The 72,089-nt window shown below is 34.2% G+C and overlaps 1 protein-coding gene, 1 non-coding gene and 3 pseudogenes across 2 annotated transcripts; 4 read left to right on the forward strand and 1 right to left on the reverse strand.

Moving 5' to 3' along the window:
• The first annotated feature begins 28,545 nt into the window (after positions 1–28,545).
• LOC150032700 (uncharacterized) lies at positions 28,546–29,375 on the forward strand (annotated as a pseudogene).
• Positions 29,372–30,791, forward strand: LOC150032701 (uncharacterized; annotated as a pseudogene).
• Positions 30,792–30,869: 78 nt separating this feature from the next.
• Positions 30,870–33,562, forward strand: LOC150032702 (uncharacterized; annotated as a pseudogene).
• Positions 33,563–45,508: 11,946 nt separating this feature from the next.
• On the reverse strand, positions 45,509–46,145 carry LOC120091388 (uncharacterized). Its single transcript, XM_039049394.2, has one exon. The coding sequence runs from the start codon at positions 46,004–46,006 to the stop codon at positions 45,719–45,721; it is 288 nt and encodes a 95-aa protein (XP_038905322.1). The 5' UTR covers positions 46,007–46,145; the 3' UTR covers positions 45,509–45,718.
• Positions 46,146–49,284: 3,139 nt separating this feature from the next.
• Positions 49,285–49,366, forward strand: TRNAS-GCU (transfer RNA serine (anticodon GCU)). Its single transcript has one exon. It is a non-coding gene; the product is annotated as a tRNA-Ser (tRNA).
• The last annotated feature ends 22,723 nt before the right edge of the window (positions 49,367–72,089 follow it).

The following is a 72,089-nucleotide window of genomic DNA, read 5'->3' on the forward strand; positions in this document are numbered from 1 at the left end:
CTATTATCATAATATTTAATAATAATATTACAATAAAAATTTTGATGGCTTTTTTCCCCTAAAGGTTCACACCGCTCAATAAAATAGTTTTTTATGTAGTCTTTTCTATTTATTGTCATATATATCAATAAAATTGTTTATTTACTTTCTAAATGACCCATTGCTATCTTAAATTGAAAGCTTAAATTATTTTAATAAATAAATTGTTCTCTCTCGTAAAGACAAAAAGGCAATAATAGAAAGGGAATTTGAATCATAAAATAACTCGTTTTATTATAAAAATAAGATAAATTATATTAGTGTATTTAGAGAATAGAATTGCATAAATATCTAATATTATGCAACTAGCCTCTTTTGATGTTCATATGTTTGACATTGACTCTTTTTAATATCCTACAAAATAGAATACATAAAATAATAATAATAATAATAATTTATTTTTAAAATTGTCAATTTATTGAGAGCCCTAAAGTCCAACTAAACAAACCAAAAAAATCAAAATATATAGAACAAGTGGGGTTTACAGTAAAGCCTTCAATATTTTAAAAATAAAATATTAATTTGAAAGGTCAAGGTATGTATTTTGCTAAACCAAAAGCAAAAAGGGAATTTGTAATAAATAACCTTCCATATAAAAAATTCCCCAACCACAAGTTTACGTACATGATTAAAAATCAAGAATTTTTCAGTTTGAAATTTCGATTCTGATCAAATGAAAATGATCTAATTTTACAACTTAGATAATATTTCTCTTTGGAATTTACATTTATTTTTGTTGTTTAATTGTTTTGATTATGTTTTCTTCTGTTTTGAACGATCATAAAAGCTTTTATCTTCTTTTCCCTTACGATCCAAAATTGATTTTTTGTGACAGTTGGTACGATAGTGTCTTTTTATTTATAATTATCCTATATTTTTAGAGTTAATTTTATATTCATTATATCTTATATGATCAACTAAATGTTGAATAAAATGTCGAATAAAATACATCTTATTTTATTAGTTTATTAGTTTTTTATGTTAATGCAACTAAATGTCGAATAATATATCTCTTATTTTATGAGATAAATAAATTGTTTGTACAAATTGTTGGGATTGATATCCTAAATCTCGTGGGTTCTGTAATTTGTAATTGTAATATACAAACTATTTATTTATTTAATAAAATATAAGGTATTTTATTTGACATTTAGTAGCATTAGCCTACAAAATCAATAAACTAACATTTGAGGTTATCTTCAACTTAAACATGTATGTAAAGACATACAGGTGGATCATATTTAAGTGATAACTTAAATAGTCTATAGTAGATGGATAGGGCTGGGTACTTTATGCTGGTGACACTATGAATATGGCCCGCTTTGTAGATATTACAATTGTTGTAAAGTGCTACAAATGATCTGATCTTGATCATTTACGTAGAGACATGTGAGTGGAGGTATTCTATACAAAGGGGTTTGTATAAGGTCAGACCACGAAATGATTAGTTATATAATGTCGATAATAATAGAGACTTACATTTCACCAGACCATAGGTGACATGACCTGAATCCTAACTGAGTTGTAAACTTCTGCCTATGAAGGTAGTCCTTTAATTTGTATAGGTGAGAGTGACTAGATAGCCAACTCAATAAACCTACAATTTTGGGGATTTGTCTGATTGAGGAGATGAGAACACAACTACACAAGACGGAATCCACTCATTTCCTAATGTCGTGGTAAGTAGATAAATTGATCCCTTAAGGGCTGATTCTGGGGCTTTAACAATGTGATACCACACCCTCTCTTGGTTCGAGAGGGATTTGGTCATAGTTGAATTATCACTTATTATTCATTAGAGGGATTAGTGGTACTTAAGGAGTTAGATATAACTACAGGGACAAAATTGTAATTTTCGCCCAACTATACTTATAAGCAATTTGTGAAAAGTTATCGTATTGTTGACTGATTATATCCAATAGACACAGAAATATATCTATAGTGCGAAGAGTGCAGCTGACGGTCTTTAATTGAGTGACCGGCAGTTAATGGATATTAAGTAATTTAATTAAAGAAGTTTATTAATTATTCAAGTACCATTGAAACTTTAATCTATAAGTCCATAAGGTCCCCCTCTGTAGCTCAACAAGAATGATTAAGAACTAATTTCGGATGAATTTGAATTTTTCAAATTAATTATATGTGATATAATTACTATAATGTATTTGATACATTATAATATAAAGTTTATTTTTAGAGGAGTTAAATATTTGAATATGATTCACATACACACAAAAAATTTTATTTATTAAATTATTTGAATTTAATACAACTCCCTCCTCTTATTTTCTTTCATTATCCTTTGTGGGAATGGAAGGTTTTACAATAACTTCTCCATCTTTTTCACAAAAGATTATCACAAAGCGTCTGTGAGTTTTTGGTCTCAGAAGAATTCTCCTAGAAAAATTCTCCTCTCTCAAATTTTATCTCCCTCTCCCAAAATCATAGCAGAGCCCACACACTCCTGCTAATTCTCAACCCCTAAGGAGAATACAGAAACTCTCTTGTGGTGGTGTCCAAAGTCGGGTTGCAGTTTTTGTTCGAGTTTCTTTAAAGAGTTTGTGACTAGATCGAGGAGGAGATTCGTGAAGATTTTGGCTTCAAGGGTAAGTTGATCCAAACCCTTAATTCCTCCTTGTATTACATGTTGTAAAATCTGTGTAATGCAGAATGAGTTCTTTGTAATTTTCTGTTTCTGTGAAATTGAAAATTGGGAACGATCTCTGCTTCCACATTAGAACTCACAATCCTTCAATTGGTATCAGAGCGGCGTTCTTGGTCCCAAGTTTAATTTTCCATAATTAAATTTCAGTTTAAGTGGGTTCTGTACATTTTATGCATTTATGTTGATGAATGTGTATGGAATGCATGTGGTTTACAATTTTGGATGTTTCGAGATTGGACTGTGTAGATTATTTGCTTTATTTTTACAAATTGGTTTGTAAAGGCCTTTGTTTTTTTGGCATTAATTAAGCAATTGAGTATGTATTTCATTGTTCTTGTCATTCAATACATCTAGTTGACTCCACTCTACCCTACCCAATCCTTTTTTCTCGTTTTTTGTAATCCCTTTCTTTTTCGAATTATCCTACATGGAGACAATCAATCTAAATGAACGAATTCATTAGTCTGAATCCTTGCATAGAAATATCAATATTGATTAATCTAAGTTCATGTAATTTATTTATTTTTTCTTTTGTTCAATCGTTGGTTGAGAGGAAAAAGATCTTTTAGATCTCTTTCCTTTTTTTACAATTCCATAATATCGTAATCTTTTTTTTTCCTATTACTCTTACTCCCTAGATAGTATATACCTTCCTTATTTTTAGATTATTTGTATATTTATGTTCTCTAAGTAGATTATCTTGAGCCATGTATACATTGCCTTGGTCTAAGCTAAAAAAAGAATGACTATTTAGAAAACTAATCAATGATGACCCTCCATGGATTCGTCTATACAAGCTGCAGCTAAAGTTGCAAAAATAAGAGCTTGAATACCACTTGTAAATAATCCAAGGAACATAACTGGTATAGGAACTACTAAAGGTACTAAAGAAACAAGAACAACAACTACTAATTCATCAATTAATATATTTCCGAAAAGTCGAAAACTAAGTGATAAGAGTTTTGTGAAATCTTCTAAGATGTTAATGGGTAAAAGGATTGGAGTTGGTTGAATGTATTTACCGAAATAACTTAATCCTTTTTTGCTAAGACCCGCATAGAAATATGCTACTGATGTGAGTAAAGCTAAAGCAATAGTAGTATTTATATCATTTGTGGGTGTGGCTAACTCTCCGTGAGGTAACTGTATGATTTTCCAAGGTAAAAGAGCCCCTGACCAATTCGAAACAAAAATAAATAGAAACATAGTTCCAATAAAGGGAACCCATGGACCATATTCTTCGCCAATCTGAGTTTTGCTCATGTCTCGAATGAATTCAAGGACATATTCGATGAAATTCTGACCGTCAGTAGGAATGGTTTGTGGATTACGAACAACTATAATGGCTGAACCTAATAAGATAGCAATTACAACCCAAGAAGTAATAAGTACTTGGGCATGTACTTGGAAACCTCCTATTTGCCAATACAAATGGTAGCCGACTTCCACACCAGATATATCGTATAACCCTTTTTGTGTGTTGATAGAACATAATAAAATATTCATATTGCCCTCTGAAAGAAATAGAACTTAAAACAAATTATTTTGATTTGACTGTCTTTTTTTCGACTTGCTGATTCCGATGATTCTCTAGAAAAAATGAGGCCCAAATCAGAGTAGAAACAAAGGAGTTTGCAACTGTATAGTAGCATTACGACGCTGTGCCCTAGTGTCGTGACGCTGCAATGCAGCAGACAAAGATGTTTTTTCATAGCATCGTGATGCTCGAACACAGCATCGCGATGCTCCGAGATGGAAACTACACGAGATTCATGAGCAGTTCATGAAGTCTGGCGGTTCAGCGATCGGTTCGCAGGTGGTTCGAGTTTTGGATGGTTTGGTTCATGCGGTTCAATGTTTGGTTCACCTGTTTTGAACCGATTCAGCTATATTATAAGAGTTATAATATATAGTTGGATGTATGTATGAATATTATTATTTTTATTTCATTATTTTAGTATATAATTGTTATGTTTGTCAAGTAATGAAATGGAGATTGCATGAAGCATGACACAACTTTAGATAATTTTATAAATGTTATAATTTTACTAAGTATGTCATTAAATGCAATGTATGATTTTAATTTGTTTCATTTATTTCATAACAGTTATAATTAAATGAAATTAGAAATTAAAATCAATAATTCAGAATTTCATGCAAAGTGAGGTTAAAATATTTTTTAAAATAGTTTTAAAATATGATTCACATAGACCTAAGTTCATAGCATTTCTAATATAATTAGAAATTAGTTTAATCTTTTAATCAATTTAATAGGATTAAATTGGTTTTAGTAAAAGATTAAAATTGTAGCAAATGTACTTATAAGGGACCTTTGTCTAAGGCTAGTTCTGTCTAGGCTGGGGTATTTAAGCGGATAGAAATGGAATACCCCTACATAGGAACTGACTTGGAAGGTGAATTAGAAAGATTTGTTGCAAACATGCAATTGTTGATTAAAGTTTGTTAAAATGTTTAATGAACATTAATCAAAATTATTTAAATATTATAAGTGTTACTTATGGGAAAATTTAAACAATCACTTAGTAAAAATAATTAGCAGTATATTTCCTAAGTTAAATTAACCCTAGGTAAAACACTCAGTGAGAGGAAAAATAGGGTATATGATACTTCATTTTTTCTTTTCATGTTTTTTCCCCATAGTTCACACCATGAGATCTATACTCAACCTCGAGGTACCTTTGCTTGTTTACCCCCTACGAGTGATGTTTGTATAGGTCAATACCAAGGTGAATGGATAGAGTGTTTATAGTAAGTTGGAGCAGATGTGTGTCAACACATCCCACGGTCTCTCTTATTAGTTTATAGTAAATTTTCATGATCGGTCTCGAGGCACCTTTGCTTCTGTCCCTCTACGGATGGCATTTGTTTGTGTCCCCCTATCAGATCGAGGAGGAAATTCATAAAGATTTTGGCTTCAAGGGTAAGTTGATCCAAACCCTTAATTCTTCCTTGTATTGCATGTTGTGAAATCTGTGTAATGCATATTGGGTTCTCTGTAATTTACTTTTTTTGTGAAATTGAAATTTGGGAATTATTTCCGCTTCCATATCGGACCTCACAGTCATTCACAAATATAATTACAAACTACAAGACCACGAGATTTATACTCGACCTCGAGGTACCTTTGCTTGTGTCCCCCTATAGGTGATATTTGTATAGGTCAATACCAAGGTAAATGGAGAGAGTGTTTATAGTAAGTGGGAGCAGAACATGTATCAACACATCCCACGGTCTCTCTTATTAGTTTGTAGTAAATTTTCATGCTCGGTCTCGAGGCACCTTTGCTTCTGTCCCCCAGTGGATGGCATTTGCTTGTGTCCCCTTACTAGATCGAGGACGAAATTCAGGAAGATTTTGGCTTCAAGGGTAAGTTGATCCAAACCCTTAATTCTTCCTTGTATTGCATGCTGTAAAATCTGTGTAATGCATAATGAGTTCTCTGTAATTTACTTTTTCCATGAAATTGAAATTTGGGAATGATCTTCGTTTCCATATCAGACCTCACAATCATTCACAAATACAATTACAAACTACATAACCATGAGATTTAGAACATCAACCTCAAAAATCTCCCATCTATCCTAACACTAGTGGGTTGTACATCATAAAAGTCAAACTATTACAAGAGTACACAACAAAAACAAAAACAAAAACAAAGAAAAGAAAAGAAACTTGTGCATACAGTACGCGCCCAATATAGAATCTTCCACTTGCCTTAAACTAGATGTGACATATCTCGTAGACCTAAACTCTCTAGGTGGCCCTCAAACACCTTAGCCATTAGGGCCTTTCTAAATGGATCAGGAACGTTGTGCGTTGAAACTATCTGCGTGATGATCACGTCCCTTCGATGTACAATATCTCATATGATATTTATGCTCAATGTGCTTCCTACACTTGTGGCTCCTAGGCTCCTTGAATTAGCCACAACACCAATATTATCACAATAAAGGGTGATGGACCTTGACATGTCTGGAACAACTTCTAGATCAATCAAGAATTTCCTAAGTGAAACAGTCTCTTTGGCAGCTTCATAAGTCATTACACATTCTACATCCATAGTGGAGTCGACAATGCACCCCTACTTGGTGCTTCTCAAGACTACAACCCCTCTATTAAGAGTAAACATAGATCTTGAAGTGGATTTCCTAGAATTTCTATTAGTCTGAAAATGAGAGTCAATGTGTCTTATAGGGATTAAATCCTTAGACCCATACACAAGCATGTAGTTCATCTATTGATGTCCTAAATCTGGTGTATCGCGTGGTTTGTAGTTTTGTTAACATAAATTATTTATCTAATAAAATCATAGGTATTTTATTTGACATTTAGATAGTATTAATTCAATCTAATAAACTAAGATCCAAGGTTATACGATGTCACTTACACAGTATATGGTTGACATACAGGTGGTTCATGTTCAAGTAATAACCTAAAAAGTCTGCAGTAAATGGATGAAGGTTGGGTGCCTTATCTTGGTAACACTACGAAAACGACCCACATTGTAATTATTACATGAGATGTAAGTATTACAAAGAATATGAACCATATTGTTCATGTAAAGATATGTATGTGAGGGTATCTTGTATGAAGGAGTTTATACATAGACCAAGAAACTAACATTTCAATAAGATGACCACAGGAGACTTGACCTTCATCCTGTGTGAGTTGTGAACTCTTGTTTATGACGACAGTTCTTTGATCTGTATGAGTGAGAGTGGCCATGATAGCTGACTCAATAAGCCTACCATTTTGGAAATTTTTCTGATTAGGGAACTAGGAACACCGCTATACAAGATGAAATTTACTCTTTTCTATTCATTGAAAAAGTAGATAAATTACTCCCTTAATAGCTATATCTGGGTCTTGAACAATGAGGCCTCAATCACTCATTGATCCGAGAGGTGTTAGTTTATAGTTGGACTATAAACTATTTGTTCATTAGAGGAATAAGTGGTACTTAAGAAATTAAATGTAACTGTAGGGGTAAAACAGTATTATGACCTAGTTGTAGTTATGAGCATTTGTGAAGGGTTATCGCTCTGTTAATTGGTTATATCCATGGACAATGAAATATATCTATAATGCGAAAAGTGCAACTATTGGTCTTTAGTGGAGTGATCGGTAGTTAATGAATATTGATTAATTGGATTAAAAGAGTTTAAGCAATTAATCTCATATCATTGAAGCTTCTAATCTGTAGGTCTATAAGGCCCCTTTGTTAGCTCACTAAAGGATAGTAATGAGGAATGATTTAAAATTTTCAAATCAAATAAGAGAATTTTATATTAATCAGATTAATATAAAATAATTAAGAATAGATATGATCTATAATCCAAATTATGTAAGAGAGATATATTTGAATAAGATTCAAATATTAGATTTATATGAATTGGATTCATAAAGATATGTATACATATAAATATGTGATATTTATATGTTATTTAACTCCATATTAAATATGATTTAATTTATTAATTAATGGTTAATTAATTGATTAAGAAATAATGGAGATTGGAGGTTAGTATAAATATATGATATTTATGATAATTAATTAAATATATATTAAATAGGGTTTAATATATGATCATTTAATTAATGTGTCAATTAATTAAATAAGGGTTATTTAATTAATTAGCACTAAGGGTATAAAGGAAAATACTTGAAGAAGGGGTTAACCCTTCTCCAAATAAATATATCCTTATAGCCCTTTAGGGTAAGAGGTTTTTATTACATAAAAAACCTAGCCTCTAAGTCTACATTCTCTCTAAAAATTCTCTACTTTTTTTTCCTCAAAAGTTTTTGGAAATCACTCTTCCAAGTGTTGGGGTTGATGTTTTATTTGACATTTAGTTGCATTAATCCATAAACTAATAAACTAACATCCAAGGTTATCTTATAGCTTAAACATGTATATAGAGACATAAGGTGGATCATGTTTAAGTGATAACCTAAATGGTATGTAGTAGATGGATAAGGTTTGATACCTTATCCTTGTGACAATACGAGTACGATCAGCTTTGTAGATGTTTTAATTGTTGTAAAGTGCTACAAATCATTTGATCCTAATCATTCATGTGGAGACATGTGAATGGGGGTATTATATACAAATGAGTTTGTATAAGACCGGACCACGATGTTTAATCTCATTATATAACGTCGTTCATAATAGAGACTTACATTTCACCAGGATGACCACAGGTAACATGACCTGAATCCTATGTGAGTTGTGAACTCTTGCCTTATGAAGGTGGTCCTTTGATTTGTATGGGTGAGAGTGGCCAGATCACCGACTCAACAAGCCTACCATATTGGGGATTCGTCTGATTGGAGAGCTAGGAACATAGCTACACAAAACAAAATTCATTCATTCCCCAAGGTAGGAAAAGTAGATAAATTGCTCCCTTAAAGGTTGATTTTGGGGCTTGACCAATGTCGCACCATACCCTCTCCTGGCCCAGAGAGGTTTGGTCATATTTGAACTATGATTTATTGTTCACTAGAGGGATCAATGATACTTAAGGAGTTAGATGTAACTACAGGGGCAAAATGGTAATTTTGGCCTAACTGTACTTATGAACAATTTGTGAAGGGTTATCGTACTATTGATTGGTTATATCCAATGGACATAGAAATATATCTGTAGTGCGAAGAGTGCAGTTGTTGATCTTTAGTGGAGTGACCGACAGTTAACTGATGATGGATAATTTAATAAAAGAGTTTAATTAATTATTCACATACCATTGGAGCTTCAAGATACAGGTCTAAGATATCATCTCTTTAGTTCAATAGAGTATTAATCATTTTTTGATTAATTTGAATTGTTCAAATTAACTATTTATTATATGTGATATAATGATTTTAATTTAATTATATATGATATAATTACTATAATGTATTTGATACATTATAACATAAAATTTATTTGAGAAAAATTAAATATTTGAATATGATTCAAATAATAATTATGTGAATTGGATTCATATAATTAAATTTGATATAAATGGAATTTATATTAAATATCGTCGTTGAGAGAATTAAACTATAGGTTATATGTTATATTTGATATAACATATAGTTTAATATATATTATATGATAAAGTAGTTAAATATATATTAAAGTTTTTTATTAAAATTATTTTATTTATTAATTTTAATTTTTGAAAAATATTTTTAGGGAGGGAGTTGTAACTCCCTCTCCCTTTTTCTCTCTACTACATTAATGGAAATAGGGGATTGAATCAATTGACCATCTTCTCCATCCAAGGGTTGGGAGAACAGTTCTGTAATTTTTTCCAAACTCTCCCTATTACTCATTCTTCTTCCTCTCTCAATTAATTATTTCCTTCACCAAATGGTCAGAGTCTACTCACTCCTTGATTCTCATCCTAGAGAATATAGGGAAAACCATTTTGGTGGTGGCCATTTGAAAATTAAGATTTGCAAGTTCGTTTTTTTTATAGAGAAGAGGGTACTTGAAGAAAACGTTCATCAAGGGTAAGTCTTCTATTCCCTATTCTCTTCTTAATTATTGAGTATGCTTTACTTTTATATTAATTGCATGACATAACATTTATGTATGTTTCTCTGTAAAATTAAATTTTCTTTAAATTTGGGTTTTTGGGTCCGATCCCCTTTCCGCTGAATGACCTTTAATGGTTTCTTCACCAAGTTCTTTGGAATCCTAGAGAATAGTAAGATAACTTTGTTGGTGGTGTCCTTCTTCATTGCAGAATCTCGAGATCATTGATAATGGTGGAAGAGGAAAGCTATAAGAATCAACAAGGGTGAGTTTTGATTTCTTCTATTCTTCCTCTTTTATAGCATACTTATAGTTTTGTTTGAATGCTAAATTCTACAAATGCATATTTTATTTATTGTTTTTGTTTCCATAAAAACGAATGTCTAAATGCAAGATTTTCAAACGCTTCTGCGGGAATTCGATTCTTTCACATATAACATTAAGAAAGCTACTGAACTGTTGATGATTTTCTTGTATATACGAGGTTCATCAACATTTTGATCAAAGTCATAAGATTTGATCATAGTATCAAACCTTATATTCTGAGATCAAGAAACTTGTTTCAATCCATAAATGGACCGATTGAGTTTGCAAACCTTGTTATGAATCCTTCTAATTGCTACATAAAGATGATCTCCTCAAGATTGTCATTCAGAAAGGGAGTCTTGACATCCATTTTTCAAATCTCATAATCATAATATGCGACAATGAATAAGAGTATCCGGATAGACTTTAACACGGAAACAAGTGTGAAAGTCCCTTCATAGTCAACTCTCTCAACCTGGGTATAACCGTTTGCCACTAGTCTAGCCTTGAAAGTTTATACCTTATCATTTGCACCCATTCTTTCTCTTGTAGATTCATTTGCAGCCTATAGGTTTTATCCACCAGGTTGATCTACAAGATCCTTAACTGAATTAAAGTACTTAGACTCCATTTCGAGATCCATAACTTTGATTCATTCATCTTTGTCAACATCCCCTATTGCTTGTTTATTTGACAATGGATCCTTAACGTTGCCATCAAATATGATGGTTAGGATTTTTGTTAAACGCATATAATGAATAGGCGGGCATGCAACCCTCCCACTACGTCGAGGTTCTCTCAACAATTGAAGTAGATGAGATCTACTAGATGAACCGACATCAATAACTCTTGTTAATGTACTAGACTCTTCAACAACTCTTGTTGAAGGTTCAGTAGTTTCGCTAGAAAATTCATTTAATATTATCTTACTGTGCGTTTGTACTCCCTAATGTGGTCCTCTTCTAAAAAAGTAACATTTGTTGACACAAATATTTTATTATCTTTAGGATCGTAGAAGTAACCACCTCTCGTTCTTTTGGGGTATCCTATAAATAGGCATAATTTTGAACGCGATTCCATTTTCTTAGGATTAGCCTCAAGAATGTGTGTTGGGCAACCCCAGATTCTGAAATGGCATAAACTACCTTTACGATCATTCCATAATTTTAAAGATGTTTTAGAAACACTCTTGGACAAAACATAATCCAAAATATTGGCTGCAGTCTATACTACATAACCCCAAAATGAATCAAGTAAGTGAGCATAACTCATTATAAACTGAACCATGTCCAACAAGGTCTGATTGCTCCTTTCTGATACATAGTTTTACTGAAGTGTACCAGGTGCTAAGAGTTGGGATACAATTCCATGTTCTATCAAATAGTCCTGGAATTTTAAATCCATATACTCTCCACCTCGATAAGATCAAAGTGTCTTTATTGTTTTACTTAGTGCATTTTCAACATCAGTCTTGTACTCCTTGAACTTTTCAAGAGCTTTAGACTTATGTTGCATTAAGTAAACATACCCATACCTTGAATAATCATCTGTGAAGGTGATGAAATATTCAAACCCTCCTATTGCCTTAACATTCATAGAACCACAACGGTTTGAATGTATAAGTTTTAGGGGTTCTTTGGCTCTGTAAAATTTTCCAGTAAAAGGTCTCTTATTAATTTTGCCTTTAAGGCATGACTCGTAATGGTAGAGAAATTTTTTCTAACTCACTTAGAAGTACATCATTTACCAACCTTTTAATCCTACTAAGATTTATATGACCTAATCTTAGGTGCCAAAGTAGAGAATTTTCTTTAGGAAAAACTTTTTGTCTTTTGTTTTGAGTTACAACAGTTTTGAACAATTCAGTATTAAGGAGGGCCTTAGATGCTAATGGCCTTAGCATATATAGGTTACTCTCTAAGTTTGCAAAAAAAATTTCAACACCATTTTTGTAAATAAACGCTTTATCCACAATAAAATTTAAAGTATATGATTGTTCTAGCAAACACTTTACAGAAATCAAATTCATTTTTAAATCAAGGACTGCATATACATTGTCTAACAAAAGATATTATTTATGTAAACATAATGAAGTCCTCCCACTGCTACAGCTGAGGCGACATGCCCAGTTTCAACTTGCATCGTTATCTCACTAGTCTCCAGTTGTTGCCAGGAACTAATTCCCTGAAATGAAGAATATGTTAAGATAAAGCTCTTGTATTCTCGTAGTTTGTAAACATTGTATAAACAAGTTGTTATTAATAAAATAATTGTTATTTTATAAGCATACACTCAATCCAATAAACTAAAGATCCTAGGTTATTTTATGTAATTTAAACAAATATGTAGAGACATGCAGGTGGATCTTGTTTAAATAATAACCTAAACAGTATGTAGTAGATGGATAAGATTGGGTACCTTATCCTGGTGACACTACGGATAAGGCCCGCTTTATAGGTGTTACAAGTGTTGTAAAGCGTTACAAATGATTTGATCCTGATCATTCATGTGGAGACATGTGAGCGAGGGTATCCTATACAAAGAGTTTATAGAAAACCAAACCACGAAATTATTAGTCTCATTATATAATGCCTAATAATAAATACTTACATTTCACTAAGATAACCATAAGTGGCATGACCTGAATCCTGAATGAGTTATGAACTCCTACTTATGAAGGCTGTTATTTGATTTATATGAGTGAGAGTGGCCAGATTGTCAACTCAATAAACCTACCAATTTAGTAAATCATATTTACCTTGTTTGACCTTCTTTTTTGCCAAATATTTGGGACAATTCTTCTTCCAGTGTTCTTCTTGGTTGCAATAGAAACAAATTTGCTTTGCAGCCTTGGCTTTCTTGCCCTTTTAGGCAGCAATAGGGTCATCTTTCCCCTGACCCCCCTTTTCCTTTTCCACTTTTTGGTGCCAGAGGAAGAAGGTGCAGCCTTCGTTTCAGAGGCCAAACCTTTGTAGAACCTTTTGGAGGAAGAGACAACATTTGCCTCACCCTTCTATTGCTTGACTTTCATGAAGGACATGAAGGACTGGTAAGTATGCAGCTCATTGAGCAGAGTGGTCAGGTTTTAATTAAGCTTGTTCATGACATCGTTGTTATGGAACTGAAGGAAACTTTCAGATAAAGTTTCCAAGATGAAGCTAACCTAACTAGCCTCATTGATGACAGATCCGTTCATCTCCACCACGTTAAAGTGGATCATCATGTTCAAAACATGTTCACAAACATATGTCACTTCTTTCATCCGAGCATTGAAGATGTACTTGGGAGCATCATGCTTGAGTTGTGTGGATGGTTGTCTAAACATTCCTCTTAAGAACTTTGTGATCTCACAATCCGTGAGTATGGGCTCATGCTCTTGGCCAAAACTTCAGAATAGCTGACCAAGATATATGCCCAGGCCTTTTCATTCGCCTTGATCCATCGCTCATATGCTTCTTAAACTTTTTGGGCTACATTGGCAGCTGGGACTTGAGGACATTCCTTAAACAGGACAAATCGCAAGTCATCGATAATGAGTACAATATCAATAGATTTTTCTAGCTTGTATAGTTACTGTTGTTTAATTTATCAATAGAAAACAGGTTTAAAGTAACACTCATCATTATGAAACTGTTGAAACCATACAATTTATTTATATTTGTTATTAAACGCATTACTCAATTAAACAACCAATCAATTTTGCAAAAATCTAATATACCCCATATGACATCTATTTTACAATGATGCTTCTGTGGGGTAGAGTAAAAGGCACTGTAGGGTGATTAGTTACCCTTTCACTGAATTGAGACAATCTCAACTCATAAGTACACCAGAATAACATTTATTCCTATGATTATTAGTCACCATTGTTTGGTCCAGAAATTGTTAACTTACTTAACATTTTCTCGTAAGATTCCAGGGTTCCACCTTAATGAGCCAACCGAAGAGAAAAATCGAATGAGGCAAAAACTAAAGAAATCCTATCCGTTTATGAAGTTTGAGTGAAAAATCATGTAAATACCATCCATAGGGGGACACAAACAAAGGTGTCTCGAGGTCAAGCATGAAAGTTTACTACAAACTAATGAAGGAGACCGGTGTGTTGACATTCTTTCCTTTCCCACTTACTATATGTTGGATTTTATGTCCTAAAACTCGTCATTTGTAAATTGATAAACATATTCTATTTTGTTTTTTTCGATAAAATTATTATTGAAATTGTAATCTTGAATCCAATAAACTAAGGTCCTGAGGCTATTTAATGTAGACTTGAACTTTATGTGATGACATAAAGCATGGATCAAGTTCGAATATATAGCCTAAAATGGTCTATGGTATAGAGATAAGGTTGGGCGCCTTATTCTAGGGACACTATGGATGCGGCCTACTTTGTAGTTAGTATAAAGGATGTGATCCTGAATCGTTCATATAGAGATATGTGAGTGGGGGCCTTCTATGCAAAGAGTTTGTATAAGACTGGACCACAACTTAGTCACTTTTGCTTTATAACACTGTTTACTGTATAAAACTGCCTAATTCAAATTTGATGACCTAGGTAACTCGATCTCAATCCTGAGCTAACTATGAACTCCTGTTTATTCGAGATTATCCTAAGATCTTCATGGGTGAGAGCAGCTCAACAGCGCTGGCTCAATAAGCCTCCCATTTCAAGGGTAAGATCGGGTAAATAGCTGGGTACATAGGGTGCAAGACAGACTTCACTCCTACCAGTCTCTAGTGGTAGTAGATAGGTTGTTCGCTTAAGTGCTGACTTCAGAATTAGATCAAGAAGCCTCACCCTCTCACTAAGTTGAGAGGGACTCAATTTGTTGGTTGGACCATAAATCATTGTTCTTTAGAGGTTCAGTGGGACTAAAGGAACAAGAAGTGTTCTCAGGGGTAAAACAGTAATTTGACCCAGCTAAGACCACGAAGAACCTGTGAAAGATTGACTTACTGGTTATGGTTATTGGGGTTGATGCCCTAAAGTCTCGTGTCCTGTAGTTTGTAAACAGTAAATACAAACACCTGTGATTGTTAATATATGATATTTACTTCACATCTTGTTGTTTTGCTCGGTTATTTGTTTTATTTGCTTTACCACAAACCAATAAACATAAAATCCCTAGTTATCTGTATGTAACTCAAGCATGTATGTGATGACATACAAGTGGATCATGTCTTGAGTGAGAACCAAAATGGTCTGTAATATATGGATATAGGAGGGAAACCTTATCCTGGTAATACTACCGACGCGGCCCGCTTTGTGAAATGGTCACAAGTATTGTGACTTGCCATAGATGATCTGATCCTGATCATTCGTGTTGGGGACATGCGAGCGGGGGCATCCTATACAAAGAGTTTGTATAAGACCTGACCACGAAGTGTTAACGTCTCGTTATATAACACCATTCATGATAGAGACTTCACTTCACTAGGATGACCATAGGTAACATGACCTCAATCCTGAGTGAGTTAGGAACTCCTTCCATTGAGGGCGGTCCTTTGATTTGTATGTGTGCGAGTGGCCAGTTCACCGATTCAAACCTATCATTTTGGGGATTCGTCTGATTTGGGAGCTAGAAACTCAACTACACAAGATGGAAATCACCCCTTCCCCAAGGCAGGGGTAAGTAGATAGATGACTCCCTTAAGGGCTGATTCTGGGGCTTGAACAATGTAGTGCCACACACCTTCTCCTAGCCCGAGAGGTGTTCACACATAGTTGGACTATGTTGTATTGTTCATTAGAGGAATCAGTGGTACTTAAGGAATGAGATGTAACTACAGGGGTAAAACGGTAAATTGGCCCAGTTGTACTTACGAGCATCTGTAAAGGGTCATCGTACTCATGATTGGTTATATTCGATGGACACAGAAATATATCTGTGGTAAGAAGAGTTTAGCTGTTGGTCTTTAGTGAAATCACTGACAGTTAACGGATGGTGAACCTCGTGACTAAAGAGTTTAGTCAGCTATGCACGTATCGTTCGAGCTTCGAGCCACAAGTCCATTAGGTCACCTGGGTAGCTTGGATAAAGTCGAGAACCAATGTTTAGGTTAATTTGAAATGTTCAAATTGACAAGAGGAAGTTCAATTATATATGATATAATTGGAGTGGTTAATTATATATGATATAATTGGCTAAATATATGAAATACATTATTTTGGAGAAAATTAGATATAAATATGATTTATATAAAGTAGGGGAGAAAATACTATAGTAGATATATGATATCAAACTATAGGATATAAATATAACATGATTATATTTCTTAATTAATTAATTAATTGATTAATTAATCATTTTTTCCACGTTTGAACGTGGGTTAATGGGCAACGTTGGTTATGGTAACCAATGGGTTAAAATAAAAAATGTTTTCATTTTTGTATAGTCGATCAATCACCCAAAAGAATTCGTGAAGCGTGTGTTGGTGATTCAAAACGATTGCTTAAGAGCCTATGCAATAGCGTTCTCCGTCTAAACGGTCGTATACCTCATGCCTAAACGATCGCACACTGTCACCTAGAAGATCGGATAGCTTCTCTAAACGATCATATAGTAGCCGATTTAGCTACACGATCGTTCAGCAAATCCTACACGATCATGTAGCTCTTCTATACGATAAGCACTTCTGCTATACGATAGCAGAGTTTTATCTCCCACTTGCTTATCGTCTACACGATGTGTTCTCCTACGTCCTCTACCAAACTCACCAGAACCCACTCTTTGGGTTTTTTACTCCGAGAATACTCGGGTTTCTCTTGTGGTGGTGTCGTCCTTGCGACATTTTTCATGTGTGTTCGGATCGTGTTATTGTAGTCGACATACTCGTCGGGTGCTGGTAGATCAGTAGGAGTTTTTCGCTACTGTGGGTTCACTTATACAAAGATAGTCTTCCTCTGGTATGAACCCTTTCCCTGTTGTTTTATTGTATTCTGAGCATGTCGATAATGAGTTTTATATGCATAACTGTATACTGTTTATGTTTTCGGTCACTGTGAAATCGGAGCGATCTAAACCCGCTCTTTGAACTCTTGGTATGAGATCCTTCAATGGTTATATCAGATGGACAAGAGAGGAGTGCAACTATGGACTTTACTGGAATGACCCGTTAGTTAACAAATGTTGATTAATTAGGTTAAAGAGTTTTATCGGTTAATCTCGGATTGTTGGAGCCCATGATCTGTAGGTCCCTTAGGCCCCCCCTGCTAGCTCATATGGATTAAACTTAAAACAGTATGTTGGATTAATTCGAATTGTTCGAATTAGGAAAAGAGAGTAAAACCGACAAGTATATACGATATCGCTATCATTTTTTTATGGCGCTCTATATTCAAATGTGATTTGAATTTTGAAAATATGAATGCAGATTCATATTCGGGAGGTCAAAATTAGTCAAGAGGGTCAAAACTGTAAAAAGTCAAAGGGTTGACTTTTTTGCTAGGGAAAGTCAAAATTTGACTTTGACCAAATGGAAAAAGACCATTTTGCCCTTGACTAGAGTTAGTGGGATTATCCAACAATTTGTTGGATAATCCTATTAACTTGAGTGGACTATGTGTAAATATTATAGAATGACACATAGCCCACTTTGATTTAGTGCTTTGTGAGGTGTTGATTTTTTGGTGAGCTTTTACATGCATTAGATGCATGTAATTGTTTTATAAAAGGGGGTTTTATAAAAAAAATTTCTTCTTCTCTTCTTCTTTTAGTAAGCTAAATTTTCTATTTTTGGTTTCCAAATTTCTCACCAAAATTCTCTTTTTTCTCACATTAATCTTGAACCTCCCTTGCTTCTCTTTTCATTGCTTCATTCACCAGATCCCACAACCCGGTTCTGAGTCCAGAGAATAGCAAGAAAACTCTAGTGGTGGTTCGATAGAGTTCGGGTCGAGATTCAGCGAGAAAAAGCTTTTTTCGGGATCTACAAAGGTTGTACACTATCCCTTTTAGTTTACTGTTTTTTTTTTTAACTTTTGCATGCTAATTTTATTTTATTTAGAAGAAATTAGAGTGTAATTAGATCCTTATTCTGCTGCGTATGTCTCGTGTTCCATCACTATAGACATTTTCTCCATTCACCTTGTTATTAACATATGCAAACATCATCCGTAGGGGGACAAAAGCAATATGTCTTGAGGCCGAGGATAGGTCTCACCTTGTGAACGTTTAAGGAGAAACGTGAAAGGAAAAATGAAGTATCGTATACCCCATATTTCTCCCACTTATTGTTTTACCTAAGCTTGATTAACTTAGAAAAATTCGGCTAATAACTTTACTGAGTGTTTGTTAACTTTGTCCAATGTAACATTGGCGTTGGATAGTTTAACAATGTTGATTATTGTTCATTAAACACTTTAACTAACTTTAATAATTCATTTCATGCTTGTAACAAATCTATCTAATTCACCTTCTAGATCAGTTCTTAGGTGGGGGATATTCCGTTTCTATCAGCTTAAATTCCCCAGCCTAGACAAAACTGCCCTAAGACAAAGGTCCCCTATAGATACATTTATTATAAATATATTCTTTTATTCAAATCCAACTTAATCCTATTAAACTAAATTAAAAGATTAAACCAATTTCTAATCATATTAGAAATTTATTAAACATAAGTCTAATGTGAAATCAATTTTAAACTATTTAAAAAAGATTTAACCTATGTTAGCATGCAACTCTTTATTATAGATTTTAATTCTAATTTCATTTACTTTATAACTATTATAAAGATTAAATGAAACAATTAAAACCTATATATGCATCTAATGACATACTTTAAAAAAATTACAATAATTATAATTTACTAAGGTGGTGGTCATGCATCATGCAATCCCTTGCAATTAGAACCTATACATACATCTAATGACATACTTTAAAAAATTACAAAAATTATAATTTATTTAAGTGGTGTCATGCATCATACAATCCCTTTTTCATTACTTTATATACATAATAATTATATACTAAGGTTATGGAAAAATAAACAACATATATCCATACATCTAAACTATATATTATAACATTTATAATATAAATGATGCATGAAAATCTTATTTATGCATGCATTCATACTTAATAACATTTATACAATATGATGCATGAGCGCTTAATAAATCTTGTAACCTTATAGTATAACATTTATATGAAAATGATGCAGGAACAAATGTTTATCCTATTGTGGGATTTTTCTATATGACATATACTATGAAATATATAATAATAAAAATTATAACCATACATCTCATGCATAATTAAAAGCAACAATTTGGACTGGGATTGATGTCCTAAACATTAATTAAATTAATATAACATTTATATTAATTTAATTTATCAAAACACAATAAAATTAAATAATTATTACAAATAATAACTAAGAAAACAAGAAAACAAGAAAACTACCGCTTAAACCGCTGGGTAGCCACAAACCGTTGGTGCACGCCTCACTTTCAGAGCGTCGCAATACTCTCTGCGAGCATTGCAACACTGGCATCCTTCAACTCGTAGCGCGACACTAAATAATGTGAAAAATGTGAAAAATCTATTCAACATTCATCAATATAGAATCATAAACCCACCATTACTCTGAATAATATTTGAATATCAAAATTGGGACCCAGTCACACTTTGATACCAATTGAAAGAGGTATATGACTATCTGCAGCTGAAGCATCGATGTCCCAATTTTATTTTATAAAACATATGAACAAACAGAGGACAGAAACATAAACGTTTGTTTTTAATTAAACATGCATTTACACAAAAATTGAAGAGGAAGAAGAGATAAATAGATCATTTACCCTTAAAGACCAAAATTCTTCACGTTCCTCTCGAACTTGTGAACTCTTCGAACTCACAAACACCCAAAAACACAGTACTCAAACTCCAGACACGACCACGTAGAAACCTTGTTATTTTCTAGGGGTAGAGAATCTTTGAGAGTTTTGTGGGCTTCAAGATTAATTTGGACATGTTAAGACAATGAGAGAATAATGGGAGAGGGGGAGGGGAGAGTTATCTAATAACTGAAATATTTAATTATGAGAGAGCATTCCACACCTAGAAAAAAATTATGTTATGTGTTATATGAGACCGCAAGAAGAAATGAAAAAATCTTTGTAAGTCCTACTTTAATACGTTAAAACAATGAGAGAATAATGAGAGGGGGGAGGGCGAGAGTTATCTAATAACTGAAATATTTAATTAAAAAAACTGTTTTTTTAAAAAAATATTTTATATATATATATATTAAAACCATATGTTACATCTAATATAACATATAACCTATAGTGTATACTATATCACATATAATATAACCTATATTTTAATATTCTCTCACTTAACCTATAGTATTTAATCTGAATCAAATTCGTATTAATTTTAACCTATAGTTTTTATATGAATCAAATTCATATAATTAATATTTGAATCATATTCAAATATTTATTTTCTCTCAAATAAAACTTTATATTATAATGTATCATACATATTATATTAGTTATGTCTCATAATTAATTTTATATTAATTATATCTTATATAATTAATTCTCTTTATTAATTTGAACAATTTAAATTAATCCAAATTAATTTGATTCTCATTAATCCCAATTGAACTAACGAGGGCACCTTATGGACTTATAGTTCGAAGCTTCAATAGTACTTGATTCATTAATTAAACTCTTTAATTAAATTAATCAACTTTCATTAACTGTCAGTCGCTCCACTAAAGACCAACAACTGCACTCTTCGCACTATAAATATATTTCTGTATCCATTAGATATAACCAGTCAACAGTTTGTTGATCCTTCACAAATTGCTCGTAAGTTTAGCTAAGTCAAAATTACTGTTTTGCCCTCGTGGTTATATCTAACTTATTAAATACCAGTGATCTCTCTAATGAACAATAAGTTCTAGTCTAACTATAATTGAACCCCTCTCGTGCCAGGAGAGGGTGTGATGCCATATGTTATTATAAAGCTATAAATGATCTGATCATGGGGGCAAAACGATTGTAAGAGTATAATAACAAGCCACATGTTATTGTAAGAGTACAATATGGCCATATTCGTAGTGTCACCATACTCTTACAATTCGTAGCTAAACGATCATCTAGTTTCAGGCGTTACACGATGTGAAGAAAAAGTTAGACCATCATATAGCTATGGGCGTTGATCGTTGTGATGTTGGATGCTAGATGATCGTGCACCCGGAAGCTAAATGATGCGTTAAAATGCTATATGATAGCACTATGTGATCGTTTAGCTTTGCGTGGGAACTAAACGATAGGTTGGAGGTGCTATACGATGGAACTACACGATCATGTAGTAGCGGCGCAAGCTAAACGATGCGATGACATTCTATGCGATAGAAATAAGCGATCGTGTAGCTTCGACGTGATGATATTCTATGCGATGGAACTAAACGATCATGTAGCTGCAGAGCTAAACAATGCGATGAAGTTCTATGCGATGGAACTAAGCGATCGTGTAGCTGTGGTGGACACTAAATGATGACATGAAGCACTAGGTGATGGTGTTAAGCGATCGTGTAGTTTTACCCGAGAGCTAAACGATTGCACTATGCGATAGACAGAAGACACTAAGCGATCGTGTACCTCAGCTATTTTTTATCCCCAGTTTCTATGGAGAACAAAGGACAAGGAGATAGTGTTAGACGATTGCCTTCAGTGTTACACGATCATGTACCTTAGCGAGATTTTGAGGTTGGACCGAAAGCAGCGGAAGAACTTATTGTAAGAGTATAATAACATGCAGCGGAAGTAACAAGGATCAATAAGCATTCAAATTCACTAATTTTAGAAGAAACTAAAGCATGCTCATCTAAATAAGAGGGTTTTAGAGCATACCTTTGAAGAACTCTTCAAGATCTTGATCAAACAGCAGCAGTCTTCTCCAAAGATCACCTTGAACCACCTCAAAATATTTCCAACTATCCTCTTGGAGATTTAGACCGAGTTATGGGACTCAAGAACAACTTGAAGCAATGGAATAACAGAGAAAAGCTCACTACACCACTTTCTTTGAAGAACTCTTCTTCAACCCGAAATTTTCTCTAAACTTTCTAGTAAATGCATGCCTCAAATTCACTCCAATCTTCTTTATTTATTGCAGGTGAACATGCAAAGAAGAATGTTGCATGACTTGAAGCTCAAGCTTGGAGTTAATGAAGAAGAGGAAATGGATTTTGTGTGAGCATGAAGAAGATAGTAGTGAAAAATCTTGATTTTCCATTTTTTCATGTTTTTCCAATTTTTCAATTTTATTTCAAAATCAAAACTTAATTTGAAAATTCATTTTGATTTTAAAACTGAAAATTTAATTTTATAAAATTAATTTCATAAATTAATTTTTAAATAATACTAATTAATTTAATATCAAATATTAAATTAATTTTTTGCACAAAACCATCTTCATATATTTAAATCATATTTAAATATATATTATCCTATTTCGTTTAATTTTAATTTGAACGTTCCAAATTAATTTCTCAAGCTACTCTAAAGCTTAACTATTTACGAGATGGTAGGGGGACCTCGCAAACCTACAAATCATGGGCTCCAACGATCCGAGATTAGTCAGCTAAACTCATTAGACCGATCTAACCCCCATTCGTTAACTAATGGGACACTTCACTATAGCCCATTGTTGAACTCCCCTCACTATAGATATATTATGTCCACTTTATATAACCATAATCAGTAAGTCGATCCTTCACAGGTTGTTCGTAATCACGGCTGGGTCAAGATAACTGTTTTACCCCTGTGAATACATCTTGCTCCTTAAATTCCCACTGACCCTCTTATAAACAATTCTAATTCATAATCCCTATGAATCAAATCCTTTCTTTATCATGAGAAGGTGGGGCCCCGATTGTTCAAGACCTGAAATCAGTACTTAAGGGAACAACCTATTTGCTAACCCCAAATCGGGTAAGAGTGAATTCCATCTTGCAGGGCTATGTCCTCAGCCATTCATCTGGTCTTATCTTCAAAATGAGAGGCTTATTGAGCAGTGTTGTTGGACTACTTTCAACGTTTGTAGATCAAAGGATAATCCCGAACAAACAGGAGTTCATAGCTAGCTCAAGATTAAGATCGAGTTAACCTAGGTTATTTTATAAATGAAATAGTCAGTTTTAATAGTAAACGATCGTTATAAAGAAAAGTGACTATTTTTGTGGTCCAGTCTATATGCAAACTCATTGTATAGGATGTCCCTACTCACATGTCTCAACATGAATGATCTATGGATCACATCGTTTGTAGCACTTTACAACTCTTTGTAACATCTACAAAGTGGGTCGCATCCAATAGTGTTACCAGGATGAAATACCTAATTTCATTCATATACTTATTAGACCATTTAGGCTATATACTGTTAACTTGATCTTGTTTATGTCACTACATAAAGTTACAGTATTCAGACTATACCCAGGGATATGTTTATTGGATTTTCATAATAGAATGCAAAATCAGCAATTTATTATTGATAAATAGAATGTTTAACACGAACTGCGAGGTTTAGGACATTCCCAACAACAATTACAAAGTAGATCGTATCCGTAGTGTTACCAGAATAAGGCATCCAACTTTCATCCATTTACTGCAGATCTTTTAGGTTATTACTTGAACATGGACCACTTGTATGTCAACCCTATACTATTCAAGTGATATCATATAACCTTGAATCTTAGTTTATTGGATTGAATTAATCCTGTATAAATGTCAAATAAAACACCTTTGATTTTATTAAATAAATAATTTGTGTTAACAAAACTACAAACCACAAAATATACTAGATTTAAGACATTAATCCCACCAATCTCCCACTATCCAAGCAAGTGGAATGTATCAAAATACAATAAAAGGCAAGTGAGAAAGTAAAGTATCAATAAACAATACAATAAACCTTGGATTTTATGTTATTTGGTTTTTGTGTGTTAATGCAACTAAATGTTGAATAAAATATCTCTTATTTTATTAGATAAATAAATTGTTTGTACAAATACAATAACAAACTACAAAAGCATGAGATTTAAGGCATCAACCCCAACACATTTAATACCAGAGAGTGTAATATAAGGTTAAAATTGTCCAAAAGAATCTGAAAATCTAGTTATGAAATATAATTAAAATTTAGGGCATTTGTAAAATATTGCATGTGAAATATGTCAGTTTTATAAATCTTTGTACTTTTTAATTACCTCATATTTTTTAGGGGTGTTCAAATAACCCGACAATCTAAATAATTCGGACTACCCAATCCAAATAGTTGTGTTCTTCAAATTGCTTTATAGCCTTTGAATCTTCAGAACTTTGTAGATCTTAAACTTGAGAGCTATGGCTGTATAGATCTAACCTCCCAAAAATAAAGTGGTAAGATCTCTATTTATAAAGTTTCTATTGGCTTTACATGGGCTTGACACAATTGCTCTTGGGTTGGGGTTGGGCTCAATATCTACTTTGGCCCAAAATTTCTCAGCGGGCTTGAATTTGTTGGACTTTGGACACGAGCGACTTTAAAACACCATTTTGGTCATTTTACTTCAAAGCTTATTTAGTTTTAGTCATGTATTTTATTTGTCTAATTTGAGACATTGTACTCTTAATAAATCTTAAATTTTTTAATTTAGTCTCGGCCGTTAGTTTTTTATGATTTTTCTTTAAAGAAAGAAACTTTTTATTTTCAATTAGCATTTTCATTATAAAATTTAAAAACATATTCACATTTTGTATTTTCTTGAATGAAAGTTATTATTATTATTATTTAATAAGTTTTGGTCAAAATTAAATTTGAGGGACTAAATATAAAATTTATCGAAGGTAAATCAAATAAAAATAAACCATTGAAAGAATATAGACCAAAATTCAACAAATCTCAAATTATAGATATTGAAATGGTATTTTAACCCAAAAAATCTAATGGTGCAGAATATTTGGGAGAAAAAAGTAATGTAAAATATATTTCACGTAAGCCAAACTATTAGAATACTTTTCAAATTTATGAAAAGGAAAATAAAAAAGCGAATATCTTTCGAAATTCACTTTTGCTATTTGTGGATATGTTAATCTTATCCAATATAAGAAACTGAAATTTTCAAATTCCTTGTTAGTTCCGTAGCACATGAATTTCAAACTTCCGCTATTTGAATGATTGCATCATAATATTTTCTAGTAATGACATGGAAATTGCTAATGTAATGTGTTAAAAATTTAAGGAAAAAGACTTTAATACCATGAATTTGGGGAGCACAACGGAAATACAGATGGTAATAAAATATAATATAATATTAAATAAATATATATATAATATATAAATAAAACAAAATGAGAAATGAGAAAATTCTCAAATTTCCCCACTTTTCTAATTTTTATGGAATTTGTCCAATGTGTGTGTAATTTTAAGATCCACCAAATGCCACTGTTTATAGACAAAGTGACAAATGAGATGTGGAGTTACGTGGATAACATAAAGAGTAACACATTACTTTTGGGACACTAAGCTATGAACATCTATTTATTATAATATTCATAAGACCTATGTATTTTGGTCTAGGCCCCTAATGTTTCTAGCCAACTCTTTTCTAAGCCCATTTTGGTCTTTAGTTAATACTTTCAACCCATATCACGGTTCTTCTTGACTTTACAATTCCTAAACGTCAATTATATCCTTTGGTCCAAAATCACCTATAACACATGTCAACATTTTTTTCTTGGAAATTGGAGAGTATGGAAGATTTTAGGGTTTGGTTTTCAAAAATTGCAAAACTGACAAATAATAAGATTTATGACAACTCACATGAAATGCACATGACCATGAATTTTCAAATCCTTGTTTTACCCATGTCTAGTTCGTAGCTGTTGAAGGATAAAATTTTGGACCAATCACAAGTAACCACGTCGTTTGCTAAATTAATGATGAATTTCTAAATCATTAAATTTGGGTCCAATTAGAAGTTGACACATGTCCCAAATTGAATTGAAGACAAGTTTCGATGACGTCATACGGTTGAATCAGATGAGATTAAATTGGCTCAATTTGATATTATTATTTGGGTTTAAAGTCTAAACTACAAAAAAAAAAGAAAAAAAAAAGAGTTGAATTGGACTCAAATTTTAGATCAAGCCCAAAACCAACTAATTGGGCCTAAGGGCTAGGCCCATGGACCAACCAAGCCCACGAAGTCCACCTGAGAACTCTATAAATAGAGAAGTTCTCTTCATTTGTAAGGTAGCATTTTCTACATTCAGAGAGCCCAAAGAGAATTCATCAACAAGCAGAAGACTCCCAAGACTTCTGAAGCTGCACTCCTATAAGACAGAAGATCCTTGAAGACACAAAGACTCTTCCAAGACTTCTACTTCAAGCTTCCAAGACTTCTACTTCAAGAACGTTCGGTGCTTTTCTTCTTCAAGTCAAGCACATTCACCCAACTGAGAGAGAATCAAAGGATCAAGTATTAGAGATTGAACCACATCACATCAAATCAACTTCAACATCAACACTAACTCAACTTCAACTCCACGAAACAAGTTTCTTCGGAAGTCTCGTACGAACACTAATCCTCCAAAAAGATCAACAAGCCCGAAGGCTGATCATCCAAGAAGATCAACAAGCCCAAAGACCGATCATCTAAAAAGATCAACAAGCCCAAAGGCCGATCGTCCAAGAAGATCATCAAGCCCAAAAGTCGATCATCAAAGAAAGTTAACGAGCCCAAAGGCCGATCATTCAAGAATATCAACCAGTTTAAAGACTATAGGTTATTTTAAGAGCATCAAAATATTATGTATTAGAGATTGTACTCACTTTCTACAAAATTAATACAAAAACAAAGTTCAACATGAAATAAGTTCAAGTTCCATGAAATAAATTTCTCTTGAAATCTCGTGCGAATAAATTGGCATGCCCAGTGGGACATCTCTACCTCTCATCTCTCTCTCAGCATCCAAACAAACGAAATGGCACCTAAGAAGATGTCATCCAAAGCTTCCTCCGCAAACGGCTCGTACAGGGGACCTGTCACCCGCGACCGCTCAAGAAAAGTCACGCAGGAGCAAGAGCAGAGCTCCCTCATTGCCCACAACATCTTGAGGCAAATGATGGAATCCCCACAAAGTGGGGTTGTCATCAAGGAAAACCTCTTGTTTGAAAACTTTACTTCCACATCCAGTATGCTGAAAAGAGATTCACCACCATATGTGATTTCTATCATGATGCGGATGTGATGGTAGAAGCGGCCATGGCAGAAATGGAAAGGAAGATTAATTTTCTAATGAAAGCCGTCGAGGAACGAGACTCTGAGATCGCTGCCCTGAAAGAACAAATGTAGTCTCGAGAGGCTGCTGAATCAAGCCAAGCACCCATGGTCAAAGCAACTGACAAGGGGAAAACCGTGCTACAAGAAAACCAATTGCAACAGTCAGCCTCGGTGGCCTCTCTGTCGGTCCAACAACTGCAAGACATGATCATGACCTCTATAAGAGCTCAATATGGAGGGCCTGCTCAAACTTCCTTCATGTATTCCAAGTCATACACCCAGAGGATCGACAATCTGAGAATGCCTACAGGGTATCAACCCCCAAAGTTCCAACAATTCAGCAGAAAGGGCAACCCAAAGAAACACATCACCCACTTCGTAGAAACATGCAAAAATATGGGAACAAGGGGAGAACCTACTAGTCAAACAGTTCGTCAGAACCCTGAAAGGGAATGTTTTTTACTGGTACACGGACTTAGAGCCTGAGGTGATTAACAGCTTGGAGCTGACGAACACCAAACAACAGAAAAGGGAGCCAGTCGTCGACTATATCAACCGATGGAGAGCTCTGTGTCTGGATTGCAAAGATCGACTCACCGAATTGTGTGCTGTAGAAATGTGCATGCAGGGTATGCATTGGGAACTCCTCTATATCCTACAGGGGATAAAGCCTCGAACCTTTGAAGAATTGGCAACCCGCGCTCACGACATGGAGCTAAGTATCGCCAACAGAGGAACGAGGGACTTTCTGAGCCACGAACCGAGGAGAGATAAGAAAGAGGTGAAGGGTGCCGAGAAAATTGTGAAGGGCGCCACAAAAGAATCAATGGTCGTTAATATAACCCCATTGAAGTTCTCCTCAAACGGGAAAGAAAAGAAGATAGAAAAGAAAGACGAAGAAGGTGAAAGACGTCGCCCAACCCTGAAGGAACGACAGGAAAAAGTTTACCCATTCCCCGACTCTGACGTGGTAGATATGCTTGAACAACTACTAGAGAACCAACTTATCCAGCTGCCAGAATGTAAACGATTGGAACAGACCGGCAAGGTGGATGATCCTAACTACTGCAAGTATCACAGGGTCATTAGCCACCCGGTCGAAAAATATTTTGTTTAGAAGGAATTGATCCTCAAATTGGCTCGTGAGAGGAAAATAGAGTAGATCTAGACGAGGTGGTCCAAAAAAATCATGCTGCGGTAACGGTAACTCCAAGCGTAGCGACACGAATCATATTTTATGAAGAAAGGGAGAGTTCGTTCCAGTTTGGGACCTTCGTACATGTGGTAGTGCGGTTTCTGCAGGAGGTCCAAACTACAGATCCTCAAAATGGAAGGGAGTGCACTGATGATGACGATAACGGAGGTTGGATCCTTGTGGCGCGTCGTAAGAAGGAAAGACTGAACTTTACCCAGAAAGAGCTACGCTCTCATAGAATCTATAAGGGAGGGAGCAAGGCACAAAAAGGGAAGGGTAGAAAAAAGGCTCAAAGGCCCAAGGCTATTGATGGGAGAGACGAGAATGTTCCCCATCCCAAATGACAGGTAACCTTAGTAGATTTCCTCCCGAACGACTTTTGCAATTGGGGTTCAGAGGAGATACCAAAGGTTGTCGCATGTCATGCTGTTAGTATCAGGGAGGAAGAGCATACCATTCCAGGTCCATTAAAGTCGACAAGAGAACCAAAGAGTTCGTCACTATTCAACATATACGACTTGCTTTCACTCTCGCGAGAAGCTAAGACGACCCTTATTGAATCGCTGTTAGAATCCAATGCCTCTGGTGCATCGACCCCCACAGCACGTGCTTATGCCTCGTGTTGCACATCCATAGGCTTCTCAGACGAAGATCTGCTACTGGGATCCAAATTGCATAATAGGCCTTTGTACGTCTCTAGATACATTCGAGAATAAAGAGTGGGTCGAATCCTCATCGTCAACGGATCCGCCGTCAATATAATGCCTAAGACGACTATGAAATAGTTGAGTATACTCATGGAAGAACTATCAAACAGCAAATTAGTAATTCAGGGTTTCAATCAAGGCAGCTAAAGGGCGATAGGCATGATACGCTTGGAGCTCCTCATTGGCGATCTGAAGGCCGACGCACTATTTCATGTGATAGACTCAAAGACCACTTACAAAATGCTATTGGGACACCTTGGATTCATGGGAATGGTGTGATTACATCGACACTACATCAGTGTTTTAAGTTTTACCAAGACGGGATTAAGAAGGTCGAACAGATTCTAATCCATTTTCTAAAGCGAAGTCTCACTTTGCAAATGCAAAGTTTTACCTAAAGAGCGAAAATTCTGGTGAGACTATTCCGATAGAGATATTGCTGACAAAGAAAGCCGGTGGATCCCGGTCAAGGTCGCTAGTAGACACAGAGAAAAGGACAGGTAGCAAAGTACGAGCCTCCAGCCAAAAGGAGAATAGAATGTCCCTCGACGTTGGAGAAACACCTGTGGTGAGGGGCGAGAAAGCCTCAAAACCTCTGATTCTGCGTTATGTCCCTTTGTCGAGATGGAAAAAGAGTGAGTCACCTTTTACGGAATGCTCAAAAGGTCTGTGGCCGACGACATAGAAATTCTAAAGGAGAGTTTCGTCATACCCCTCAAGCAGGAAGTCCACAAGTCGGAGGCGGAAGTGACAAGGCTAAAGCTGCCTGAGAGGCGAACTGAAGACAGATTCGATCTTAAAGCTTACAAGCTATTGGCGAAGGTGGGCTACGACTTCACAACTCACACTGAGTTCAAAAGTTTGAAGATTTACGAGCAACCCCGACTCTCACTAACCCAAAAGAAACTTTTGCAAGAGGGACACGTTATACCCACGTTGAGGGCGGGACTCGGATATGAGCTGTTAAAGCCAGTCCGCATAATCAGAAATGTGGAGGGGAAAGTGGCCAACAACAATCATATCACTGCGGAAGATGATACAGGAGAAAATTAGGGCAAAGATAAAAGAGTCTCAGCCTTTGACCGTATTAGACCACCTGCTGCATGCGCCTTGGTCTTCGAAAGATTAAGCATGACAGAAGCAGAAAGAGGAAGCCCACATGTTATTCCCAGAGATACTCGACGCTCAGTCTTTCAAAGGTTAACTCCGCCAAATGAAGAAAATGAGGAAATCATCTGTCAATCGTTGGTTGTGGTGCGACTATTAGCCTTCGAAAAAATAGGCATAATTCCAAAGGAGAGCGAAGGAAAACCCCGCACTCCCAATTTTTTCGCTTGAAGCACAAGAGGCCTAAAGATCCCCTCGACCAATGTGTCCCTAGTAAGACAAATGGGAAGGAAAAAACCTGTCAGCCTCCGAAACAACTACAGGAAAGAGGGGGCCGATACCTCAAGCGTCCATCTGGTGGAGAATCGACCTTAAAAACACTGAAGCGTTATTGGACCAAAAGCCATCTGGAGAGGCAAGAAGTGATGGAGAAATTTGTAGTATCATCCTCTCATGCATGAAGAGAAGAACCTTCGTTACTTAAACGCAAGTCAGGGCACGCTCAAAGTAAAGCGGCTCGACGTCGTTTTCACCGATCCTTAGAATGGAAATTTAGAGTAGGAGGAAGGCAAAATTTCATGCCACCACATCACCATCACCGAAGAATCTGAAGAAGGTATGACCGAAGAGGAAGTGGAAGACACTCCGCAAGGTCTAGAGGACAGTGGTCAATCCACGGTGGACGAGTTAAAAGAGGTGAATCTGGGCACCTTGGAAGAGTCGTGTCTGACTTTCATCAGTGCGTCCCTCTCGGAAGGGGAAGAGGATGAATACATGCATTTACTCACTGAATACAGGGATGTTTTCGCCTGGTCATACAAAGAGATGTTGGGACTAGATCCAAAAGTAGCAATCCACCATCTCGCAATCAAACAGGGGTGTCGACCCGTTAAGTAAGCTCAACGACGCTTTCGACTAGAACTTATCCCCCAGATTGAGGTTGATGTCAATAAGTTGATCGAGGTCGGGTTCATTCGTAAAGTTAATATCCAACATGGATAGCCAACATTGTCCCGGTTAGAAAAAAGAATGGACAGCTTCGTGTTTGTGTAGACTTTCGCGACCTAAATAGCGCCTGTCCTAAAGATGACTTTCCATTGTCTATCACAGAGATCATGGTCGATGCGACAATGGGACATGAGGCCCTATCCTTCAGGGACGGATCCTCTGGGTATAACCAGATATGGATAGCCCTCGCAAATGAGGAAATGATGACATTTCGAACCCCAAAAGGGATATATTGTTATAAGGTAATGCCCTTCGGGTTGAAGAACGCCGGCGCTACTTATCAATGTGCCATGCAGAAGGTGTTTGATGATATGTTGCACAAACATGTAGAGTGTTATATGGATGACCTTGTGGTCAAGACCAAGTGACGAGAGGACCATTTGAAAGATCTAAGGACAATGTTTAATCGCCTGCGAAAGTACCAGTTAAAGATGAACCCCCTCAAATGCGCATTTGGCGTAACTTCAGGAAAGTTTCTAGGCTTCAATATGAGACATCGGGGAATAGAGATAGACCAATCCAAGATTGATGCCATCCAACAAATGCCTAGACCAAGAAATCTACAAGTTGAGAATTTTGTAGGGACGTCTGGCCTACATCCAACGGTTTATTTCTAACCTGCAGGGCGGTGTCAACCCTTTCAAAGACTGATGAGAAAATGAGAGAAATTCAAATAGGAAAAGGCCTGTCAGAATTCTTTCGATAACATAAAGAGGTACCTGATCAACCCTCCTTTCTTAGGAGCCCCAGTAGTGGACAAGCCGTTGATACTATACATTGCAGCGTAAGAGAGATCACTGAGGCACTATTGGCACAAGAAAGAGAAAAGGGAAAAAAACGCACTCTCTATTACTTGAGTAGAACCCTGAATGGTAGCCGAGATCAATTATTCCTCTATAGAGAAGACGTGCCTCGCCTCTTCTTCGCCATAGATAAGTTGAGGCACTACATGTAGGCCTCCACAGTCTACTTAATTGCGAAAGCCGACCCCATCAAGTACATCATGTCCAGGCCGATCATCTCGGGATGTTTAGCCAAATGGGTAATCATGCTTCAACAATACGACATTGTTTATATACCATAAAGGGCAGTTAAAGGACAGACATTGGCCGACTTCCTGGCAGATTACCCAGTTCCATCGGATTGGGAGTTAAGCGAAGACTTGCCTGATGACGAAGTTCTCTTCACAGAGACCTCAGGACTGTGGGTCATGTTCTTTGACAGCACGACACGAAAAAAGTAGTGTGGGGGCAGGTATTGTCTTCATTTTGCCAGAAAAGCACATGTTATCTTATAGCTTCGCACTTGCCGAGCCATGTTCAAACAACGTCGCTGAATACCAAGCTATGATAATTGGCCTCCAAATGGCCTTAGAGATTGGAGTAGCTTGTATAGAAATCTTCGGTGACTCAAAGTTGATAATCAATCAACTCTTATGCCAGTACGAGGTGAAGCATGACGACTTGAAACCCTACTTCACTTATGCTCGTCAGTTGATGGAGAAGTTCGAAAGCGTGGTATTGGAACATGTCCCGAGGACGGAGTTCAAGAAAGCGGATGCCTTGGCAAACCTAGCCACTGCTTTAAAGGACCTGGATAATGTGCCCCTTAATATATCGTTTTGGCGGAGATGGGTTGTACCTCTGATTGGGACTGCATATAAGGGAACGAATGCAATATCATTCTACCTAACCGACGAGGAAGACTGACGACAGCCCATCATAGATTACCTTGAGCATGGAAGGCTCTCGATTACTCCTGCCATAAAATCAAGGTCCGCAAGAGAGCCGCGCATTTCATTTACTACAAAGGGGTCCTATACCGTCGATCCTTTGAAGGACTTTTCCTTCGATGCCTTAGTAAGAAAGAGTCAGCGAAGGCTTTGGAGGAAGCACACTCAGGCGTATGCGGCGCGCATCAAGCGGGACCAAAGCTACAATTCCAGCTGAAAAAGAATGAGTTATTATTGGCCGGGAATGATCCAGGACTCAATGGATTATGAAAAGAAATGTGAAGTCTGTCAATATCATACGAATTTCATTCATCAACCGCCTAAGCCTCTACATCCGACCATAGCCTCATGGCCTTTTGAAGCATGGGGCCTCGATCTGGTCGGCCCTATAACACCTAAGTCGACAACAGGGCACTCCTACATCCTCGCAGCCACTGACTATTTCTCAAGATGGGCTGAGGCTGTCGCGCTAAGGGAAGCTAAGAAAGAAAACGTGGTGGATTTTATCCGCACTCATATCATTTATCAGTACGCTATTCCCCATTGGATCGTGATGGATAAAGGAAGATAATTCTCCAACAATTTGATGGATATGTTGTGTGAAAAATTCAAATTCAAGTAGTACAAGTCATCCATATATAACGCCGCCGCAAATGGGTTGGCTGAGGAATTTAACAAGACATTGTGCAACCTGCTGAAGAAAATTGTTTCCAAGTCGAAGAGAGATTGGCAGGAGAAGATCGGTGAAGTATTGTGGGCTTATCGCATCACTCACCGCACCCCTATAGGAGTCACCCCGTACTCTCTCGTTTATGGGGTAGAAGTTGTCCTTCCTTTGGAAAGAGAAATTCCACCGCTGAGAATGGCAGTGCAAGAAGGGCTGACTACAGAGGACAACACCAAACTGTGGCTCTAAGAGTTGGAAGCACTGGATGAAAAAAAATTAGAAGCTCAACAAACACTGGAATGTTACCAAGCGCGAATGTCTAACGCCTTCGATAAGCATGTAAAGCCTCGGTCCTTTCAAGTAGGTGATCTAGTGCTCGCCGTAAGGAGACCAATTATCACGACAAGACATACAGAGAATAAGTTTACACCTAAATGGGATGGGCCCTACATCGTCAAAGAAGTCTACACAAATGGAGCATACAAGATAGTTGATCAAGATGGGCTAAGAATTGGCCTAATCAATGGTAAGTTTCTCAAGAAGTTTTACGCATAAAAAAAAACCTTTGTACGAACTATGTTACGACTTGATCTCTGTCATTATAAAGGGTACATAGGCAACTTAAAGAAAATGACAAAAAAAAACTTCCATTTAAGATATTTCAACACTACAATAGTCGAATCCAGTAGCTATGCCTAGGAGTACGACTAATCCAATAAGACGAGTAACATCAAGTCAAGGTACCCAGTGGTAATTCCCTAGCTCATGTTGCATGGCTTCCAACACATGACGTAGGACATCCAAAGCTTTGACATCCTTGTCAAAAAGGATTGGGGTGGTCTCGATCTTGTTTATCGCCCCCCGCATCTCTGAGGCCTCAAGCTTATGCCGAGTCAAAAGGCCTTCGCTCTCAGAAATCAGTTTGCGATATTTCGGCCCGTTCAGCCCTGATGGCCTCAAACCTGGCTAGTATTGTCTCTTCTTCTTGTAAGGCCCGAGAGTCGTGTTCAAGTAGCGCCTTTCATTTATCAAAAGCACTACTTTCATCGTACAGTATCTTCTCCAGATCAGATTTAGCCTCCTTTAAACATTGCTCCTTACTTGTTTGAGTTAACTGAGAAGAATAGGATAACTAAAAAAGGGTGTACTTCTCCACGTTTCGAAAGTACTCATTGACAAGTTTTCTGAGAGGAGGGAGGTTGGAACCACAAATGTCGGAAATGGCTCGGAATATCACATGTGTTTCTTTTTCCAGACTAAAAAGCTTCTTGAAAAGAGTACGCATGATCTTCTTGTGCATAGTCTTCCACATGGTCGAGGCTACATGGCATTGAACATTGGAAACTACGGTGGCAGCATAGAACTTGAAAACCTCGGGGACGATCGGGGGTGGTGCCCTATCTACTTGCCTCGGGAACTCACTATCACTTGGACTTGCCAAAAACCTCGACGCTTCTCTGGGTTGGAGAATCCTTCCTACCGTAGGCACTAAGGGGGAAATAGTTTCCTTGGCTACGAAATCTAAAGCCTCGATGTTCCCGATGACCACCGCCTTTTTGAAATGAGGGATGTCACTGAGGATAGCATGTACTGGACAGGACCTTGGCATGGGATCCATCGGCAGCACTTCGAAGGTACCAACGCCCTTAAGGCTGAGTCAATGGCAAAATGGCCCACCAAAGATTCTTTGTTTCGTGAGGCTTCAAGTCCTTGAAGAGAGAGGTTCAAGGGTGACTACGGAAGAGGAGACTAAATGTAAACCGTACAGTTTAAAAAAAAAAAAAAGACGAGACGAGAGGACTTATATATATATATATATATAAAGGGACGACATATCAGTAGGTTGAGAGCGTTAGAAGCCACCAGATGATTCTAAACCCTCTCAAGAAAATCGGCATTCGAGGCTCTGTGCTTTTTGGAGGGTCGCTTCCAACAACGATCACCGATACTACTATGACTGTCCTCCTTAACCGGTTTGGAAGCGTCTTTTTGTGCGATCGCCACCACCTCCCCAGTCAGGCGAAGTTGCTTCCCCCCATGGTTGATCCCTCTACCTTTGGGTAATCTTGGCGGCGCTGGAAGAGGAATAGCACTAGTCACTAACAAATGAAGATTCTCTTCGAAGTAGTTGTCATGCTTTGTTAACCATCAAACCTTGAACCGTGGGGTAACATGAGTGTGCGGATCCAATGTACGAGCCGGCAAGAATACTTGAGACGAGGGCTTGTGTCTCGTGCATACTCTTCACTAATGTAAAATGTTCTTCGGCGTAGGGGCAAGAGGTATTCCCCTTATATCATTCGGAATGTCCTGATGGAAGCCGAACTGTCGGCTGAAACGAAAAGGACTATACGACTCTATAGATCGGACATTCCCACACTGGGAGGATATGTAGCCTGATCGGATGCTGGAGAAATAACTGGACTTCAGAAAAGATAGGTCTTTATCGTCAATTAGGCATTCATGCCTGCTCCTATTCAGAATGCTTGCATGCCATTAAATAATGGCGCCGCTATGGATCAAATCCCGTGCCTCGTACTCGTCGAAGTAAATCCAGCCACCTTCGCAAGAAAAGCAGGCCATCTTGGGACCTCAACAGCTGCAGGAACGGGGTAATGCGTGTTGAAGTGAAAGTCCATGCGCCCGATCGGGTTTGAAGCCTCTGCTATCAGCCTAGGCCATGATAGATGTTGGCCAAGACCGGAACGGTGAGACTATAAACAGTCCCGTGAGCCATCAAACTAGCTATTCTGAAGACTCCGGGACGAAGGTAACCTCTTTTCTAGGGAAATACAAAAAGGCATAACCAGCAGGATAGAAAAGCGGCTAGATAAGTTTTTTCCTTCAACTCGTCTTCAACCTCTATCTCCGCGAATAGCATGTTCTCCCTGTTTGACCAATCTCGAAATGCAATCTGTGAATCGTCAGGATTTTGCGTGGACCGAGATCGAGAGACTTTCTTTTGCTTCTATGTAACGGGCTTGTCATATTTGTGAGTCTCTAGAAACCAAAAAGAGATCCAGAAGCTAATAGACACTGAAGAGTCACGCTTCGAAGGAGTTGTACGATTCTCTCTCTACGAGCACACTATCGAAAAATATGCCTGAAAAAGGTGTTCACACGTCTTCGGCAAGTATCTCTTTTTGTTGCGGTGACCGGTTAGCTCTTTGAGGGAAGGAACCACCTCCTTGTAAAAGCTTCCTCTGATCGGAAGGCCCCCGAGCAACCAGAGGTCCCATAAAGAAATCGATGCTTCGCCCACCACGGTATGGAGAGGATTGGTTGAAGGGCACTAGGCTTCACAGAAAGCTCGAACTATGTCACCATTGCGATCATACGTGTACAAGGAGGCCATACTGTGCCAAGAAAACTGATGTCACGAAGGAATCGCTCGTTTCGACCTACTACAACCTCAAGCCACTCTCAATGACAGTCAACGAAGCCGAATTCTCCAGGGACTTTCGTCACGACGGTCCAGCAGACCTGATCCTCAATTATGCGACATCTAAGTGTCAGCACTCGATCAGGATTTGGGGTCTTTTCATGAATAGAAGATCGCAGGATCCATGCACGTTCTCCTCGAGACAAGGGCACTTCCATCATTTGGAAATGATCATGTTATCGTTTAGACTTGGCCAACGATCAGCGAAAGGACTGGCTAATGATTTTGCTACAGAAATGCTACGTCCTTCCTTCATGGGCTGACTCCGTTCTTTAAAAATCACGAGATGCCTCTCATCAGATGAAACGTGCTCGGTGAAGTGAACCATTGTATATATATATATATATATCACAGGGGGAATAAGTTTCAACCATTTAAAGAAAAAAATAAATAAATAAGAATAGAAAAATAAAACCCCTATCCTCTATGACAACTTGCTAACAGAAAAGGACTGGGTAATCCATAGTAGACCCTTCTGAGATCGAACGGGAGAGTTGTAAGCCTTTGCGGGGCCCTTTCCATGATGACCTAGATGCACGAGCAGCGCATAAGGTAGACCTTTCCAGGATCCTAGGGTGACCGAGTGGGAGTGTTGTATGCCTTTGCGAGGCCCCTCCCATGACGATCAGGATACACGAACGATGCTACGAAGCGAACCTTTCGAGAATCCTCCCTAGGGTGATCAAATGGGAGAGTTGTCAGCCTTGGCGAGGCCCCTCCCATGACGATCAGGATGCATGAACGGTGCTACGAGGCAAACCTTTCGAGGATCCTCCCTAGGGTGATCGAATGGAAGAGTTGTAAGCCTTTGCAGAGCCTCTCCCATGACGATCAGGATGCATGAACGATGCTATAAGGCAAACCTTTCAAGGATCCTCCCTAGGGTGATCGAATGGGAGAGCTGTAAGCCTTTGCGAAGCCCCTCCCATGACGATCAGGATGCATGAACGATGCTACCAGGCAAACCTTTCGAGGATCCTCCCTAGGGTGATTGAATGGGAGAGCTGTAAGCCTTTGTAGGGCCCCTTCCATGACGATCAGGATGCATGAACGGTGCTACGAGGTAAACCTTTCGAGGATCCTCCCTAGGGTGATCGAATGGGAGAGCTTTTAGCCTTTGCGGGGCCCCTCCCATGACGATCAGGATGCACGAATACGAGGAAGAACATGTACACCAAGGAGTCGATCACACGGACGTGAGAAAAAAAACCCACCCTGATTGATATTTAAAAAACTGGTTGTGCTCTCTTAAGTTATGCTTCAATTCCTACAAAAAGTAAGGGGGGCAAATTAGTAAGAAAGAAAAGCATATTAAAAAAAATAAATAATAAAAAGACAGAAATAAAGAAAAGAAAGGGAAATTGTAAAAAAAAAAATAGAAAAAAAAACGTAAGGAAAGAAAAACAAAAGAAAAAAGTTAAGAAAAAAAATTAAATATATATATATATATATATATATATGAAAACAAAAAGAAGGGAAACCTTAATTTCCCATATCTTTTTTTTTCTTCTCACTTATAGCCTCCTACGGTAGTTCTGAACGGGCGGCCGTCTCCCCACAGCCATCCAAGTCCGATTTGCAACGGCTGGGTTTTGGAATGCTGGTTGTTGGGTTTTGGAATGCTGGTTGTGGGTTTTGGAATGCTGGTTACTGGTTGGTGGGTTAGCCGAAATTTGATAAGTTCAGACTCAGTGCATCTTTAACAACATTGGCAGCAGGTGGATCAAGAGTTTTCTGCAGCAAGACAGTTGGATCATTAATTGCTTTGGATTCTGTCGAGCAAATTAAAAATACTTACTGTCTCAATGATAACCTCAGGATATCCGGTCGTTCAAAATCTTCAAAGTTGTGGTAAAATGATCAAGATATAAACCTTGAAAGAACTAAGAGACTTCAGAAGACACCATTGTTGCTCTAGGACAAATTACGAAGCATTTTTAACTAAAAATATTTTTGAGGCAGTTGCTTGAATTGGGGGCAACGATGAAGTTTTGAATCTCCAAATTAAACAACGAGGAATTTTGAGCTTAAATTTTAAGAGAATCTGTGCATAAGCAGACAGCTGCTTGAAAAAAAAAAACAAGCAAACAGCTCAAATGGAGAAGGAAATTTCACTAGAAATTGGGCTAGTATCGCTGGTAGGTGGTATCGTTGGCATCGTTGGTAAGTGGCATCACTAGCATTGCTGGTAAGTGAGTATCGTTGGTATCGCTGGTAAGTGGTATCACTGGCATCGCTGGTAAGTGAATATCGCCGCTGGTAAGTGAGTATCGTTGGTATCGCTAGTAAGTGGTATCACTGGCATCGCTGGTAAATAAGTATCGTTGGTATCGCTGGTAAGTGGTATTGCTGACATCGCTGGTAAATGAGTATCGTTGGCATCGCTGGTATCGCTGGTAAGTGAGTATCACTAGGAAAGCTTGATCTCGCTCATGAGGAGAATCTTGCTAGTAAGGTTGTCTTACAATACTTTGGCTCTCCAAAATTTCTTCCATTTAAGTTCAAATTCATATTCCATTCAAATTGGAATTAAATTTAAATGTTATTCCAAATTTCAGTCTAAAGTTTGAGGAGATTCTAATTCAAATTTTATTCTAAATTCAAGCCAGCCAAATCGGGTAGTGAGATAGATGTCAAATTCGTCCCAAATTAAAATTTGGTTATATCCCAAATTTTATCAAAATTCAAATGGTTAACTTTGATATTGAATTATGAATAAAATGTCAAGTTAAAATTTGGCTATATTCCAAATTTTATCCCAAATTCGAGTTAAACTTATGTACTGAATTCATAGTTTGACTAATACATCAGTTGAGGTCAAATTCAAGAACAAATATATTTGAATTCTGATCACAACTTCATTTTCTTTTTCGAGATTTAGCCACCCGTAAGCGTGCATAAATCTCAAAAGGGGGCATTTGTTGAAGGATAAAATTTTGGACCAATCACAAGTCACTACGTCGTTTGCTAAATTAATGACGAATTTCTAAATCATTAAATTTGGGTCCAATTAGAAGTTGACACATGTCCCAAATTGAATTGAAGACAAGTTCCGATGACGTCACGCGGTTGAATCATATGAGATTAAATTGACCCAATTTGATATTATTATTTGGGTTTAAAGTCCAAACTACAAAAATAATAATAATAATAATAATAATAATTGAATTGGACCCAATTTCAAATCAAGTCCAAAACCAACTAATTGGGCCCAAGGGCCAGGCCCATGGACCAACCAAGCCCACCTGAGAACTCTATAAATAGAGAAGTTATCTTTATTTGTAAGGCAACATTTTCTACATTTAGAGAGCTTAGAGAGAATTCATCAACAAGCAGAAGACTCCCAAGATTCTGAAGCTGCACTCCTTGAAACTGCACTCCTCAGACAGAAGACCCTTGAAGACACAAAGACTCTTCCAAACTTCAAGCTTCCAAGACTTCTACTTCAAGAACATTCGACACAAAGACTCTTCCAAACTTCAAGCTTCCAGGACTTCTACTTCAAGAACATTCGACGCTTTTCTTCTTCAAGTCAAGCACATTCACCCAACTGAGAGAGAATCAGAGGATCAAGTATTAGTGATCGAATCACATCGCATCAAATCAACTTCAACATCAACACTAACTCAAGTTCAACTCCAAGAAACAAGTTTCTCTGGAAGCCTCGTGCGAGTACTAATCCTCCGATTAACAAGCCCAAAGGCCGATTGTCCAAGAAGATCACCAAGCCCAAATGTCGATCATCAAAGAAAGTCAACGAGCCCAAAGGCTGATCATTCAATAATATCAACCAGCTTAAAGACTATAGTTTATTTTAAGAGTATCAAAATATTATATATTGGAGATTGTACTCACTTTCCACAAAATTAATACAAATACAAAGTTCAAGTTCTACGAAATAAATTTCTCTTGAAATCTCATGCGAACAGTAGCTTTTGTGATTAATTAAACTACAAATACATAGTAAGTGTAGAATCATAAACAATAACGAAGTTCTATATACAAGGTAATTGTTGATGTCGTAGTTCTTCACTTTCTCTCTAATCGATCCATTTGAAAAACTAAAAATAACTGTTTTCCTCAAAATAACCACACTTCTTAATTTTTACCACATAGTTAATGTTTCAATGCAAATTTTATTAATTTAGATTCTGTTTAACCATTTTTCGAATTGATCTCACTTGAATTAAATATTGGAATTTTTCTACCAAATTGATATTTTATATTATCAAATTTCATTTATCTAATCAAATCTTAAATTTATTCAGATGTTTGAATTGTTTTTCATTATTTTATACATATTATTAATAAATTAATCAGATATTTTCTCATATTTTTAAAGGTTTAAATTTTTCTGGATATGTTATTAGATTCAATTGTACATATTTCATATTTAGTCACTATTTTAGCTTACATTTTGATAATATCTACCCTTAGTTGGTTTGTATGTTTGGAATATTAAATTACAGTGTAAGCGTAGAATTTTATTAATAACCAAGGGATAAATACAGTCTAAGTGGAGAGTTTGATTAATAACCAGATATAAATACAATGTAATTGGAGAACTTGATTAATAACCAAAGTAATCATAGTATAATCTAACAGATCCAATTTCAGAAATGAAAATGTGTATCATTCTGTAATTTTCGCCCTCTTTTGGAATTTGAATTTATTTTTAATATTCAAATTAGATTTTGATAACTTTTCACAACTTGATTTAGAATTAACCAATCTCTTCCTTATTTTTCTCCTCCTAATTAATTCAAATTAGCTATATGTTTTTTTTTATTTGATTTACCACTTTTCGAAAATATTTAGAACTAATCAATCTTTAATTTGTTTATGACCATTTTGGTCTTAATTTATAATATATCTTTAGATTTTATGTTATTTTATTTATTTTTTTATTACTTTAAATTCATATTAAATTTTTTTTATCCTGATTAGGATTTTACTTAATATTATTATCATCTAACAAACTATGTATTTCATTTAAATTCTATCATTTTTTGTATTTTTTTAATAATCTTTTATTCATTATCATCTTACTATATTATTATACATTAATTTTTCTTTTTGACAAATAAATAAATATTCACTTTTACAATCTTTTTGTTTTGCTATGCTTCTACAACGAGTTAGGCTTCTTTTGTAGATTTTGTGATTGATGAAGTTATAGATACAGTCTAATTGTTTAAGCTTAAATGAAAATAGAATTATGAATACAGTGTACTTGAGAATAAACGAACTCTCTTTCTGATCTTATTAAATTATATTTTATCTAACTACTTATCAAATTAATCACAATAAAAAAAATTTCATGATTTTTCTCTCCAATTTATAAATGAATTTATCTTTTATTATCAAATTTGATTTTATCCATTTGTCTAAATGTTTGTTATAAATTCAATTATATCTAAATACTTTTTTCATTATCTTACACATATCATTATCAATTTCATTTGATATCTTTTTTATTTATTTATTTTTTCATATTTTCAATGTTTTTCGATTTTTCATATAGAAGCACGTAAAAATGGACTTGTTGTAGTTAAAAAGAAATATATAAATGGGAATTAAACTTTAAATGTTTGTAACATGTGCCTATATATATAATGTTCAATTTATTATTATTTCTATTATTATTATTACTATTATTATCAAAATAAGATAACAAAAAACCCTAAATCTCATCTTCTCCATCTTCTTCACTTAGCCGCCTCCCAAAATCTCTTTCTCATTCTCAATCTTATGTCTATGATCGTTGGTTTAACGATCCTTTATTGAATTCCATCGTCTTGACTAGCTTTTAATGATCACCCTAGCCAGGTCGTCGACCTTTTTCGCTCGCACACATGTTTCGTACTTTTGTTTCTACTTTATGAACATCATTTTCAACAATGACGTTCTGGGATTGATAGTATTTAAAGTTGACTTTCAAGATCCTATGAGCAAAATGGTCACATGGGATGAAGACAATGAAACTCCCTACAACTAGTTTGATGTCAAACGCAGTAATATTTCCAATAGTCAATTTATCTTGAAGTTGCAATTCCTTCAAATTTTCATTTCCCAAAAACAACTTCACTTGTACAATCAACTTTACTCTTTCTCACCTTGGAGGAAGTTCATCGTTGTAGATTTCCATAAGTTTCTAGTGACCTCCACCACCCGGTCGTCATCTTCCCTCACATACAAGCGTTCTATAGGTAGCTAGAAGCATTAAGAACCATATTGGTTGATTTTCAATTTTTGCTTCTGAAATATTTAGATACGGTGTATTTTCAATTAGGTAGAATGTATTTGTGGTATTCATATTATTTTTGAAGTAGTGTATCTTTGCATTTTCGTTTGTACTCTATTTTTTTGTTTTATGGTAGTTTTGTCATTTACTAATTAGTATTTTATATTATATAAATTCATTTTGCTATTTTTATAATTTTAAAATATTTTTGCCAACTTTCCAAATGAAACAAAATTTGCTATTCTCTTGTCATTTTTTTTTTTTTTTTTTTTGAAATGAGACAATTTTTTTGTACGTGATAGAGATATTCTAAGTAATAATAACATAAAAATTATTCACACGTAAGTGAAAATGAGTGTCTTTTTATATGAACCCTTTTTGCTTTTTGTGGGCATGCCGTAGATGTAGAATATAAAGGTTGTTTGGTAGAGAATCTAGAAACAGAAATTTGAAAATAAGAGATTAAATAAAAACAAAATTGTATTTGATGTTTTCAGATATGTGTTTGATAGCAGAATTCAGAATAATTGTAAACTAATTGTAGTTACCCACAAAATATTAGTTAACAATAAATTATTATTGATATATTTACGAACATGATTTATGTTAAGAAAATTGTATAATTATTGTTTTGTAATATTATATAATTTATAGAAAAAATTGAAATTTTGGTCCCTATGGTTTGGAGTAAGTTAAAATTTAAGTTCTTATGTTTTATAATTAAAATTCTCTCCCTATGGTTTCACAATAAATAGTCAGAGTATTTTAAGAGGATTTAACAAACTCCATGGACTATCAAACCATATGAAATAAATTCTAAATAAATCATATGGACTAACTTTTTACTTTATCAAAACTATAGGAACCAAATTTGGGATTTAGTCTAACTTAATTTATAATATATTACATAATATATATTTTATTTTTTAAAAAAATTGAATTGGGTTTATAACATGATATACTATATTTCTAAATATTTTTTTTTATCTTTATTTAATATAATTCTGCATTTTAAATTTTAAAATTCAAATTCTGGATAAAAAAACAAAAAAAAAAGTTTTCAAAATTTACACTATTTAGATCACAAAATTCGGAAACAATTCTTAGAAAAGGAATTTTGATTGTCTGCCAAACACTTGAATTTGAAAATATAACATAGAATCCAAATTACAACCAAACAAACTTTAAGAATTTTGAAATTCCAACCTTTCTTATTGATCATTTGGAAAATTTCACCAAATAATCAATTAGCAAATTATATTTTATACCTCAATTTCATCCAAAGCTTTTAAACATTTCTACTCAAAAGGTAAATTTGAAAGTTCATGGAGTGGTATTGTAATTTTTTTAAAAATAAATGACAAAATTTAAAGATATTTCTTAAAATTTAATGTAAACTCATTTACTATCCAATAATATGCATAGCTTCTACAATTTTCTATTCTTAAAAAAAAAAAAAAAACAAACAAAAAAAAACAAAAAACAAAAAACAAAAAAACAAAAAAAACGAATGTGTTTAATTTCTACAATTAATTGATAAATGAAAATAGTTAATTGAAAATTGAAAATATTTTACATGAATCAATCATTCAATCAAATAATTTCCATTATCAAAGAACTAAAGAATCATTCAAATAACAACTACAAATAGTCTGAATTCACAAAACCAACCCTCTATTTTTAACAAATAACATAAATTACCCCAACACCCTTTTCACTTTACATAACTAACCCAATACGAGTCAATCGGAATCGATTCAATTCGATCGGATTCTAATCCCTAAAACCTGCCACCGTCATCGGAATGATCCCGGCGAAAAGATGACGGAGTTTGAACTCTCGGTGTCGGAGAAATCTCGCCACCGGGAGGAAGGTCAGAAAGAGCCGCAAGAAACCGGCGAATACTGACGGAACGAGCCGGTTTAAAGCTGAGAGATCTCAATTTCTGGTCATTGGAGAAGAGATTGGAGGATTTGGAGAGGATCAAATAGACAAGAAGCTGAACAAAGGCGAACATGGCGATTTTGACGAACATCTCGCAGGTGTCGGATTCCAAAATCGGCGTCATAGTGAAGAATTGAGGCTGAATCTGAGATGGAGGAGGTGAAATCTTGAGTCGCTGAAGGAAGAAGAAGATGGGAGTTGAAATTGGATAGCGAAAATGGAGGTGTCGAGGGAGTTTTTATAGAGAGCGGAGGCTCTTGACGGAGATTCTTTGACCGTCTGGCCGCCATGTTTGGAACAGAGAGCTTGCGTGGAAGGTTCCAGGTCTTTTGGATAAAATTTGGGTGTTTTTAATTAGATTTCTTCAACTTTATGTTTGTTGTTAATTATTAATATTATGTACATAAAATATTTAGGAAAAGATTTTCTCTCTTACTCTCTCTTTTATTTTTTACATCTCAAAAAAGAGAATTAATTTAGGGGGTTAACTAGTGAAAATTCGTGCGACAAAATTTTTGATATCAATATCGATATTTTAATCATTGTCTAAGAATAAATCTTATCATTGTCGATTGAGATAATAACATATTTTGTGTCTAAAAGTGATGTGGCACTGTGCATCCGTGAAAGAAACTAACTATAAGATCTCTATTATGACTTACATTATAGCAATAGGATTTTTAATTAAGCGGTTTACAAAATTGGTATATGATTTATAGGGTAACCCATAATTTGGTGTACCGAAAAGAAAATTTGTATTCTTAAATTTTTTTAGATTGAAGAATCAATTTTTCATTCTAAAGAAAAATTAAAATCTAAAAGAATAGAATCATACTTGAAAAAAAAATTGCAAAAGGAAAATATTATATTATTAGGCCTAGTATAATGGTTGGATCTATTTTTCGATAAAGTCTTTTATTTAATAAATAATTTCAGTCTAGATTTCTAATGTCTAATAATAGTTAGTCTCAACAAATGTTTAGTCATGGTTATGATGTTCTCGAAATAATAATAATATTGATATTTCAAGAAGAAATATTATTATTTTGAATTCGTCATAAAGTTTTATTAATATTTGATAATAAGAAATTATAGTAATTTCATTTTATTTGTAGGACTATTGTAAATACATATCTCATCTTTTAATTTAATAAAATTGAAACGTTTATTTATAAATTTAAAAATCAGTCTACTTTAAAATAAAATTAATCAATTGATTATATAACATATACTCTTGATCAAAAATCAAGACATTCAAATCTTTAATAAATTTTAAATTTAAAAAAAATAAAGAGAAAAAATACTAGATTTTTTAGCGATATGACCTCTTATAACTTATAAATTGGGAGTGAATTGTAGCAATAGATTATTAACCTAAACAAATAGTATAGGTTAACAATTGGCCATCTAATTAAAAGAAAAAAGGTTCATAGATAAAGGTAGATTTTTTTTTAATTAAGAAATAGATAAAAAAGAGTTTAAACATGTAATTTTCTTGGCACATACATAAATAATATAATTGAAAATAAAGAAAAATGGTGTGGATTTAAATTGTTTTGATACATACAAAATGGTTTAATAATATGACGTTACAAATATTATGAGATAAATATAAATGTTTCAAGAAAAGGATTAGGTCAAAGTCAACAAGTGTTTGGTTTGGTCAGAATATGCATATTAATTTGGAAATAAAGCATGCAGGACTATAAAACCGTTAATTAATTTGGTATTAATTAAAATAATAGAAACTATTGAAACTGCCACGTGCGTGTAATAATAAAAGTCAAATTAAACCATAGTTTTCCAATTTTTTTGGGAAACAAATGAATTTCGTATGTCACTTTCTTTTCTTCTTTCCTCGAACGTGTCGTGCTTAAATTTTAATTTCCATGTGGGTACTTTTACGATATTACTTTATTCGGGATAAGTTTATTTGGAATAGAATTTATATTTATGTCTTATTCAATTTTACTTTAATCTAGAGTTTTTTTTTAAAAAAAAAATTATTAGTTTCTAAATTTCCAAAATATCTATTTAGTCCATAAAATTTTAAATATAATTATTTGATGTTAGAGTATATAGTAGGAGTGCAACAAAAAATCAAAACGCCAAAAAATCAAATCAATTCAAATTGATTCACTGGTTTGGTTTGAACTTTTAGTATAAAATTAGATGTATTGGTTTATATTTGGAGAAAACAAAAAAGTATTGGTTTGGATCAGATTTTGATTGGAAAAATCAATCAAAACCGAACCAAACCGAGGGTATATATACCCTTAAAAATAAATTCTAACATTATATATCTTCTAGTGTTTTAATTATTATGGTGTATATATATTTGTTGTTTAGAAAAAAAAATGCATTATTATGGAGTGTGTAAGTTTTTTATTTAGAAAGTGCCTAAAAAAAATAAAAATATCTGGTTTCAAATATATTTAAAGAAATGGACCCAATTGTAAATTAAATTAACAAAAATGAAAAAATTCAATACCAAATTAGAAATAAAAATAAAAGTTTGAAAAAAAAATAGTAAAAAATCGAAAACCAAACTGGTAATGAACTGAACCAAATAAAAATCAATCAGTTGGTTTTGTTTTTATTGGACGGTTTTGTTTTTATTGGACATCGGGTAGGACCTCTTCTTTATGAAACCGATTGCTTCGGTTGGATCTTGGTTAACCACAAACCGACAAAATTGAATTGACTATCACCCCTAGTATATAGTATTAAGGATGTAATAGTTTTATATCGTGTTATTTTGATGTTATTTAATTAGGTTTGTTTTATATGTAAAAGCTCATTGGATCTATGTTACTTTGTATTTGGTTTCCTTTTCTCTGAGAAATCCTAATGACATTTTCTAAGAAAAAACCTCTTCTTATTCTCTCTCTAAAATTTTCGCATTTGATTTTAGTAATATTTTGTTTTCTAATATTCATTACCCTATTAATAAGAGTAGATTAAAAAGAATTACAAAAATAATTAAGAAAAAGATATTTTGAGACGTAAATTTTGAATCTAATTTCAATTCATTTGATTTCAAAATGTTACACTTTTACTCTTGAGTTTTTTTATTTAAAATTTGTATTTTCGTTCCTAAATTTTAAAATATTATATTTTCACCTTTGAGTTTTAAGTCTAGTTTTTTTTTTTTTTAATTTTTAATTCCTAAGTTTCAATATTATATATTTTTATTATTGATTTTTTTTATAATATGAATTTGTATAAATTAATTAATATACATCGACCAAAAAAAAAATGAGTGTTCAATTAAAAAAAAATAAAAGAAGATTTTAAACGTGCGCCAGATCAGCTTGGGTTATCCATTAGAGGGAGAGTACAGGGTACTTTTCGCTGAATCCTTAAGTTATATAATAAAAAGTGTGATAACTGTGAACAAGCGTCGCTTTGGCCGAGTGGTTAAGGCGTGTGCCTGCTAAGTACATGGGGTTTCCCCGCGAGAGTTCGAATCTCTCAGGCGACGATCTTCTTTTCTTCCTTTTTTTCTTCCTTTTTTTCGTTCTTTTTTCGTTTTTTCGTTCCTTTTCTTCTCCGTAATTTTCTCCCTCCATCTTTTGAAAAGGTTGAAAATTCCAAATAATTATTTACGGTAACAAATTCTTTTTATGCTAATTATTTTAATGGCGTAATTGACGGAGACATTTTCTTCCTTTATAAAAAAACAACTAATATCATCATTACCAAATAGCTAAAAGTAACTACTATTTTTTATTTTTAATGTCATAATTTTCATTTCTTCACCCCAAAATTTTGACAAATTGTTTTTGTTCCATTTAAGTTCTTATTATTTTTGTATTTATAATTTTGAACATAAAATTTTAGTATTCATCAATTTGAAGATAACTTTGACGCCAATAAGAGAAATAAATTAATGAAGTTGAAATTTTTGAGTGTGTGTCGAAAAAAAATCGTGTGGACTTATTATTGTATTAATTAAATTCTAAATTTTATAAATGAATTAATCAGATTTTTATTTAAGATTTTATTTGAGAATCATTGTGGATTTATTCTAATTGTTTATTTTATAAAACTGAAATCTGAAGAAGGTTATATACATTCGAGAATGAGTGTGTGGATGATTTTCAAAAGTAATCTTAATGAAGGATTTAAATTGATTGATTTATGAAAATATATTAATTTAATTGACTCAAATTATAAGTTTCACGTCATGTTAGTCGAACAAAATCTGAAAGAGGGGTGTAAATTGATCTGATAGTTCAAGGTTTAATTTGATACAATTATTAGTTTAAAGTTTCAATTGATTCACCTAAAGTTTAGGGATACACATTCATATTTGCCCAAAATTATATAAAATTATAAGGATGACTTTTATAAAATTTTGCGTATTCATAAGAAAGCCTTATGTTTGTTTTAAGGGTTGAGTTTGGGATGGGTTAGGCATCTTTAGGGGTATACATGGGTTGGGTTGGGTTGGGTTTGAGAGATTTTTTGAACCAAACCAAAATTTTGGGTTGGTCGAGATTGGCTACTCGAGTGACCTAAATAAGGTCTCTAACCCAACCCAACCCAACCCTTGTCCAATTATTTATTTTTCTTTTTTCTTTTTTGCTACATTCATTTATTAACTCATAATATTTAAATTTGTGTACAACACATATTAATAACTAAAATTTCATAAAACTCAAATGTTAAGTATCAAAATCCAAGATATCTACTACAAATTTCATACAAACATCATAAAAATATAAATGAGTTATAATATTTATAAGTTTTTATATATATATTAATAATATTAGAAATTCGGGTTAGGTTGGGTCATTCCAAATTTTTAAAAGTGTCACCCTAACCCAACCCAACTTAAAAAAAACATAAAAAAAAATTCAACCAAACCCAATCCAAAATTAAAACCAACTCAATCCAACCCTTACAATTTGGGTTGGGAAGTCCGGGTTGTTCGGATTCTCGGGTCATTTGAATACCCCTAAGCATTCTAAGCTCAACCCTTGTTTGGGACAAGGGTCTAGGCTTCCTACACTCTTTCTATGGGTTTAAATAGTAAACATTATTCAAACCCATGATTTTTTTTTTTCTTAATTTAATCTAGGAAACTAGTGATTGGCGCTGGTGGCCAACTCCAACTGTCACCTTTGACGACTGCCACCGGCCAATCTTCGATTGCCACTTCTAACGACTCTGTTGATGAACTTCTAGTCTCCAATTTCATCGACTACTATTGACTAACCTCTGATCTCCACTGGCTAATCTTGAAGAACATTTATAAAAACACTTTTAGAAACAAACTTGTATATAAATGTACTTTTAAGAAAGAGTTGCCAAACACAATTGCGTTATCATTTTTAGTAGTTTTTATCAAAACTATTTTTGAAAAAATGAATTTTTGATAAATCTTCTATTTTCTAAATCATTCCAAACATGCCCTTAGTTTAGTTACAATAATATTTTTTCAAATACACTTTTTCTTCTTCTAATTCTTTTTTTCTTTTGGAGTTTTTTTTAATTATTATTATTAGATTATATTTTTAATTCTCTCTCCCCCCTCCTTCGTTTAAGATTAATATTTCCATCATTTTATGATATTTTGTTTATTTTCTTCTATTTTTTCTAGCTGAAAATCAATCACCTATCTATTGTGATCTCTAGTATAAGTCAAATATATTGGTAATATAGTGAAAAATGTTAATATTTATTGCATATAACATGATTTATTTTTTGGTGTATTTACAAATATATTGGAAAATATAAATATACATAGAATATATTGTACAAATTGTATTGTTCATGCACTTATCAATATACCCTGATTTAATTCTAGAAAATTCAAATATGTAGTGTTATATATATTAAATAAACTTTCTCACATGCTTCTTTAGGTATTATTATTATTATTATTATTATATTTGTAAGAATTGAATAGTAAGGAGAGGTAAAAAAGTAAATCAGGCCAGTTTTTTTGGGTAAAATAATAGCCCACCAAACTGCAATTGTGTAATTAAGTATATTTATTTAGGTTATATGTGTAGAAAGTCCAAATTTAATTTAATACATTTTTCATTTTTTTCATTGGTCAATTTAACTATCTCAAAGATTTAAATCAATTTATAAACTGAAAGGATTGAAATGTTGGAAACAACTTAGCGGCAAAAATTAAAATTCAAACTTTATGATTTCATTATTCTTCAATTGTAATTTGATAAAAAAAAAACTATAATTTTTCAATAATTGAATTTAAGTTTAAAATACTAGTTTATTTCAATGTTAAGTTAGCATATTATGGTAAAAAATAAATTCTTCTAAAATTAGTTAAAGTAACAAAAGTTTATGAAATTTTATTTCAAAATATAGCAAAATCAAAATACCAAATTATCAAAATAAAAAATTAAATAAAATTATAATTTTAGTCAAATCTCTATATCAAAAATTAAAATAATCAATGCCCCGTTTTGTAATCATTTGGTGTTTGGTTTTTTGTTTTTGAAAATTAAGCCTATAAACATTACTTTCACCTCCAAATTTCTTTCTTTGTTATCGTTTTTTACCAATGGTTTTAAAAAACCAAGCCAAATTTTAAAACATAAAAAATTAACTTTTAAAAACTTGTTTTGTTTTTTTTTTTTTTTAAATTTAACTAAGAATTCAACCATTTACTTAAAAAAGATGCAAATCATTATAAGAAATGAGGAGGAAATAGACTTAATTTTTAAAAACCAAAACAAAAAACAAAATAATGACCAAATAGGGCCTAAGATGACAAATTTAAACAAATCTAAAATCTAACCATTGATTAAATACCAAAAAAAAAAAAGAAAAAAAAAGAAATCATAAAACTCAAGATTTAAAAATCCGCACTTCATTCTTAGGCTTCCTAAGCCTGCACTCCAAACATAGGTTTCTTAAACCCAAACTTCTAAAACCTATACTCCAAACACATTTTTCTTAAATTTGGGCTACCTAAACCTCCTAGACTAACCTTTTAGGCTTAACATTCTCAGTTTCAAGATTCCAAACTTGCACAACAAACGCTCATTTATTATATAAACTCGAAATTTAAAATATTTCTTTATAAGACAGGACAATCGTTCTCATAACACAAAAGAGCTCCCAAATAGGCATATACCACCACATTATCATTTATATTGGTAAGTACATACTATATAGTAACACATTGAAAAGTGTTGTTGGTGGATTTTGGAACCAGGGATAGAATGTTCAATACACAACAAATGAAGAGGAGAAGAATAAGACCGAAAGAGAGATGGGTCTGGTCGGCCTTGGTCAAGCCTAGGTAGAGTCCATCGGACGGCTCAAGGTTGTCTGGCCCAACATAAGCTTGGCAAAAAGTAAACCCTAAAAGTGTCAGGTAAGAATGTTGGGCTAGTCGGCCTCGACCCAAAGAGAATTCCTGAAACAGGCAGCCAGTAAAAAATCCTAATCGGATAAAGAATATGAGGAGGGTCAAAACCTATAAATAAGTTAAAAGAAGAACATAAACGACAAGTAAGTTCCAAAATAGTATCAAATTCTCTTTTCTTTTTCCAACATTCTGACTTAAGCATTGGAGTGGCTGTGGCTTACACAGTGGTATCCAAGTTTTTCTTTTCTTGCAGGCGAGCTCTCTTCCCCTAAAATAACAAATTCAATTGTTGGTGTCACGTGGAGGTCAGATGCATTTTTTCTTGGTGAAAATTTGGCATCAACAGTTGACGTTGTCAATGGGAAATAATACTCAAGAGCACGCTTAGAAGATCTTTTTAGAATGAGCCAAAGGTTCATAAACATGAATTTGGATGGAGATGAATCTAACCAAGAATACCACAATCGCAAGATCAGAGGGAAGAAGCTCCATGACTCGACTCGAAGATCAACTCATAAAAGACAAATAAGATGGTATCGATCAAGATCGCCACCCATTAGGGATCCGAGGTGAGGAGTCTCCTTGACCTTGACCAAATGAGAGTCAATCGTAGGACATATTTAAAATTCAAGGACAGGAGATGGGCAAATTAGATCCCCACGACCGCAAACTAGAGAAATTGAAGGTTTTGAAGCTACGTACTGAAGCAACAAACAAGGAAGCCAAAACATGTTTGTTTGGCCGAAGCCGAAGACGAGGCCGTTCAACTTTTAAGAAAGGAGAAGCCAGATCGAAAGGGATTCTTGATTCTTCTATAGGAAAAAGGAACGATTAGTCTCCCAATCAAAGGAAAAAGGTTGAGGTTGAGGTTGAGGCCGAGACCAAGGCCGACCCAAGGAATTTCAAGAAGGGAAGATCTAGATCAGGAGAAAATTTCAAATTCTCAAAAGAAAGAAGGAACAATCAAATTCCCAACCAAAGGGAAGAGGCTGAAGCTGACGTTGAGACCAACCAAAGAAGCCAACCAACAGTAACTTTGGAATCAATCTCACTCACCACAGGGGATAAAAAGGTAAATATTGGAACCAGAAAGAGAGCAGAGCAAAGAGAGAGCTTGATCAGATTTTTTTAGGAAGAACGTTGACATATTTGCTTGGTCACATAAGAATGTGCTCGAAATTGATCCCAACATAATAATACATCACCTTAATGTTGATAGAGATTTCAAACTAGTAAAGAAAAATCGACAAATGTTTAATCAATAGTGGAATAAGATCATAGTAAGTCAGATAGATGGTTTATTGAAAGCCAAATTCATTAGAGAGGTTCATTACCCTTAATTGTTACCTAACATAGTTTTGGTGAAGAAAGAAAATGGTAAGTGGCAAATGGGTATAGATTCCACTGATCTCAATAAAGCTTGTCCAAAAGACAAGTTTCCTCTTCCCATGATAGATCAGTTAGTAGATGCAACAACTGGCCACGAGATATTGAGTTTCATGGATGCATATTCGGGGTACAACTAGATTAAGATGAATGGACCAGACCAAGAGAAAACTTCATTCATTACAAGTAAAGGTACATACTGCTATACGATCTTTCCATTCAAACTTAAGAATGCAGAAGCTACATATCAAAGGTTGGTAAAAACATGTTTGTTCCGCTTATTGGAAAAAAAACATGGAAGTGTACGTGGATGATATGTTAGTAAAAAGTATTAAAGCTAGACAATATGAGGTTGACCTTGAATAAGCATTCCAGATCCTTCTCAAGTATAATATGAAGTTGTTTTTGTAGGGATAAAATCCCTAACGCAGCAAAATAATCAGAACCTAACTTGAAATCAATTGAGAAATTGAAATACTAATATATAGGAAAAATTACATGATTGAAAAGGGGATATCTAAAAACCTCAATCTACTGTAAAATTTAGGTCAAGCATGCTTTACAATTTAGGAATTTAATCATATAGAGAAAAAAAGTCACTTACTTTCGTTGATGACTCAAATGGAAAAATGCTAATTCTCTTATGGATTGGATGCACGAACACCACCAATTGGAAACCTCCCTATTCTTTGAGAATTTGGGTATTGGTTTATGGAACAATCTCAAAATTGAGGAAAGAAAAAGAGAAATTTTTTGGAGAGAGTTATCCACTAGAACAATTTTGTGATCAATCTTCTTCACCGTTCTTCAAAAACCTCGCCTTTTTATGTTTTTTTTGCCGGTTTTTCAACCAATGGAGAGAGAGAGGAAAATGTGGGAGCTATTCCATGTTTCTGCTAACTCCCTTATGAGGGAGTTGTTTGTTTCATTTAATAAAACCAAATAATTAATTTAATTAATCAATATAAAAATAATTAATTAAATCTAATTTAAGTAATAATTTTCATTTAAATCATATTTAAATGAACATCTCTCACATGACCTATAGTTTTAATTCAATTAATTAAATTAAATAAAATTATATTAAGTTAATAATTAATTGATCTTCTAATTAATTAATTACTAAATTAAATATCACATATTTAATTTAATCTACATATGAATCATATTCAATTGTATTTTTCTCATAACTTATAATTCTATTGTGCATCTAATACACATTAATTTTAACCTATAATTTTAATATGAATCCAATTAATATTAAATTAATATTTGAACTAATTCAAATACTTAATTCTCTCATAAATTAATTTTGAATCATATCCAAAATTAAATTTATATTATAAAATTTAATGAAAATATAAACTTTATATTATAATGTATCATTATAAATTTTATTATTTCCCTAAATGAATTCGAACATTTCAAACTCTATTCAAGAAATAATTACCTCAATTCCCTTTATGAGCTAGGAAGAGGACCTTATGGACCTACATATAAGAAGCTCCAATGATATTAAATTAATTAGCTAAACTCATTAACTAGATTAATCAGTATTTATTAACTGTGGGTACACTCCACTAAAGACCCATAGCTACACTCTTCTCATTGCAGATATATTTCTGTGTCGACGGTGTTGGGATTGGTATTCTAAATTTCTCTTGTATTCTCGTAGTTTGAAAAATTTGTATAAACAAATTGTTATTATTAAAATAATTGTTATTTTATGAGCATACACTTAATCCAATAAATAAAGATCCTATTTTATTTTATGTAATTTAAACATATATGTAGAGACATACAAGTGGATTATATTTAAATGATAACCTAATGGTCTATAGTAGATGGATAAGGCTGAGTACTTTATCTTGGTGACACTACGGATACAACCCACTTTGTAGTTGTTACAAAGTGTTGTAAAGTACTACAAATAATCTGATCCTGATCATTCATGTGGAGACATGTGAGTGGGGGTATCCCATAAAAAGAGTTTGTATAGATCGGACCACGAATTAAATAGTTTCATTATATAACGTTCTTAGTAGTAGAGATTTACATTTCACTAGGATGACCATAGGTGACATGACCTGAATCCTGAGTGAGTTGTGAACTCCTGTCTATGAAGGTGATCCTTTGATTTGCATGGATGAGATTGACCAGTTTGCTGACTCAATATGTCTACCATTTTAAAGATTCATCTAATTGGGGAGTTGGGAATACAACTACACAAAACGGAATTCACTCATTCCCTGATATCGGGGTAAGTAGATAAATTGCTCCCTTAAAGCTGATTCTGGGATTTAATAATATAGCACTACACAAAACGGAATTCACTCATTCCCTTATTCAACATCCATTAACCCTTCACAAATTGCTTATAAGTACAGTTGGTCCAAAATTATCGTTTTTCCCTTGTAGTTACATCTAACTCCTTAAGTACCATTGATAACTCTAATAAACTATGACCAAACCCCTCTCAGGCCAAGAGAGGGTGTGACACCACATTATTTAAGTCCCGAATCAGCCATTAAGAGAGTAATTTATTTACTTACCCAAACGTTAGGGAAGGAGTGAATTTCGTCTTGTGTAGCTGTGTTTTCAACTCCCCAATCAGACGAATGCTCAAAATGGTAGGCTTATTGAGTCGGCGATCTGGCCACTCTCACCCATACAAATCAAAGGATCATCTTCATAGGCAGGAGTTCACAACTCACTTAGGATTTAGGTCATGTCACCAATGGTCATCCTAGTGAAATGTAAGTCTCTATTATTGATGGTGTTATATAATGAAACTAGTCATTCCGTGGTCCGATCTTATACAAACTTTTTTGTATAAAATACTCTTGCTTACGTGTATCCACATGAATGATCAGAATCAGTCATTTGTAGCACTTTACAACAATTGTAACATCTACAAAGTGGGCCTTATTTGTAGTGTCACTAGGGTAAGGTACCCAACCTTATCCATCTACTATAGATCATTCAGGTCATCACTTAAACATGATCCACCTGTATGTCTCTGCATACATGTTTAAGTTATAGAAGATAACCTTGGATGTTAGTTTATTCGTTTGAAGGCTAATGTTACTAACTGTCGAATAAAACATCTCATATTTTATTAAATAAATAAAAGAGTTTGTATACTATAATTACAAACTACAGAACCCACGAGATTTAGGGCATCGGCCCAATATGAATACGATTCAAATATTAATTTTATGGATTAGATTCATATAATTAAATTTAGTAAAGATTTGATTTATATTAAATACTATGATTGATTGAGAAAATTCAAACTATATGTTATATTGCATTTGATACAATATAAAAACTATAAGCTATGTGTTATATTTGATATAACATATAATTTAATATATAATATATGATAAGTTGGTTATCATATATATTAAAAAAAATTATTCATTAAATTATTTAAATTCAATAAATAATTTAATTAAAGAGGGAATTATAACTTCCTCCCCTTATTTTATCTCATTCAATCGTGTGGATTGAGGAGAAGTATCAGGCTTTTTTTTCTTCTCTTTGGCTTCTTATGTAGAAAACTCTTTGGGTTATTCTTTGAAGTTCTTCCAGTAACACAAAATTCTTCTTCTCAATTTCTCATCCTCTCCCAAAATCATAGGGAAGCCCACAACTCTCTCTGTAATTCTCACCCCTAAAGAGAATACATGAGGTTCATTTTTTTTTGTGGTGTCCACGTTGAGGTTTGTTTCTGTACAAAGTGTTCATGACTGGAAGGAGGAGAGTTCATGACTGGATCGAGAAAGAATTCGTAAAGTTTTTTGCTTTTAGGGTAAGTTGATCCAAACCCTTAATTTTTCCTTGTAAAGCATGTTGTAAAATATTCTCTGCGATATGTATAATTTCTATTCTTTGTATTTTAATTTTGCTTTTTTGAAAATTGGGAACAATCCCCACTTCCGCATCGGACCTCACGGTCCTTCAGATGGATATAGACCAATAACAGCAAGTTAGTCCTTCACGAGTGTTCGTAACATCAACTGTGTCAAATTACTGTATTACCCCTGGGTTACCTTTGTATCCTTAAGTACCGATGCCCCTTTAATGAATAGCCTATTTATGGTCTAGCCATTAAACAAAAACCCTCTTGGGTCAGTGAGAGGGTATGGTTTTTTGTTCAAGTACCGGAGACACCACTTAAGGGAGCACCAATCTACTTATCCTATAATCAGGAAGGTGCAAAATCGATCTTGTATTATTGTGTTCCCAGCTCCCCGCTCGGTCTTGACCTCAAAATGGTAGGCATATTGAGACTGGCCACTCTAACCCATACAAATCAAAGGACAGTCCTTCATGAACAGAAGTTCATAATATACTAAGGATTAAAACTAAGTTGCCTAGGTTATCCTAGTGAAATAGAAACCTAACTAGTCAAGGGAGTTACATCTAGTGGTTATATTTCGCGATTTAGTTTTATGCAAACTCATTGCACAGGATACCTCCACTCGCATGTCACCTACATGAACGTGTTGGATCATTGCGTTTTTATCAAATATAAAGTGGGTTGTATCAATAGTGTCATCATGATAAGATACCCAGCCTTATCCCTATACTATAGACCTTTTAGGTTGTATCTTGAACACTGATCCCTGTATGTCTCCACATATATTTCAAGACTCATAAGACAACCTAGAATGTTAGTTTATTGGACTTAGAGTTATTAAAAAAAAAAACAAACACAATACAATAAATAATACTTATTAAAATAACGTCGATAACTCTTTATTGATGACAATTTATTTATATTTTCTATTTGTGAGTTTTAAGATGTAAAACCCAACACTTTTGGGGTAATATCAGGGAAGTTCTTGGGCTTTATTGTTCATTAGAGAGAGATAGAAACCAACCGAGACAAAATTCAAGCAATCCTCGACATGTCCACTCCATCAAATCTCAAGCAACTTTAAAGTCTTATTAGCTAGATAGAAACCCTAAATGAATTTCTCAATAGGGCAACCAACAGATGCCTACCATTTCTTAAGATTTTAAATAAGGGATCCCAGTTCGAATAGACAGAAGAATGTGACAAACACTTTTCAGAACTGAAAGCATACTTAAGTAAAGTTCCACTTCTTGTCAAGCCAATTCTAGGGGATGAACTATTACAACACTGAGTTCAGTTCTGATCAAGAAGAAAAATGAAATCAATGCCCAATTTACTATACGAGTAAAGCAATGGTAGAGGCTAGAACCAGATATCAAGGTAATGGTGGTGGCTGAAACCAGATATCCATGGGTAGAAAAGCTTGTGGTTACATTAATTGTCTAGATAAGAAGGATATGTCCCCACTTTCAAGCACATAAAATTACGGTTTTGATAAATTTTCTCTAAAAGCAAGTATTGAAAAGCCGAGACGTCAGAGCGATTACTAAAATAGGTAATAGAATTGAGTGAACATGATCTTCACTATAAACCAAGGGTTTCAATAAAAGGACAAGTAGTGGCAGACTTCATAGTAGAGTTGACTCTGGCTAAAGCCGAGGTTGAGATCAAGACCGAGGATGACCATGTGAGAGTAAGAATTGAGGTCTATTCATTATATTTGATAGGTTTAGATCCTCAATGGAACCTTTTTGTCCATGGATCATCCGACATGAAAGGGTGTGGTGTTGGAATTTTGTTGGAATCCCTTGATGGTGAACGATATGAGTACGCCCTTAGATTTAACTTTCTAGCATTAAATAATGAGGTAGAATATGAAGCCCTCATTGCATGATTAAAAGTTGCCAAAGGGATAGGAATTTCTAACCTTCTTATTTTTCGTGATTCACAGTGAATGGTAAAGCAAGTAACAATGGAGTAACACACCAAAGAACGAAGGATGACAACTTATATAACCAAGGTTAAGAAGTTACTTGCTTCATTCCCAAAATATGAGATCAAGCAAGTTCCAAGGTTGCAAAATGCAAATGTAGATTCATTAATAAGGTTAGTAGCAACATATGAGACATGATTTATTATAATAGTCTCGGTAAAAACCTTTCTCGAGCACAGTATACATAAAAAAGATACTATGGATATGGAAGAGCCACAATTCTCTAAATTTGAGGTTGCTAAAGCCAAGTTCGAAGTTGACCCTACTAGGGACGAGGCCAAGGCCAAGGCCGAGGCTATGGATATTGAAGAGACAAATTTCTCTGAGTCTGTGGCTACTAAAGCTAAGTCCAAGGCTGACCCTACTAAGGATGAGGCCGAGGTCGAGGCTATGGATATTGAAGGGCCAAATCTCTTTGAGGTCATGATTGCTGAAGCCAAGATTGAGGCTAACCCTACTAGGGGCGAGGCCGAGGCCAGATAGAAGAAAAAGATGGTGAAGAAACTGAGAGAAATTTAACTTAGATGGATCCGATAATCAAATATTTGAAGAACGGAGAGTTACCTTCAGAAAAAGCAGAGCCAAATGATTGAGGAGGCCAGCATCATACTACATTCTAAGGGAACACAAGCTTTATAAACAAAATTATTCATTGTTTATGCTAAAATGCCTCACATTTAGGGAGGCAGAATATGTGATGAGAGAAATTCACAAAGGCATATATGGCAATCATTCTGGAGAAAGAATTCTATGCCACAAAATTGTTAGGCAGGGATTCTATTGGCCGACTATGCTTCGAGATGCACAAGACATTGTGAGAACATGTGATCAATGCCAACGGTATGCACCAATCCCAAGGAAACCACCTAAATCATTAACCAATATTGTAAGTCTGTGGCCTTTTGCACAGTGGGGAATAGACCTCATTGGGCCACTCTTTCAAGGCAAAGAGTAGATGAAGTTTTCCGTGGTAGAAGTGGATTACTTTAAAAAGTGGGCCGAGGCTGAAACATTTGCAACTATAACAGAAAAGAACGTTATGAACTTTGTTTGGAGAAACATTGTGTGTTGATTTGGGTTCCCCAACATAATTATTATGGATAGTGGAAAAAAAATCGATAATCCAGCATTTAGAAGATTTTGCTCAGACCTCAACATCACACATCGATATTCCTCCCAAGCTCATACCTAAGCAAATAGATAGGTAGAAGCGGTAAATAAAATCATTAAACATAATTTAAAGACAAAATTTGAAGGATTAAAAGCATTATTGACGGAAGAACTACTAAACGTATTATGAGCATATCGAACGACAACAAAAACTTCTAAAAAAAATGCCGCTTGTCCCTGGAAATGACGCCAAAAGCTTGATTGACCAAATATATGGGAAGTAAAATATTTTAGAAAAGCGAGGTCTAAGTGCAAGAATACATTGTCGAAGAAATAATAATCTTGGAATATTCAGAGTATCGAACCTACATGACTAGTAGTAGTTTTAATTTGATAAAGACTGTAAATTTAATGTAACCGAAGGTAACTAGAATGAATTGTGTTGTGAATGAGCAGAAATTGAGGTAAAAAAAAATAGAACAACAAATAGGGGTAACAATGCTTCAACTGTTGGGTTTTATGTTCTAAAAACTCGCAGTTTGTAAAATGATAAACATTTTCTATAATCAATATACTTTTTATTGATTTCATAAATTGTATGAAAGTCTAAATCCAATAAACTAAGACCCATGACTATTGTATGAGTACTTGAACTTTATTAGATACATAAGAATGGATCGGGTTCAAGTAAATAGTCAAATGATCTATGGTACATGAATGAGGTTGGGTTCCTTATTCTGGTAACACCATTGGATGCAGCTTACTCTGTAGTTGTTACAAAGAGTTGTAAAGTGCTACATACAATGTGATCCTAATTCGTACATGTTATGACATGAGGAGTGGGGACATCCTATGCAATGAGTTTGCATAAAATTAGGACCAAGAAATAAGTCACTCTTACTTTATAACGCTGTTTACTGTTTAAGACGGACTGTTTCACCTAGGTGACCTAGGTAATTCGATCTTAATCTTGAGCTAACTATGAACTCCTGTTTATTCGGGATTGCCCTTAGATTTGTATAGTTGAGGGTTGACTCAATAGCGTAGGCTTAATAAGACTCCCATTTCAGGAGTAAGACCAGATAGATAGCTCCGGACATAAGGTACAAGACGGAGTTCACGCCTACCCGATTTAGGGATAGGAGAAATGTTGTTCTCTTAAGTACTGAATCTAGGTCTTTAACAAGAGGCCCCACCCTTTTAATGGTTGAGAGAGTTTGGTTTAGTAATTGGATCACAAATCAATTGTTCATTAGAGGATCAATAGAGACTTAAGGAATAAGACGTAATCTCGGGGGTAAAACAGATATTTGACCCAGTCGTTATTACGAACAACCTGTGAAGAGTCGACTTGCTAATTATGGTTAAATCATGTGGATATAATATATCTACAGGGGAGTGCAACTATGGGCTTTAATGGAGTGACCCATTAGTTAACGAATGGATATTAATTTGGTCTGCGAGGTCCCCCTACTAACTCATAATGGACTAGCTTTAGAATAGCGTGATAAGTTAATTTGAACCGTTCAAGTTAGAATTAAGGGAATTAATAAGTATATGAGATATAATTACATATTTAATTTAAGAATTAAACGAAATAGAAGAATTTATATATATTTAAATATGATTTAAATATATAAAGATGGATATGTGTTAAAATTAATTTAATATTTGATATTAAATTAATTAAGTTTTATTTAATAATTAATTTATGAAAATAGTGATTAGTAGTGATTAGAAGAAACGTCTAAAAAATAAAAAATATTCGAAAAGAAAAAAAAAATTATTATTTTATTTAAATAATACGAAGGCTAGTACCCTTCAGGAAGTGATTGGTCTGCCATATGCTATAAACGGGATTAAACTCCATTTCTCATACTTTCACTCATCGATTCACTTATTGTTCAGATTAGGTTAGGTAGGTATATTTCGATCTCACACTAAGCCAAGAAATTCAAAAACGAGAAATTTGGAAATCTGGGGATAGGGATCACCAAGTTATTGAAAATTGTTTTTCTCACCAAGCCGAATTGCTTTATCAATGATTCGGTGAATGTATCTATGTTCAATTCGTGGGTGTACATGTATCAATCAAATGAATTTCGTTAGGATGGAGCTCATCAATTTAATTAGGATCGGTCTTATGATGAAACAATTCATTGCATTGATCAAATCCAATATCAATAAACCATTTTACCTATACTCATTAGATAAATCAAATTTTTCGTTCTTGAATGAGCAACTATGTGGATAAGATATATTTATGTACATATCTTATTCATACGTTGTTGAATAGAAATAAAGAACGCCAATCTTTGATAATTTTGTCAGCATCGAATTGTTTGCAAATGGATCTATTCAACGATGTAAAAGATTATAATGTTATAAAAGAATCAAGTAAAAAGATCCTCTAATTGAAATTAGGAATTCGTTAGGACCTTTAGGGGCGGCCCCTCAAATTGTGAATTTTTATTCATTTTATGACTTAATAACTCATAATCCGATCTCCCTAACTAAATATTTGAAACTTGACAATTTAAAACAGACTTTTCAAGTACTTAAATATTATTTGATGGATGAAAACGGGGGATTTTGAATTCCGATCCATGCAGTAACATCGTTTTCAATACATTTAATTTGAATTGGCATTTTCTGTATCATAATTATCACCATAATTATTGTGATGAAACACCTACAAGCATTAGCCTTGGACAGTTTTTTTTTTTTTTTTTTTTGAAATGTATATGTATAGCCAAAAATAGAACACACCTAAAATCGGGCGGCAGGCTATTCTTTTATAAAAAAATTCTCATAATATAATTAATTCAAGTCCCATATATTAATTCAAATAATTGAATTGAGGGACCTTTTAAATTTTTTTTTTATGATATTTTCAACTTTAGAGCATATATTAACTCATATATCTTTTTCGGTCATTTCAATTGTGATTACAATTCAGTTAATAACCTTATTAATCGATGAAACCGTAGGACTCTATGTTTCGTCAGAAAAGGGCATGATAGCTACTTTTTTCTGTATAACCGGATTATTAGTTACTCGTTGGATTTATTTGAGGCATTTACCTTTAAGTGATTTATATGAATCATTACTATTTCTTTCATGGGGTTTCTCCATTATTCATCTATTTACGTATTTTAAAAAATATAAAAACCATTTAAGTGTAAGCACAATAACAGCGCCAAGTACTATTTTTACCCAAGGTTTTGCTACTTCAGGTTTTTTTTTTTAACTAAAATGCATCAATCCCCACTATTATTTCCCGCTCTCCAATCTCATTGGTTAATGATGCACGTAAGTATGATGGTATTGGGTTATGCAGCTCTTTTATGTGGATCATTATTTTCAGTAGCTCTTATAGTGATTACATTTCAAAAAGCTATAAGAATTTTTGGTAAAAACAATAATTTCAATTTCTTAAATGCTTTATTTTCCTTTGATGAGATCCATTACATGAATGAAGGGAATGATTTAGTAAGAAACACTTCCTTTTTTTATTCGAAAAATTATTATAAGTCTCAACTGATTCAACAATTAGATCATTGGAGTTATCGTATTATTAGTCTAGGGTTTATCTTTTTAAGCATAGGTTTTCTTTCAGGGGCAGTATGGGCTAATGAGACATGGGGATCGTATTGGAATTGGGACCCAAAGGAAACTTGGGCATTTATTACTTGGACCATATCCACAATTTATTTACATACGCGAACAACTAAAAATTTGGAAGGTGTAAATTCTGCAATTATGGCCTCTATGGGTTTTCTTATAATTTGGATATGCTATTTTGGGGTCAATCTATTTGGGGCTACATAGTTATGGTACATTAACATCTAATTGAATGAATTCAGGGATGGGGCTACATAGTTATGGTTCATTTACATTAACATCTAATTGAATGAATTCAAGAAAGGGCTTGACGAACACAAACATGGGAGAGTATAGATAAGAAAACTGTGTGTAAGATATCGAGAACCCTTTGAATCACTACATTACCTGATTCAAATAGTTCACGATATCGACTGTGACCTTGATACGGAGCTAGAGCTTCTAACTATGATGAATGCGTTAACTATGGATATGATGCTGTAAATAGACCGATTTTATATCACCCTTCAATTCGAATTAGCAAAAGCAATGTCTCCTTGCATAATATGGATTCCAAACATTCATGATATGGATGTGAATGAGTCGAATTACTTATCCCTTGGTCTATTAGTGAACTATCTCTCCAGGGATTGTGAAAGATGTTCCACTAGAAATATTCTTATTATTGCTTCGACCCATATTCCCCAAAAAGTGGATCCCGCTCTAATAGCTCCGAATAAATTAAATACATGCATTAAAATACGAAGGCTTCTTATTCCACACCAACGAAAGAACTTTTTCACTCTTTCATATACTAGGGGATTTCACTTGGAAAAGAAAATGTTCCATACTAATGGATTCGGTTCCATAACCATGGGTTCCAATGTACGAGATCTTGTAGCACTTACCAATGAAGCCCTATCGATTAGTATTAATCAGAAGAAATCAATTATAGACACTAATATAATTAGATCTGCTTTTCATAGACAAACTTGGGATTTGCGATCCCAGGTAAGATCGGTTCAGGATCATGGGATCCTTTTCTATCAGAGCCCTTCTTTATCTCTCTTTATTATCTTTATCCCCTTTTATTATTATTATATAGATATATAATTATAGACATATATAATTATATTGATATAGATAATTATCTAGATATATTGATGGATATCTATCTATAAAATCGATAAAAACTTTTTTGATTAGCAATTCAATTCCATTTAGATAAATTAGATAAAGTAAGGGCTCAAAAGAAGAGATATCTCCAATCCTAATATATAAATAATACCAATATATTAAAGATTACTAAAAATATTTATAAATAAATCAAAATAAAGAAATAAAAAAGTACTTCTTTTATTTCATCCGAAAAGTCCTTTTCTTTTTAGTTCCACGGCCTGGTCTGATAAGTACCTAGCTAGGCTTTTTTTGTTCCAATGAATCGTAGATAAAATTATTTATTTGATTTGAAAACACAAAATGTTTTTGAAACAAATAAAATCGAAACAACAAGAATCATAAGAAGATTTATTATTTCGATTCCTATGATACAGAAAAAGCTGATATAGAATCAAGGTTCCATTCCTTTCCTTATTATTATTCTTTATTATTTTACTAGAATAAAAAACTTGTTAATTAGTTAATGAAAATGAGTTCTCTTTTCCTAATCTCATTAGTCGCCCTGATGAAAATACGTCAACGCTCGAATTTTTCATGATTCTTTTCTGGTCCGATCTTTTTCCATTTAACCAACCAACAAAACTACTTGTTACAAATAACATCTTATTGTTGCATTGAAACATAGAAATGTTGACTAATCTGACTAACATTGAACTTGGTAAAATGAAATGGTTGAATAATTGAAAATGAGATTATTCAGGAATACATATTGAATGCTAAGATTACGCATTGAGTTTCTGGTAGTAGATCCATAATAAAAAAAAGTATTTGTGATTGTTCCAGAAGAAATGTCTTCCAAATCATTCACGGGGGAGGTCCGGACCCATTTTTTTTTTTTTTTCTGATCCTTCGATAAAAAGATTCATTCTCTTCATAAAAAATAGGAGGTAGAACCAATAAATATTTCTTTTTCGATTCATCCCTAGAGTTGAATACCTCATTCAAGAATTGTTTTTGATCTAATCCGTAGGAATTAATAGAAAAGGCAAATCCCTTATGATACACCAGATCCGGCTCGATTATTGATAGAGTGAATAGATCTACCATTTCTTGAAATCTCTCTTCTGATTCAAAATCGTGGTGTAACGTGTATCCCCTCCTGTTCCGGTCATGGAATAGATGAAATAAATAAATAAATGGATTTTTATTCAAGAATGAAATCTTATTGGAACTGTCCATATCCAGTTCATTTTGCGGAACCATATCACATCCCGAATCTGATGAAATAGGATGAATTGAGACGGTATTTTGTAAATACGTAATTATCTGAATATATTAACTATTTCTTTATTTTCTGATCGACAAAAGAAACATCTTGTTCTTTCTTCAACAATTTCTGATCTCTAGTGGAACCCATGATCTGTAGGTCTGCGAGATCCCCTACTAGCTCATAATGGACTAGCTTTAGCGTGATAAGTTAATTTGAATCGTTCAAGTTAGAATTAAGGGAATTAGTAATTATATGAGATATAATTACATATTTAATTTAAGAATTAAACGGAATAGGAGAATTTATATATATTTAAATATGATTTAAATATATAAATATGGATATGTGTTAAAATTAATTTAATATTTGATATTAAATTAATTAAGTTTTTTTTAATAATTAATTTATGAAATTAATTAAAGTTTTGATTTTTAAGATCAAAATAGATTTTATAAAATCAAATTTTGATTTTTGAGATAAAACTTGAAAATTAGAAAACAAAACACTTAAATGGAAAATGTTGATTTTCCATTATCCATATCTTTGAAGTTGATCACACATGAAGTATTTTCTTTCCCTTGTCTTCTCCAAGCATGAGCAGCAACTCATGCAAGTCTCTCCTTTTGCATGTTGATCTGCAATATAATAAAGAGATTGGAGTGAAAATTGACGCATGCAATCTATAGAGAATTTGAGAGAAAATTCGGGTTGAAGAAAGACTTCTTTTACAAGATTACTACAGTGAGCATTTCTCCTTCATCCCTTGATTCAAGCTTGTTTTGAGTCACACAACTCAATCTAGAGCACCAAGAGAATAGTGAGGAAGATCTTGAGGTGGTCTACAATAAGATAGCATCTGGAGAAGGAGCTTTAAAGAAGTGCTACAAGTGGTATGTCTTGAAACTCACTTGTTCTTCTGCAAGAACATGCTTTATATTTTGCCAAAATTAGTGAATTTGAGTGCTTAGATGATCCTTGTGCTTCCACTGTTGTTGATACAATCCTACATCAACCTTTCAGACTCTATGTTAAAAGTGATGCGGCTGTATCACACCAGGATAGTGAAATATGCATGGATAGAAATCTACACCTATTCTATCTGATGTCCAGTTCCTTTAAGAGTTCTAAGTAGTTATTACCGAGTGTTCTTATGAGTAGTTGAATCCTAGATTAATAAAGTTTAGTTTCTTCACCCTATGGTGTCCCTTATTCCTAAGGTGACGTGACCCTCCTATTCCTAGGCTCCTGGTCCCATATCCCTTTATGAGATCGATTTACACTCTAGCCTTCTCAGCACTAAAGCTCCACTGGATTGTTAAATTAAGTGGCCAATTTAATTTATCAAGACTTCTAATAAAAATCAACAAAGAGAATGCAATAACAACAAGATGGTGTGAGCTCAACAATATTTAAGCCATAGAGACCTTAGGGAAATCACATTGTCGAAACCCTAGGAAGAATTTAACTCATGATGATTGACAAGATAAACTTCTTTATTAAATAAAAAAATTATTGCTACAATAGAATTTGATTGGAAAGAGAAGAAATGAGTAAAAATACTTACATTAAATAAATAAAAGAAAAGAAATGCTTGAAAATCACAACTCCAATGACCTTGAGATAAATCCAAGGCTTTCCCTAAGATAATCTCCCCTTTTCCAAGGTGAAAGTCATTCTGCCGCACTCACTTCGGTGGGACGAGAAATCCTAGAGCAAAAACATCTTAGAGGACTCCCGTTCGTAAGGTTTTGACTTGAAACATGAAAATAAACCCACGATGACTACTGGAAAATGACAGAAACGATGGTGGAGAAGATGGGCTTGGCCAAGGAGTTGAAGATCTCGATTTGAAGGGCTTCCATCCCTTTTATAAGCTCTAAAATGGTTGGGGAAGACTGAAATTCAAGGTTTGAATGATTTTCAGGCGAAATTGAAGCTAAATAAATGATCAAATTGTGAAAATTGAACTGCCTTTGACTAGTACGAAATCTGAAATTTTAGGGTCCAGTACTGTGGCACATCAGACTGCTGCGGACGCATCAGATTAAAATCCTGCAGAAATTGCAAAAAACTTTCAAAATTCACCAAATTAGCTCCAAATCATCAAATATCATAATTAAAGCCCAATTAGACCTTCAAGAGCTAAATTTTGTGAGTTAAGCCAAAATTCAAGGGAAAACTCATGCCATAATTTATTTTTCCTAGTAAAAGGTGCATAAAAATGACTTAAAAACATGTAATTCATAGCATGAGTCAAATCCTGATAGAGATTGGAATACCATCACCAAGAATAAAGCAGTTTGATTCCCATATATATGAAATTTCAATGAGGTTAAGCTTAGATCTATTGGAGGAGCACCATGAGACAACACGTTTACGTATAGCAGAGTACAAGAATAAAATCGCTAGATACCATAAGACCATAGTAAGAGTGTGAAGCTTTAAGGAAGAAGATCTAGTATTAAGGAAGGTGATGTAGAACACCCGAGATTTAAATACAAGAGAGCTTGGACCAATATAGGAAGGACCATATCAAGTGATTTACAGTGGTTAGACTCGACATATACACATTGGCAGGTCAAAACGAAAAGGCTCTTCCTAACCCGGTGAATGCCTAGCACTTGAAATTATATCATTAAAGAGGTTTACAAGTATAAATAAAATGGCTATCGAACAAGTTGTCATAGGAAATTTGTCTTATCTTCTATATCTTAAGGAAAGAAAGAGATTTAAATCAAGAATGGCCTGGAAAGGAGGGCTTGCTCAAATCGTGGCCCAAGTCAACACACTGGCCCCAACTAAGGTAAAGATTGAGCCTAAAAAATTTCCTAACTTGACTTCTTGAGCTCAAAATAATAATAATAATAATAATAAACACAGTTACCTCATGATGACCCCAGAAGAACGACAAACAAAAGTCACATGGTTAGTGTAGACAAACAAAATGGCACTTGAGAAATGAAGCTACAGGAAAAATTGGCATAAGAAAGAACCGAAATCAAACAACAACAACCGGGTGAAGGAAGAGCTACGTAATGAGTCAACATGATTGCAATTAAGAAAATAATGGCTCATAGTTGGCCTCGGCCCAAGGGCTAACCAGAGAAAGCCCACAAATAAAAGTCACAGGGTGCTCCACACAGGGGGCTTCAAGATGCCTGAATCAAACAATGAAAACTGTATGAAATATAATGGATTAAAACAAGAATCGACAACAAGTCGAAAAAAACAACGGAAGGAAAGTGACAAATAATAAGCTACAATCAATGAAGGAATGAGGAATACTTTAAAGCCATAATTTAATTGGACAATATTTTGGGATGACTTCTTATCCAGGGATAACCTGGGATTAGTTGAGCAATAACCAATTGTTGGGGCCTATTCAAGAAGTGGACCTAGTATGATTTTGCGCATAACTTCGTCATGGAATGGAGAAACGCACTAGAAAATCAGTTGGATCTCAAAATGGTTTAGCTTGATAGGCCTAACAACCCCTAACAAATCCGAATTAAGTTTCACAATGGGGTAGCATGGAGTTTGAAAGAGAGATTGTACTCCCAAGATAGGTTCCGAGAATTGAAATCTGCAAAAAAAAAAAAAAGGTCCAAGAAACCACAAACCCTAACTTCGGAGTGGGGGCTTATGTTCTAGTTGGATTATGGAACCAGGGATAAAATAGCCAACACACAACAAATGAAGAGGAGAAGAATAAAACCCAAAGAGAGATGGGCCTAGCCGATCTCAACAGAAGCGACTGAAGGTTGTCTAGCCTAGTATAAGCTTAGCTAAAAAGAGATGAAACCCTAAAAGTACCAAGTAAGAATATTGGGTTGGTTGACCTTGTCTCAAAGGGAATTCCTAAAACAGATAGCCGAGTCAAAAACCCTAATCCGATAAGGAATAGGAGGAGGGTAAAAATATATAAATAAGATAGAGAAGAACATAAACAACAAGTAAGTTCCAAAACCAATATCAAATTCTCTCTTCTCCTTCCAACTTTTTGACTTAAACATCAGAGTGGTTGTGGCCTACACCATATAGGTGTTCAAGTTTCTCTTTGTTTGCAAGTGAACTCTCTTCCTCTAAAATAACAAATTTACCATTGTTGCGCTTCTGAGATTAGAAAAGCTCGCTTGATAAAAAATTGCCATCAACAATTTGATTAATAGTACATATATTAAGCAGATCAAATACTTGTATATATATATATATATATCTATATAATATATATATATATATATATATATATATATGCAGATAAATATAGCATAGTAGTCTATATATGATTAATACTGTAAACCATATAAGATACGATGTAAAACCATTTGAGTACCTATTTGTGTAGAAGTATGTATATGTAAGTTTCTCTATAAAGCCAACATGAGCTTAGGTCAACTATAGTTGGCATGGCCTCCTTTTTAAAAGTGAGAGGTTTGATCATCCTCCTCTCAATTGTTGTACTAAAAAAAGTTTTTTTTTTCTACAATTCTATAATATTTTTAATAAT

The sequence above is a fragment of the Benincasa hispida genome, chromosome 11, assembly GCF_027475165.1.
Source record: "Benincasa hispida cultivar pf3 chromosome 11, pf3_genome.v1.1, whole genome shotgun sequence".
NCBI lineage: Eukaryota > Viridiplantae > Streptophyta > Magnoliopsida > Cucurbitales > Cucurbitaceae > Benincasa > Benincasa hispida.

What these genes read in the sequence shown, in the direction of transcription:
- LOC120091388 (XM_039049394.2), bottom strand. Translation starts at nt 46,006, where the DNA reads ATGACGCCGATTTTGGAATCCGACACCTGCGAGATGTTCGTCAAAATC.